Source organism: Hemiscyllium ocellatum, chromosome 2 (assembly GCF_020745735.1).
Source record: "Hemiscyllium ocellatum isolate sHemOce1 chromosome 2, sHemOce1.pat.X.cur, whole genome shotgun sequence".
Lineage (NCBI taxonomy): Eukaryota > Metazoa > Chordata > Chondrichthyes > Orectolobiformes > Hemiscylliidae > Hemiscyllium > Hemiscyllium ocellatum.
In genome coordinates this window covers 66,293,645-66,365,733 of record NC_083402.1, presented here as the reverse complement: position 1 = coordinate 66,365,733, position 72,089 = coordinate 66,293,645, and the positions used below count along the sequence as shown (strand labels likewise).

Below are 72,089 nucleotides of genomic sequence, written 5' to 3'. Positions count from 1 at the left end.
GGATGGGTGCAATCGATATGTGGAGCTTGTTCAAGGAGCAACTATTGAGTGTCCTTGATAAGTATGTACCGGTCAGGCAGGGAGGAAAGGGTCGTGTGAGGGAGCGTGGTTTAATAAGGGAATTGGTATCCCTTGTTAAAGGGAAGAGGGCGGCCTATGCAAAGATGAGGCGTGAAGGTTCAATTGGGGTGATTGAGAGTTATAAGGTAGCCAGGAAGGATCTAAAGAGAGAGCTAAGAGCAGCAAGGAGGGGATTGGTAGGATTAGGGAAAATCCAATGGCTTTCTATAGGTATGTCAGGAATAAAAGAATGACTAGGGTAGGTATAGGTCCAGTCAAGGATAGTAGTGGGAAGTTGCATGTGGAGGCTGAAGAGATTGAGGAGACACTGAATGAATACTTTTCGTCAGTATTCACTCAGGAACAGGACATTGTTGCCGATGTGAATATTGAGTCACAATTAATTAGAATGGATGGCTTTTACGTATGTAGGGAAGAGATGTTAGAAATTCTGGAAAGGCTGAAAATAGATAAGTCCCCTGGGCCTGATGGCATTTATCCTTGGATTCTCTGGGAAGCAAGGGAGGAGATTCCAGAGCCATTGGCCTTGATTTTTATGTCCTCGTTGTCTACAGGAAGAGTACCAGAAGACTGGAGGATAGCAAATGTGGTTCCGGTGGGTCTCACTTCTGTTGTGGGCAAAGTCTTAGAGAGAATTGTAAGGGATAGGATTTATGAACAGCTGGATAGGAATAAGGATAGTCAGCATGGTTTTGTGAAGGGCAGGTCGTGCCTCACAAACCTTATTGAATTCTTTGAGAAGGTGACTAAGGAGGTGGATGAGGGTAAAGCGGTAGATGTGGTGTATGTGGATTTTAGTAAGGCGTTTGATAAGGTTCCCCATGGTAGGCTACTGCAAGAAATACGGAGGTATGGCATTGAGGGTGAGTTGGAGGTTTGGATTAGGAATTGGCTGGCTGGAAGAAGACAGAGGGTAGTAGTTGATGGTAAAGGTTCATCTTAGAGTGCAGTTACTAGCAGTGTTCCGCAAGGATCTGTTTTGGGACCATTGCTGGTTGTCATTTTTATAAATGAACTGGAGGAGGGGCTAGAAGGTTGGGTGAGCAAGTTTGCGGATGATACGAAAGTCGGTGGAGTTGTTGACAGTGAGGAAGGATGTGGCAGGTTACAGTGGGATATAGATATGCTGCAGAGCTGGGCAGAAAGGTGGCAAATGGAGTTCAATGTAGGTAAGTGTGAAGTGATTCACTTTGGTAAAAGTAACAAGAAGATGGAGTACTGGGCTAATGGTTGGATATTTGGTAGTATGGATGAGCAGAGGGATCTTGGTATCCATGTACACAGATCCCTGAAAGTTTCCACCCAGGTAAATAGTGCTGTGAAGAAGGCATATGGTGTACTGGCTTTTATTGGTAGAGGAATTGAGTTCCGGAGTCCTGAGGTCATGTTGCAGTTGTATAAGACTCTGGTGCAGCCGCATCTGGAGTATTGTGTGCAGTTTTGGTCGCCATACTATAGGAAGGATGTGGAGGCACTGGAACAGGTGGAGAGGAGGTTTACCAGGATGTTGCCTGGTATGGTAGGAAGATTGTATGAGGAAAGGCTGAGGCACTTGGGGCTGTTTTCATTGGAGAAAAGAAGGTTTAGGGGTGACTTGATAGAGGTGTACAAGATGATTAGGGGTTTAGGTAGGGTTGAACATGAGAACCTTTTTCCACGTATGGGGTCAGCTATTACGAGGGGGCATAGCTTTAAATTAGGGTGTGGTAGGTAAAGAACAGATGTTAGGGGTAGATTCTTGACTCAGTGAATCGTGAGTTCATGGAATGCCTTGCCAATAGCAGTGGTGGACCCTCCCTCTTTATGGGCATTTAAACAGACATTGGATAGACATATGGAGGATACTGGGCTAGTGTAGGTTAGGTGGGCTTGGATCGGCGCAACATCGAGGGCCAAAGGGCCTGTACTGCACTGTATTTTTCTCTGTTCTATGTTCTATAAGAGGAAATCACTACAATAGCTATCACTAGAAAAACGTGGTAGTGAAACTAACGCGGCTAACGAACGATAAATCCCCTGAACCTGATAGAATGAATCCTAGGACATTAAAACCAGAAACAGTGGATGCTCTGATACTAATTTTCCAAACTCTAAATTAGTTAGATATTGTACCTATACTTAATAAAAGAATGAAGGATATTAAACTAATTAATGCAGCTGGGTTTACTATTTGCCGGTGTAGTTTTATTCATTCATGTAATTTCACTTAAGCACTGTTTTGACATATAGTTTCTTAAAGGGTTAATGATATTTAAGAAGTACATACTAATTCAGGGACCTATTTGGTGTCCCATAATCTATTCCGGTCCAGATGATTGGTAAGGGCTGATTAATATTATAATGTTTCATGGAGACGGGATGGCGGGGGTGATATTGTTCTGTACACTATACTTATTCAGAGGTAAATACTGCTGTAGCAAGGACTAATAAGGTGTGAAAATACAGTAATGGGTTTGAAAGGGTTGTTTTGATTAGAAAGGGTTGTTTTAAATTTGGTTTATCTTATGATTAAATTTGGTCTATTTTATGACTTTAGAACTGAGGTTTTATGAATGAATGAAACCATGTTATAGTAGAGTCATAGAAATGGACCCTTCAGTCCAACTTGTCCATGCCGACCAGATATCCCAACTTAATCTAGTCCCACCTGCCAGCACCCAGTCGATATTCCTCAAAACCCTTCCTATTCATATACCCATCCAGGTTCCTTTTAAATGCTGTAATTGTACCAGCCTCCACCACTTCCTCTGGCAGCTCATTCCATACACGTATCACCCTCTGTGTGAAAAAGTTGCCCCTTAGGTTTCTTTTGTATCTTTCATCTCTCACTGTAAACCTATGCCTTCTAGTTCTGGATTCCCCCACCCCAGGGAAATGACCTATTTATCCGATCAATGCCCCTCATGATTTTATAAACTTCTATAAGGCCATTCCTCAGCCTCCGATGATCCAGTAAAAACAGCCCCAGCCTATTCAGCACAAATCCTCCAACTCTGGCAACATTATTGTAAATCTTTTTGAACCCTTTCAAGTTTCACAACTTCCTTCCGATAGGAAAGAGACCAGAATTGCACGCAATACTCCACAAGTGGCCTAACCAATGTACTGTATTGCTGCAACATGACCTCCCAACTCCTATACTCAATAGTCTGACCAATAAAGGAAAGCATAACAAATGCCTTCTTCACTACCTATCTACCTGCGACTCTACTTTCAAGGAGCTATGAACCTGCAATCCAAGGTCTCTTTGTTCAGCAACACTCCCCATGACCTGACCATTAAGTATATAAGTTCTACTAAGATTTGCTTTCCCAAAATGCAGCACCTCACATCTATCTAAATTATACTCCATCTGCCACTCAGCCCATTGGTCCATCTGATCAATATCCCATTGGAATCTGAGTTAACCTTCTTCGCTGTCCATTACACCTCTATCTGCAAACTTACTATCTGTACCTCTTATACTCACATCCAAATCATTTATATAAATGACGAAAAGTAGTGGATCCAGCACTGATCCTTGTGGCACTCCACTGGTCACAGGCCTCCAGTCTGAAAAACAACCTTCCATCATCACCGTCTATCTTCTACCTTTGAGCCAGTTCCATATCCAAATGGCTAGTTCTCCCTGTATGCCATGAGATCTAACCTTGCTCATCAGTCTCCTACGGGGAGCCTTGTCAAACGCCTGACTGAAGTCCATATAGATCATGTCCACCACTCTCCCCTCATCAATCCCCTTTGTTACTTCTTCAAAGAACTCAATCAAGTTCATGAGACATGATTTCCCACGTACAAAGCCATGATGACTATCCTTAATCAGTTCTTGCCTTTTCAAATACATGTACATCCTGTTCCTCAGGATTCCCTCCAACAATTTGCCCATCACTGATGTCAGGCTCACCGGTCCATAGTTCCGTGGCTTGTCCTTACCACTTTTCTTAAATAATGGCACCACATTAGCCAACATTCAGGCTTCCGGCTCCTCACTTGTGACTATCAATGATGCAAATATCTCAGCAAAGGGCCCAGCAATTACTTCCCAAGCTTCCCACACAGTTCTAGGGTACAACTGATCAGGTCCTGGGGATTTATCCACCTTTATGCATTTCAAGCCATCCAGCACTTCCTCGTCTGTAATATGGACATTTTTCAAGATGTCACCATCTATCTCCCTACATTTTATATCTTCCATGTCCTTCTCCACAGTAAACATTGATGCAAAACACTCATTTGGTATCTCCCCCATCTCCTGCAGGGAGTTATGAATTAATGAAACAGGAACGCAGTGTTTGCTTATGAATGAGTTAGTAAAGGAGTTATGAAAGAGTTGACATGAAGTACTTGTGAGTGGGAAATATAAAGCACTTGTGAGTGGGTTAGTGAAGGGACTTAGAATATAATATCTCACAGTCCCCCCTTTTGATTCTACTGAGATCTTTTGCAGGGAATCACACAATTCTTATGCTAATACAAATATACCATCTGAGTCTCCCAGACAGTGGAGGAGCTTGTGAGGACAGGGCTCATCTTTATGGTGCCTGTTCCATTTATAAGGATCCATTGGCCTAATAACTGAGTCATTCTGATGGCATTTGGTAGCATGGTCCTTACCCTGCAGGTCCATGTTGGAGGTGGCACATTTCTGTGATTACTTCCTTGGTGAAAGACAGCCACGAAACGCACTGCTTCTGGGAGTCAGAAACATATGTGGTCCTCTGCCTCTTCTCTAGTGAGCATCTTATACCCTGATGTTTTGCTCCTTTCCCCTGTGATATTTCTGCTAAAGGGGATGTGCAATTGAAGGGCCTGTACCTAAGATCATTTGGTATACTCAGAGACCTTCCAAAGTGCGTAGCGAAATTGACCATGGCTCAGCACCTCTTCTACAAGAATCGAGCTTCCCACTAATTCTGCAGCAGCAATAAATAATCAAAAGTGAAAATTGAATGATGATGCTTTTCAGTAGCACCAGCAGATGTTCTTTATATCGCTGCACACATGTTCTGCTCCCGATGTTTAGCAGGAGTAGCAAGATTCAAAATGGCAGGCATCAAACTAGAGCTGATCCATGTCACAATCCTCCCACTTCACCTGCTTCTGCTGCATGCATAGGAGGCCCTTGTTATGAACCACTACATTACAGTCCATGTGGATCAGGTTGGAAACTGTTTGGAGTGAACCTCTCAACATTTTCTTATTTATCTTGCCCCGGAGCAGTGAAACCAGCAGATGCTATGGAGCTATATTTTGCAGCCAAGGTCCTCTGGAAATGGTATGCCAGATCTGACAATTATCTTCTCAGATTTGGAGGAAACAGAAGAATTTAAATGCAAGCAGAAAATTTTGACAATGCTCACAAGTTGGACATCATTAGTGAAGAAAGGAAAGTAGAAAGAATACTTCAGGTTCGTGACCTTTCAGTTCCAAGAAAGGGTCGCAACTGAAATGTTAATCCTGCCATAATTTCACCACTGAGACTGCCTGACCTGCATCACGGGTTCCTGCAGTATATTGTTGGGAAGCATCACTTTTAGAGCTACCTACTGTAGAGACACACAACAACTTCAGAACGGTTGAATGGTATCATAGTTCTTCAATTTTCTGGATGAAAATCTCTCCTGATATAAGAATGAACCTGGTAATAAAACTGGTTACGTTATAGTTTTCGGAAATAGCTTATTCATATCAATGAGCTGTCAGTTCATGCAGACGCCTCTGGAAACCCAGGCAGAATTGAACCACAGGAACCTTCCAACATTTTTACGTCCTGTGACCTGGCCTTCCAAATGCACCCGCCAATAATACGTATTTTCAATCAACCTGTTCAGACAGGTTATGACACTTGTCTGGGTCAATTGCATCAATGAGCTGAGGAGTGACAGATGGAGTTTAATTTAGGTGAATGCAAGGTTTTACATGTTGGTAAAACAAACAAGGGCAGAACCTATACAATCAATGGTAGGGCCCTGGTTAATGTTGTAGAACAGAGAGACGTAGGGATACATGTAAACAGGGTGATTAAGAAAGCATTCAGCACACTTGCCTTCATTGCTGAGTCCTTTGAGTAAAAGAATTAGGACGTCATGTTGAGGTTGTACAGGATGTTGGTAATGCCTCTGCTGAGGTACCGTGTACAGTTCTGGTCACCCTACTATAGGAAGGATATTATTAAATTGGAGAGGGTTCAGTAAAGATTTACCAGGATGTTGCCAGGAATGGAAGGTTTGAGTTATAAAGATAGGCTGAAACTTTATGCACTGGAGCATAGGAGGTTGAGGGGTGACCCTATAGTGGTTTATAAAATTATGATGGGCGTAGAGAAGGTGAATAGCAAGAGGTTTTTTTCCATAGGGTGGAGAAGTTCAAAATTAGGGAATGTATTTTTAAGGTGAGAGAAGAAAGATTTAAAATAGACTTTGGGGCAACTTTTCTACACAGAGAGTGGTTTGCAAATGTAATAACTGCCAGAGGAAATCATGGAAATGAGTTCAGTTACAACATTTTAAAGACATTTGGATAAGTACATGAATAGGAAAGGTTTGGAGGGATGTGGGCCAAACACAGGCAAGTAAGACTAGTTTGATTTGAGAACATGGTCAGGGTGGACTAAAGGTTCTGTTTTCATGCTATATGACTCTATGATTCTAAGTGAGACTTAACACCGGATCTTTAGGTTCTAATTAACCAATGGCAGACTTCTGGAGCAAGTGGGACTTGAACACAGGCTTCCTGTCTCAGAGGTGGGGACACACCCTGCCACATCATCACAAGAGCTCAGTTACACTGTACTAGTACCTTTAACTGAATCACTAATGGGAAATGTGAGAGGAGGCTGGGGTCTGGGGCCAATCATTTGAATTTATTAAATTTGTATTTAAATTAAATTTGTGCAGAATATAAATCAACTTTTCCTGTGGCAAGTTTAGCCTTGAATTGTTATCCAGTTATCCTGTTGTCTTTTAATGTAGGTATCTGCACAGGAATACATATTAATGTTGCCAGGCCTCTGAGGTTGCTATTGTGTCTAGTTGCTGCAAGATGCTTAGGAGCCAGTGGCTAGAATGGCACATGACAACCCAGGAATTCTCATAAAGATTCATTGTTGTAGAGCAGGTAATGTCATGGGACACTCTATATTGCTTGGCAGAGCAAATACAAATGATCACTATTGACAGTAAAAACTATTGGATTGACACTGCTCAAATATTGAATTTCAATTTAATCAGAAACACCATGCAGTTTTTTTTCAAATTCAAATTATAAACTGTTTTACAAATAGGACATTACCAATATTAAACATGACCATGGAATTCATTCTTATGTGCATTTCTGCAAGAGTTTTGATACTAATAATCTTTACCTTAGTCCTATCCAGAACTCTACTGCAGTGATTTTCTTCTTTCTAGTTTATACTTCAGGAGGCAGGGAATGTTGGTGGAGTTGTTTTCTAATGTTTTTCTTGGAAGAGGTGGGAATATTTAAAGTAATGGTGATGATTTTTAAGTGACAGCAGCACACCTCCAAGTCATTGTCAGACCCCTCCAAGTGAGAATGTCCAATGCACAGTATTGAAGCTGATGTTTCAGGAGCTTTCTGTGAATGTGTGTGAAGCTAGTTTCATAAAGGACACTAGGATTTGTACGTAAGTCCACTCAGGAGTACGATGACGACAACTGATCTGTGCACTTGGACATTGCTGGCGTCGTAACTTGTGAAAGGGTGAGCTGGCAGTGTCATATCTCATCAATGCCTTTGAAAATGGTGGTTGCCAAGGTATGGGAAATTATCAACATATTCCAGAATCTCTCCTTTACCATTTGTGGAATGTGGAATATTTGGCTGATGGATTATGTATTGATATGAGTTTTGTTCTAGTAACAATCAAGGACAGGGCAAGTTTCCTCTGTGCAAAATTGAAGAGACCAAAAGTAACTTGAAAACCATATGCAAAGTGAGCAATGGCACTGTTGTCATCTGCAAGCTGTAGATTATACCAGGCATGTACTCAGATTAATTTGTGTATTTGTATAGCTTATTTAGCTCCTATTTTAGAGAGTTCCAATTTAGAACAAATCAGCGTTAAAGCAAGATTATCATTAGTTTATTGTGAAACTACTGCAACAGTAAGTTATTCAAATAAAAATAATAAAAATATTTGCTAAAAATACAAATGCAAAGATTATCAGTAGGTATGGATACAAGATAGGTATATAAATTAAAGTAAAATCAGTCTACTATCTCTGCAAGCCCATGGCTTACATGAAGATTCTCTTTCTGAAGTGAAGCGATTGAAAAATTGAAGTCAGAATTCAGCAGCTCTAATAATTTAATTAGAGGTTATCCATGTAGGTAGAATCAGTAGATAGCACAGTTTCAGGGAGTATATAAATGTATCTGCTCTTTGTTAATCCCAATCAAGCAAAATAGCTGCTGATGTTAACATTGATGAATCATTATTCCACAAATTAAGCGTTAGAATTCCTTGCAGTATCCTTCCAATCTTCTGATCAACACTACAGAAGCTGTTGAGTCGTCATACCTTTTGAGTTTTTAATAGACAGTCTGGAATTTCATGAATTATTTAATGTCCTCTTAAGGTAATACATTAGTCTGTCCAATTTTGGCTGCTGTGAGTCAACAAGAGCAGTTCTTGGTGCCATCTTGTAAAATTTTATATCCATCATAGAAAGACAGAATAGGCTTCTTTACCAAATTTATAATTATATATTTGTGACATTAATTACATTGGTCAATTTAGTTTGGGCATGGAAGACACTGACGTTACAGAATGTCCCATCTAGATAGTACTTAACACTCAAGCTACTTTAATGGTAGTGAGAGCAATTGATCTTTGAGGTGAGTACAGTCACTGACAAGTGGATTGTCAGTATCATGGGGGCTTTAACACAGCCTTGTTTAACACCATTGGCTTTGAAGGTATCTGTTTCAAATTTCCCATTCAAGACATTTGAAACTGTATCACCATGAAGCATATGCAGTCAGTAGCAACTACAATATTTTTCACATCAATATGGGCTTGACTGTGCAACATTTTTTTGAACCCAACTTTGTTTCTCAGATAAATAGTTATTAAATGTAGACAAATACATTTATGCAGATTTATTTTGTAAATGTAGTTTAGTTTCATATAATTGAATGAGTTAGAAAATTTAGTTATTTTATATTTCACACAATTGCAAGCATGGAAAAACTCACAACCTTCATTTTCCATTTTTATTTTGCTCTTTTAAAAGATGAAAGGGTGTTTTCATTTCTGCGAAGTTCCATGCTTTCCATCATTATTATACTGTTCACCTGTTCTGTATGCAGTATGCACTAGTTGTTCTGAGCTGGCAAGGTGACTAGAAGGGATGACAATGATGAGTTAAGATGAGGGAGGCATGGGAAGAGGGTGGGTTGGGCCAAAAGCATGGTTAAGGATTAGAGGGCCCAAAATATCTCAGTACAATTGGAACAAAGTCCCAGAGAACTGAGGGGGGCCTTTTAACTAGTCCACCTTGGCACCTACTTTTGGGGCAATGGGCTTGATTCTATTGTGCACCCATCTACCCTGGTACAAGTGTCATGTCATTTGGTGGTCTTTTTACTGAGGGGTGGGTGAGGTCTGGCTAATAGAGAAATTCCCTGATTCAAGCTGCCTTCCATGGTAATGAAACTCTAGACCTCAGTTTCCACCCTCCATAAAACATTTGCCCACATCACTCCAGTCTTCAGTAATATACATTAGTTCAAATTTTCAATTGGTCTCAATTATAAATTTTACATGTTTAGAACTACTTACCTTTACCATTCTCCGCAAAGCCCATCTGCCAACTGCATAAAAATAGAACATAGAACATAGAACACACAAAAAAAAATCACAGAAGTCTCTGTTCCTCTAATTCTTTAACATTCCTACAAATGGGCAGACTGGTGTTGTAGAAGAAGGTAACCCAGATTGGTTGTATTTTCTTCTGACCAACAGGCTATTCCTTTATTGTCCTCTTTCAAATGTTATAAATAATTGAATCCAAATCCAATATTAATTCAATTTATCAATGGATCTTCCTTATTCACAATATTCACTGTTTGCTGGTGTTCTTTCACTGTTCTTTTGCACAGCCATGAAATGGAGCATTTAATTGAGATTGTGTCTGCTAAATATATAGTCCTATCTAAATATATAGTAGCATAGTTCAATTTATTTTTGGACCAAATCTAATGCAGTAGATATCAGAAGCAATACCTCCTAAGTATAATCTTAAAACCAACATTCCACATTGCAATATTACGAAAACTTGAAACTGTATCTCTGAAATGTTAAAATGATCTTTATGATCATTTAGGAGTACCCAGTACTTCTGACGGATGAGCGGATTTGTAACATTACATGTATTGATTTATTCAGTTTTTTTTTGTTTCCCCTCAAGTCTTTCATGTTCAGGGATTTGATAATAGTCCTATCAATTTAACAAGCCATTTTCCTAGTAAGCGTATTATATTGTGCAGACCGTTATGCATTCAAAGTGCAGAATTCTGTGCCCTTCCCATGTTGAGAGTTTGGTGGTGGGAGGATATTTAATCTGCTGTAAGGATGGCAGGTAGGGTCCCTGGAGGGATATAGGGGTCAAGGAATGGGGTGGGGAGGTGGTAAATTCAAAAACTCTGCACTTGGTCCAGTGACTCAGCATCAGAAAGGAGCTGCCAACTGAGAGCTGTCCCTTGTCCTTGTTTCTGACCTCACCCCCATCCTCCCCTCAACCTTTGTGGCCTGCTCATTTCCCATATTCCGGGTATGCTGTGTCTACTTGGTTAAACTCTGAAGGGCCAATAGCATTATTTTTCTTATAAAATAAACTCTGCCAGTCCTGCCCTGATTCTCCCGACACCTCTATTTCCATGTCCATACCCACCCCACCACCTTCTACCCCTTCACTGATACCAAACAAAATCTCTGTGCACCAATTGGAATCAGTGGCTCATTTGCTGCTGATGTCTGAACTTCCTGCTTTGGTATCCCCAGTATATCATCAATGGCACATTTGGAATATATAATCTCACTTATATGCAAAAGAAAGTTGGGGTAGGATGCAATCTCCCGAGTGGAATAGAGTTGCTGTCTGGTCACAGGGATATAGAAAAAGTGTCTTGTCCTGGAAAAAGAGGGGCTATCGAGTCAGGTGGTGGGTGTTTCAGGTCCTGGGATTAGAGCAGGGGGTCAGGTTCTAAATGGTAGAGGATAAGTGTTCACAGATTTAGGGAGGTGTAAAGTATCTTGGGAGTTAGACTACATTTTTGACAGTCTAACATTTCCTGAGCTTCTATTTGCTGAACTGCACTAGAACCCACCTAATTCTCTGATTTAAGGATACTTTCAGAAAGTTCTAGGTGCAGGAGAAGTGGCCAGCGGAATCTTCAATTTTCTGGGCAATTCTCTTAGAATTTGCTCCGCCAACAGATTCTGCAGGCTCCCGATACACAACTCCAGTCTATGCTTCAGAAATGAATGGTATGATTAAAGATACCCAACATGGTTTTGTGAAGGGTAGGTCGTGCCCCACAAACCTTACTGAGTTCTTTGAGAAGCTAACCGACAGGTGGATGAGGGTAAAGCGGTTAATTTGGTGTATATGGATTTCAGTAAAGCATTGGTAAGGTTCCCCATGGTAGGCTGTTGCAGAAAATACAGAGGCATGGGATTGAGGGTGACTTAGTGGCTTGGATCAGAAATTGGTTAGCTGTAAAAAGACAGAGAGGATGATAGTTGATGGGAAATGTTGATCTTGGAGTTCAGTTACTAGTGGGGTACCGCAAGGATCTGTTTTGGGGCCACTGCTGTTTGTCATTTTTATAAATGATCTGGTTGTGGGTGTAGAAGGATGGGTTAGTAAATTTGCAGACAACACTAAGTTTGGTACAGTTGTGGATAGTGCAGAAGGATGTTGCAGGTTACAGAGGGACATAGATATGCTGCAAAGCTGTGCTGAGAGATGGCAAATGGAGTTTAATGTGGAAAAGTGTGAGGTGATTCACTTTGGAAGGAGTAACAGGAACTCAGAGTACTAGGCTAATGGTAAGATTCTTGGTAGTGTGAATGAGCAGAAAGATCTCGATGTCCATGTGCATAGATCCCTGAAAGATGCCACCAGGTTGATAGGGATGTTAAGAAAGTGTATGGTGTGTTAGCTTTTATTGGTAGATGGATTGAGTTTATGAGCCATGAGACCATGTTACAGCTGTAGAAATCTCTGGTGCAACCGCACTTGGAGTATTGCGTGTAGTTCTGATCGCTGCATTATAGGAAGGAGGTGGAAGCATTGGAAAGAGTGCAGAGGAGATTTATCAAGATGTTGCCTGGTATTAAGAAAGGCTGAGGGACTTGAGGCTGTTTTTGTCAGAGAGAAAAAGGTTGAGAGGTGACTTAATAGAGACAAATAAGATGTTTCCTCAGATGCTGATGGCGAACATGAGGGGTCATAACTTTAAATTGAGGGATGATATATAAGATGTCAGATGTAGGTTCTTTACTCAGTGAGTACTAAGGGCGTGGAATGCCTGCCTGCAACAGTCATAGATGTGCCAACTTTAAGGGCGTGTAAATAGTCATTGGATAAACACATGGATGATAATGGAATAGTGTAGGATAGATGGGCTTCAGATTGGTTTCACAGGTCAGTGCAACATCGAGGGCCAAAGGGCCTTGACAGTGCTATAATATTCTATGTTTTATGTTCTATCTGGGCCTCAGCACATGACCAGGAGTCTAACCTTACACTTCAGAAGCTGACTCAAAGAGGATGTAAGAGACTGAGCCGAGCTGTCCAGGGAGTTGTAAAGAAAGTGCAGTTCACACCAGGTCCTTCCCAGGGCTCAGCTGTTAAGGGGAGTAGGCCATGTTAGTTTTATGACATTCTTTACACATCCAGAAAACACATTCCATGGTAGCAGTCCTGAGCTTACACCCAGAAGCTGTGTATGAAAAGTAATAGGAAAGCACAGAAACACATCCAAGAGATGTCTGAAGAAGGGTTATACCCAAAATGTTGACTTCTCAACCTCCTGATGCTGCCTGGCTTGCTGTGTTCTTCCAGCCTCCTGCTCGTCTACTTTGGATTCCAGCATCTGCAATTTTCTTGTCTCTAGACTCCAGGTGAAGCAGAATTATGCAGGGTCAGCTTTTTATGAAATATATATTGAAGGGTTATGATGAATTAGATTTTGATATTGCACGAGGTCTATGATTCATGAGTGGGTTAGATTTCGTGAGATCTGCTGGGATGAAGAACTTATTTGTGAGACTTTTGGACAGGAAGTATTGGTGTAGCTCTGATGACTGAGTATGGGAAGTGCAGTCAGCAGAATGCTGTTAATCCCATCAGGAAGGGTTACAAATGACTTTCACAATGTGCACAATTATTGTACTTTGAGACTAAGTGAGAGGGCAGGCTAGAAAACAGGAGAAACTGCTGCTGGGGACAGGGCATATTTTCTCTTTTCAGATTACATTTTCATGCATGGCTAAAATACTAAATTTTAGCGGCAGGTGGTCAGGAAGTTCTGGGCCCTACCAGGACCTTCTGGTCTCCAATATCTGGGCAGCACTTCTCTTTCTGCAACCCAGGACCAGCAGTGGGCCTTGTCTCATCACAGCCACCAAACCTAGAGATGCCTGAGACATGTTGGAAGAATGCCCCATATTTCAGCATCATCTTCTCAAAGTTCTCCTGTAGATTGTCTGTAAAAGGAAAGGTATGCTGTTTTTCATGGATGGCAACAAGAAGCCATATCAAATCACAAAGACTGGACCAAAGCAGCTGCAGAGGTTAGCACCTGTGGGAACCAGAGGTCAGAGCAGATGCAACGCTTCAAGAAGCTGAATAGTCCACTGCACATTCCCAGAGTATGGTATTGTCTCTATCTACTCAATGCTTTATGCCCCATGTCAGCACACTGTTGGACAAGGCTGGCACACAGAAGGTTGGGTCTTCATCTCCATCACATGCCTCATGTGCAAGGAATGTTTGTTACTCCTCTGCACCTACCAATGTTGTACTGTGAACATCATTGTGCCTCTCAAACATCTGGCAGGGCTTACGTATAATCAGGAGAGGAACTAAAACATTTAAAACCACTAGTTCCCAGGCATTTTATCACAACAAGGAGAACATACGTATCTGATAACTTCTCATTGAAGGCTTGCATCGGATAAGGACCAATCACAAAAGGTGGCTTTCCTTAAAGACCCACTTTCTTTCCACCTATGCTAGATGCTCTCCCTCGCCATCTACACTTGTTTCTGGAGGTCCCCCACACACACTCCTGCTGGAAACCTGCTGATCCAGCACCCACACATTGCACTCAGTGACCATTTGCGAAGCAGTTTAGTGATTCACAGCTTTAATTGCACCATGAAGGCTAGAATATTCAATTCACGTAGAGCCAGCAATCTCATCTCACATCACTTGTTTGGGCCAATGGTAAGGTTGGGATGATATCCACCATTTGCTCCAGATGACCTTCTCAGCCCTAACCTGTCCTGGTACCCTCCATGGAATCCAGGCTCTCTGTAGATCACTCACGCAGGATTCTAGGTCAGACAGCTGTCCAGGAGCTGTATGATTGACTGCTCTTGTTGTTTCAGTTTCCACCTCCTGGTCGGCCCTCTATGTGCAATTTTCCAGGATGAGAATAGACCTCCAAACACTGGATGTACTTGCCCACAACCAAAATCACAACACATAGACCACCCCAGGACCCCTCACTGCTATCCGGTTCCACCTCACTGGAGCCATACTACACCACACTCCAGGTTCCACAATGCCACTGAGGGAGATGTTTGCCTACACATCATCCACCAGACTCTGACCCCAATCAATTCCTCTCAGAGAACTATTTCCTGAGGCTGCCTCCAGCTATTGGTTCAGTAACATTGCTCTGGTCATGTGTCCAGCTGCCTGATGCCTCTGCGGGGTTCAGGGTCCCGTGCATTATTTCAACTGGTATTCTGATTTTGGAGGAATTTTTTTTCAGATTGGAAGGTCAATCCCAGCAGCCATGTGATCATTCAATGCTGCTATTCTCAGTGCTTTTCTCTCAGTCCTCATGGACACCATTTGAATACATGACTTATCCATGACTATTCACTCATTGACTTGACCGTCTCCATTAGAAGACATGATGAGTCCAAGAAAATGGTCTGTGGGAAGGAATGTGCCTTAACCAAAGATGAGGTAGTATAGAGAAAAGCCTGTGGATGAGTGTGGGGTGCTATTGTAAGTACAAACTAATTTCAGAAAGTACTCAGGCCACTTTCATTTATTCCTATGTGATTAAATGCACAAAGGGTAAATGGTCGAAGCATTCACACTGTCCATAACTCTCTGGGTGATAAGGGGTGGTGCAGTTCTTGGTCATGCTATCGGCTTTGCAATGTTCCCATAGCATCACCCTCTCGGTATTACATCCCTGTGAATCTGACATTGAAAACCAAAATGGACAAACCAATTACACATCTGCACTCTGGCTGCAGCTGCAGCTTGCTCACGGGTTGGAATGAACTTTGTGAAGACTTCCATAAATATGAGAACAAGCTCAGTCCTGTTACTGCTGGAGTCAAAAATTGTAAGATCCATTGCATGAACATGTAGGTGTCTCTTGTTGTCCAGGGATCCCATGTTAGGGTAAAGTCACTTGCCTGCTTTGACCAAAGTACATCTCTCTCAACATCAACAGTAGTCACCAATATCAGCAGCCATCCCAGACCTCTCTGCTCTCCTGAACCAATAGCTAAGCTGGCCCAACTTACCAGAAAGTCACCCTACATGACAGAGGGCTCACCCAGAACTGGTGAAATCTCAGTGTGGCAGCATGAGATCCTTAGTGTGCCAGTTAAATGGCACAATTCGCCCCAGATCAAAATGACTGTCCTCTACATTCATCACAATGCTGACAAGAAATCAAAGGGCATTTCACTCCCTGCCAAATGATGTCAAAGCAAAGCAAACTCTTAAATTTGCCCAGTCTTCTGTGCTTTTTCAGAGTTCAATAGACGATAAACATTTGAGCCAGTGGCTATGATACTTTATTTGGCCCTTGGTTCAGTGAAATTAAGTACATAAGGAGACCTAGACTGTTGAAGAGACATAATACAACCACAAAGTGTGATATATGAGATATGAGTGAATTTGTTACATTTTTTGATATAATGTTTTGATGCTGATAAGCCAAAACAAAATACTAGCATGTTCACAAGTCAGTATTTCAAAATGACTTCAATGTTAGAATGATAAAGGTGGATATTTTCTATTGTCAACCTGCACTTACACAATGCTCTTATTTACCATGGATTGCAAATGAGCATTCCTCAAGAAACTTAGACAACGTTCAGAGGATTGAACACATTAAGTACAGTATTAGTAATTTATAAAATGGCTTTGCTTCAGTGCTGTAGGTGAATTGGAGCCTCAGTTTTCCATTATTTGTACAACATCCAAATTCAGCAGGAACATGTTGAGTAAAGTTGCACGGACATGCCATTGTATCAAAAAGAGTGCAAAACTGAACTTGTACATAATGTACTACAGTCCTGGACTTCGCTTATTTGCCGAATTCCTGCCAGAAATGGGGCAGGGGAGGACTTCCAACTATCAGATGACCTCAATGTGAACTCACCAAGTTCTGGATGGAGGCCAATTGCACATGCCGGGTAAGCTTTCAGCACAACGTCCTCACTCTGTTGGGACTCCATCCCTATGAAAGAAAATAAAATACTACTGCAACATTTAATTCATGGCAGCAATGTAAAGATGTAGGCCAATTACTTCGTAAAAACAAAGGAAAATCTGCAAATAATTATTCAGAGGAATTGAAGAAAGTAATATAACCAAACAGGGAATAAAGGATAGCATCGTTTAGCTCACAGATTGCATGCCAACTCCCTGGACAGCAATCAAGTCAGTCCATTTCCCAAATCTTCCTATAGTCCTGCCTTTTCTAAAAAGAAATTTGGTGATCTTCAGTATGCATACTGGCTGGTTGTTGCCAACAAACAAATCTGAACACCTGTGGTGAAACCAAAGTAATGATTGAGGAAAATCAAATGTGGGACTAAACCCTACTCACTTCCCACCATTTACTTGTGCTAAGATGAGCAATCACTGTATGGGCAGTTAGTGCTTTCAGGGGTTGCAGAACTAAATCCCACCAGCTACTTCTAGACACAAAAATTCAGTGGAAGCCTTGCTGGCTTGTTTTCCTGTGATGACTTACCTCAAAAACAGGCAACAATTTACCAAAAGATAAATTCAGGTTCCAGAGTATTAGTTGGAAATTTGCTCCCAGGATAAGCATTCAATATCCTGAAATATAAGCTGAAATGTGAACCGATCTAAATCGGTAACAATCTATGACAATTCTAGATGTGAAATCACATCATCCTCCTTTAATGCCTCTTCTGTGATGTCCAATAGGGTGAGAATGCACTTGTCAGGTTCTCCTCTGATTTATCCAGAAAGTCATTTGGCATGGCACCTCTTTGCACTCCTACATGGCTACCTCTGGCATTCCTGAAGGATGTCTTCTTTGTCCCCATATATTTCTCATTTGAACCTTGTTGACATCATCCAAAAAGCTTTCGATTAAAATAAAATACTGCAGGGGCTAAAAATCTGAAATAAAAACAGGAAGGGCAAGAGAAATTCAGCATTCTGACAGAATCTGTAGTGAGAGAAACAGCATTAATTTTTCAGGTGTCTCAATGAAGGTCAATACAAGTTGGAGGAACAACATCTCATTTTTTTATTTTACAGCCTCCAGTACTTAATATTGAGTTTCACTACTTGAGGGTATGAACTTAGTGCCTCATTGTTCTTATATCCCCCATCCTCCACTAGCCATGTATTGTCTGTGCCTTGTCAGCTTTGCTCAGCAGAGTGGATTCAGTTTCTCCTTTTCGCACCTAATATAAACACCTATTTTACATCTCTTTCTCTCCCGTAGCCGATGAAGAAGCAGTGCTCCAAAAGCTAGTACTTCCAAATAAACCTGTTGGACCAAAACCTGGTGTTGTATGATTTTTAAATTTGTCCACCCCAGTCCAACACAAGCAACTCTACATCATGGTTACCATAAATATTGTGGACGTAGGAACAAGTCAGACCTGAAGCTAATGCAGTGAGTGACTCAACTCCAACTCCCAAAAGCCTTTCAACCATCTACATAACATAGGTTAAGAGTATGATGCATTACTCATGCAACTGCAACAACACACAGCAAACTGCATGGCACTAGAAACTTGGATGCTTGGGCTGCCGGAACAGATGTAAAATGTTGTCCATGCAATTCCTGTCCACTTCTGGTGCAGCTTTGAACAAACACAACATTAGAAACAAGATCTGTGACACAGAAGGAAGTAATATAGCCCAGCATGTCTATGCAGGCTGTAAAAAAACCATCCATCCTGATCCCAGTTTACAGCTTTTGCTCTGTAGTTCCGTAGATTACAGCACTCCAAGTACATATCAAAGTGTTTTTTATGACAGCCATGAAGATGTTTGCTTCTAAACCCTTTAACACAGTGAGGTCTAGATGCCCAGCGTCATTAACTCCCCTTTAATCATTAGATTATAATAGAATAGAATAGCCTTTATTGTCACATGCGCTCGAATGAAAAATTTGTATTGTTGTCTCTCTGCGCCATCTTACATAATGGGTATCAAGTACAGATACTTTAAGTCTTGTCATAGAATTGAAAAAGTAAAAAAAGATTAGCATGGGAATACAGAGTTTAAAAGTCCAGAATGAAAATAAGAAATATATTTAAAGTACACAAGTTTTACACATTTTCCAACATGAGTTCATGCCTGCCGAGCTTCAGAACATGAGGCCACGCTGCCTCCACACACTGGCCTATTGCGCAGGACTTGCTCTGTTACCCGGGAAGGACCTTATGTGTCTGTAACAGTTTTACTTACTTGAATGTCTGAACCTGGTGGGCTTTCAGAGCAGCAAGGCTCAAATGTAAGGACATTTCGTTGAGATGTCACCATGTGGGGTGACGCAGTTACTTGGCTTGGTAGAAGGAGCAACAGAATGGTTCAGAGTGATCACTCCTTCAGACTTCCCCATGCAGCTAATCAATAATAGAAGATCTTAATTGACCTTTCCAAAGTTGTGAAAGGAACAGAGAGCAGTTGGATCTTGCAACAGTACAGTGTAATTAAAATTTTCCCAGCTGTCACTTTATCCTTATTCCTGAACATAATTAGCCCTCTTGTAAAAATTCCTTTGCTTCAGATTGAACAATATAGAATCAGTGAAAGACTTGCATGGTTTGTATTTTCTTTCTACCACATCTCCTCACTGCCAACTGCAATTTTTTTTATACCTGGGTTCTGTTTCATCATTTGATACATCGAGTGTCCTTACACTACCCTGCTAAAGCAGGAATGACAACTCAACACCCAACACCCACCTCCCCCACTAACCAAAATGTGCTGCTGCAAAGCATCAATCTCAGGAGTAAGTGGTGAAGGTTGGAAGAGCCTGTAATATTGGAGAGTGTTCTATTCTACACCGTTTCTCTCTAAGCACAAGCAGTGGGTGGTAAGAGATCAGTTTACTTTAAAATGATTTGGTCATAGATGAGAATATTTGTGAAATGATTAGGGTCAAGGTTGGAAACATCTGTTCAGAGAGGCTACAGAAGGTTTTTTGAAATGGAACCTTGCTAGTTATTGAGAAAAGGTACTTGCCAGCAAGAGAATAAGTTCCTTCCCAACAGAAGAACACAATTATGCCAAGACACATTTGGCGGTGGTTATACATAGCTGAAGGTTTCCCGGATGCCCATAACTGGCAGGCAATTGACACATTCTGATTTTTGATTTGTGGGGGAAGCATATGCTTCTAAAGCATTGCCAAGTAGTGAAACTGAAGTATTCTTGTATATGTGTGCTGGAGTAGGCGGGTGAGTACCAAAGGTTTTGCTTCAAGGTTAAGGTGAGCCGAAGGAAATATAAGGAGTCTGATCAATGTAGCATCTCTACAGTGGTCCTGCCAAATGTCCAAGGGCAAAACAATGCCTCCAATAAATCATGTTTTGAAGATATTGTGCAATTTTTGGGACAGACATTCTTCCAAAACTGAACTCTCAGGTATAGATCTGCTTTATGACAATATTACTTCAAAAAAGGTTCAGACTTTACCTTGTGTTGGCGTGATACAGAAAAGTTAAATATTCTTAAGAATAGTTTCTGAACATTTTCATTCATTGTAATTTTCATTTGGTTCATTTGGAAAGACTGAAGCTTACAAACATCAAATTCCTGACAGGCTCTGTGAATAGCAAAGTTCTTAACAATCACAAACTTTTATATAAATTGGTGCAAACACGTACATATATAAATAGATAAAAAGGAGGAGCACAAGCAGGATGTTTGGTCCCTAAAGCCTGATCTGCATGAAATAAAATCATGGTGGATTTGTTTGTGTTTCAAATTCCACACTTCTATCAAACTCAATAACTTTTGATTCCTCTGCCTAACAAGATTCTATCTCCATCTTACTCAAAGCCCCGATGTTATTCTGAAGCAGTGTTCCAAAGTCAAGCGACCCTCTGAGAGTTCAAAAAATGGACCAGTTTCTGAATTGTTTATGAAGAGCGAAACTATGAACATTGCAATCGTTGCAGTAGAGGTTACCGATAGCACGGTCAACTTCAACAATCTTCGTTTTTCAGGTGGTTAATACTCTATTATTCTGATTCCTTTTGACTGTGACTGAATTTCAGCATATGTGGTGAGAGACAGTGCTTTTGTTGTTCTGGTTTATTTTGCTTGGTTTACTAGTGAGCTGGCTGGTGGCACTCACAGTGACAGACTAACTTTTCCTGAACTCAAAAGCAGATGGGAAATAATTCTTCAACTCTAACCCTCACAGCATGGTAGTGCATCAATACAAATTATTTTACATAGGTACCTCAGCTTACTAGCACACACAAGAATGTGAAGCTCCACAAGCAAACATTAGACTTGAAACAAGGTTTTTAATCCCTGGCCTTGTGTATTCTACAGAGGGAAAATCAAAAGGTGTCTGCAGTTTGGGACATAACCTGCAGGGGTCACTTGCTGCTGAGCAGAGTTTCATCAGCATCCCATTATTACTGTAGTCACAAAAGCTCATCAGCAAGTATGTCCTGATTTGGAGATGCTGGTGTTGGACTGGGATATACAAAGTTAAAAATCACACAACACTAGGTTATAGCCAACATGTTTAATTAGAAGCATACTAGCTTTCGGAGCAACGCTCCTTCATCAGGTGGTAGTGGAGGGCTCAATCCTCCACTACCACTGATGAAGGAGTGTCGCTCCGAAAGCTAGTGTGCTTTCAATTAAACCTGTTGGACTATAACATGGTGTTGTGTGATTTTTAAGTATGTTCTGATTTGCCTTTTCTGCCTTTAAAGAGTTATTTGACGTTCTCTTTTCATTGTTAGGTATGAAATTCTGTGGATCTCTGTCAAGACAGCCATTTGATTCATATTCATAGCCATTTTTTGGCTATTTCAACCTTCATTGAAAGAAACATGTTCTGGAATTATTAGTGAAACGTGTCCATAATACTGTACTTCAGAGTTCTGATCCATGGCCATAACAGCTTCTATATCTCATTGGCTACCTCTTCTAAGAGTGTAGGCTGAAGTCCATTAGGCTCTGTGGCTTTGTCAATCTGCAGTTCCAATAGTTGAGGTAAAAGCAATGACTGCAGATGCTGGAAACCAGATTCTGGATCAGTGGTGCTGGAAGAGCACAGCAGTTCAGGCAGCATCCAACGAGCAGCGAAATCGACGTTTCAGGCAAAAGCCCTTCATCAGGAATAAAGCTTTCCTGATGAAGGGCTTTTTCCTGAAACATCGATTTCGCTGCTCGTTGGATGCTGCCTGAACCGCTGTGCTCTTCCAGCACCACTGATCCAGTTCCGATAGTTGCTCGAATCTGCTTCCTTAGTGATTGTGATTTTACCAAGTTCCTTTCTCCTATTTTACAGCTATGGCAAGAATGATTTTTGTATGCTTTGTGGCATAGATTGAAGCAAAATATTTGTTCGTTTCATTTGCCACTTCCTGGTTATCTATTATTAAATCTCCATTTTCACTCTACAGGGGTCCATGCACATTTTCATGAAAATGCTTTTTCACACCAGGAACATGAGTGGACATTAATTTTCAGGTTGTTCTGCTGCTGCATGTTGCAGATCTTAGTACTTCATAGAAGTTTTTATGTCACCCATTTCAGAATACAGTTGAGGTTTTACTGTAAGGGTTATCCACCAGTCATTAATCATGTTTACCAGTTTACAATGAAAGGTGTTACGGGTGGTGGGCTGTCTTTCTCTCCTGGCCAGTCAGCTTTGAGTGAATAAGCCAGTGCCCTATATTGCAGGCCCTGATCTTCTTGGTGTTTTATCTGAACACCTTGTTGGACGTATCCAGCACTGCAACTTTGAGGTGTTCGCAGCATCTCCTACTGTGAAGCAACAGTGAGGTCAGGCTGTTCCAGTCTGATCTGTAAAATTGTTTGGTAACTATCCCTTCAAGGTGAGGTGTATAGGCTGCTGACTGAAAATTTCTTTGATAGGTTTCCTCTTGGTCTGTTCTTGAGGGCTTCACATTGAAATGGAAGTTCAGCTTTGAATGAATAACCCAGTGCCTTGTGTTGCAGTCAGTACTGGGTATGACTCAAATATGCAGAGCCTCCTTTACATCACACTGGCACATCAAAATGTAGTGTATCAGATGTCAGTGCTTACAGCAGGGATACATCCAGGTTCTCTTGAAATGATCTCTTTTGTTCATTATGGACTGCTGCTTTTGTGCATAGAGTTCTCAGAGTAGATGTTCATTTTCGTTGCAACGGGTTTAGATTCAGAGCTCCCTCTCTGACATAGGCTGTTAATCAAGGCTTGAAGGAAATATTTTATTTATCGTTAATAAACCAACCATATTCCATGAAATATGGTGTGGCATGGCTTTGGTCCAGAAAACAATGATCACCTCAGTCATTTGAGCTGTTCGGAATCCTTCTAAACTGGCAATTATCATTATCAAGGAAGACATCTGCTCAGATGGCATCATGCTCATCGTTTCTCTCCTCACTATAGTGAGATGGTGCGCCTTGGAGCCAACAAGAAGAGTTGGCATAGATTAGGACCATTTATGTCAGTCCACCCTACCAGTAAGATGCAACTGACTAAAGGTATAAGGTAGTACCTCCATTTGAACACCCCTGACATACAGCCTAGCACAATTAAGAACCTTCATCAGCTTGAGATGTGCTCTCTTGAAGTCATAAGGGGGGCAGTCTTACCAGCTTTGAAAGTTGTCTGCATCAGGACTAAAAGGGGACTTGATTGATCCTCATGGTATCCGGTGGCCACACAGAATGCCATCTTATGGGTGGGACCAATTTGGAGGCCTCCTACTCTTTTATTATCTCATTAGGATTGACAGGACAATTCCTGAGGCTAGACGCTCTCTCAAAGGACTATAAACTATGTATGACTGTCAGGCAGAGAGGAGATTGTGAGTGTGCTTCAAAACAAAGATGATCTTGGAAGCCTTTTGAAAATAGGGTTGCATGTAGCTGTGTGGGGGTTGGTTCCAAAATTGTAGGGTGGAATGCTTCAGATAGGCCCCAACACTATCACCAAGAGGTACAGCAGCATTGGGGGGGCAGGGGGAGGAGGAAGCTGGGAAGGTGGTATCGGACCTCAGCAAGTACCCACCACTGTCAGCAATCAATTTGCTCCCCATGTGTATGGGCTAGTAACCACAGCCAATTGACACTGCTTCCAGCAAAATCGTTTGGAGTCTGTGGCACGGGGGGGGGGGGTTGACCTGACTCTACACAGTATCTTTAGATTTTACTCCCTATCTCTCCTTCAACCTGACTTTGTGAGAGCAAGAAGATTCCATCTAAGGTTTCAAAGAAACACATTGTTGGAGGCATGCTGCTTCTCACATCCTTTATTTATCAAGTTTGTATAATCTTCTGATGCTTCCTGCATACTTTCAGCCAGGTGCAGAGAGTGGGATGGAGGAGGTAGGATGGGGGAGGTGAAAAATCTTCAGTCCTTTAGAAAGGATGAAAATAATTTTGAATATTTCACAGTCATTCCAAAGATTATTTGTCTGTTGGATAAAGAGACAGCGGGAAGGCAAACAGAAAAGGTATTTTTGCTCGATCATTATGACAACAAACAATTCGTACCTTAATAGTATTTTAGTGCTGCTTCATTAAATACATTACCATATTTTTGAAAAGTGGACAAGACTCTATGAAGAATGTGTAGCCAAATTATTTTTCACTCAGAATAAATTTGTTTTATCTGAAATATTGTATTTGATGGTACAATCTTGAGATAATACAGGGTAAAAGGAGATGTGCCAAGAATATTCACATGAACCAGACCATGACTGTAGACCATAACATAGTACCTGCCAATTATCAACAAGTGGCTTAACTTGTTCAAGGTCAATGAAAAGTCAGTTGCCGAACTTTGCCATCTGCAGCAAATAGACCATTCAGCCACGTTCAAACATCTTGTCAGCACTGTGTGGTTGGCAAGGTGAATAATGCTCTCAAATGTTAGCAGTATGGCTCATTCCTGGCCAGCACTTTAAAAACAACTAATGTGCTGTTCACAGATAAATTAAACAGGTGAGTGATGCTTTAGTCAGCATAGCTCAAAACTTTCACCTCTTCTTTTTATCACATAGCTTGAAATAGCTCCCACTGTCACTGCATTGCTGCATTTGCAAACTAGAGGGAACTGCGGATGGCTGCTTTTGCCCAACCTGAACTCATCTTATGTGGTGTGGTAAGGGTCCATATTTATGTTACAATCATTTGATACGTGAATTCTTTGGAAAGTATGAGCATGCAAGATTTTCAATTGTAAATAATAGTTTAAATATGTTGTCACAAAGCTGGTTTCTTTTTCTCTAAAAGCTGTTCCTTTCCTCAAGGATATGTCCTTAGTTTTTTTCAGAAGTGTAATAAACAGCTCTCGGTTCCGAGAAGTCTGGTTTGGGACAGAGATTAAAGGGTATTGAGAGGCCTTTTTGTTTATATGTAAACAGTTGCGACTTCAGGCCAAGGTGGTCCTGTTTTAGAAGTTTAGAAGTGTATAATGAAAGGGGAGTGGTCAGCTCTTTAGCTGAGCAGAGCAGTTCAGTCCAGAACTAGTTGGGAGTTCAACAGTGAGCTGTGTGGAAACTCTCTCTCTTTCTACCCTTCTAACTTCAACCTGTAAGCATGTATTGCATTTGTTTTTAAGGGGGTTTGCTTATTGGGGCAGTTGTGTATATTCCAAACAGCAAAATTATGTCTCATTTGGATAGACTGAGTTCTGTAGGGGTTCTTTATTCTGTTCTTTGTCTTTCATTGTGTAATTTTGTGAATACATTTTTGCCGGTTTTAAAGCCTGGTGGTCAACCTCGCTAACTTACTCCGGATAATTTTCACTGTATACTTACCAAACAAATTGCAAAGTTATGGTCTGGGTTGCCTGCTCAAGAATGCTTTGAGTGGTCTGGCCCAGTTCTTAACAATGTAGTTTGGTGAGATACAATGAGAGAGCTCTAAAGCAAATGTATTTGACATGGATAATCAGTAGATATACAGTAGATTGACAAGCAATATTTTGAGGTTCACAATGGTTATTGGGTATTATTATAATTCAACATTGGTCTATATTTATTTTTGTGTCCAAATAGTCTAGCAACTTTTTTACCAGGCATTGCACTCCTTTTTATAGAAGGTGTGCTCTATAATGCCAAACAGATGCTAGTTTATGTAACAAATGGGAAGTCAGGTCTGCAATGTTGTGTCATTTAACCTTTTTTCTGCCTAAACTACAGGGTCACCATCACTTGTTTTTGCCCTCCTGATGAATATTTTATGATGATATTAACCTTTTTTGAAGTCAGGTTATTTCTATTCTTCTATCTCATTCCTTTGAGTGTGCTCTACCTGACCCAAACTGCACATATTAAAGACTTGTAACTACACAGTACCTTTCAATAATCTCAGAACACAAATACTTTACACAGGTACATAAGGTTCTTTCAGCTACTCTTGCTTCGCCATTCTAGATCACAGCTGATCATCTAGCTCAGTCCCATTTTCCCATGGTATTCCCATATCCCTTGATTCAATTAAAATCCAGAAATCTATTGGTTGCAATCTTGAACATAATGACAGACTTCCATAGCCCTCTGACGACAACAATTCCAAAGATTCACTCTGCTCTGTAAGAAATTCCTCAGCATTCAAGCCCTAAATAGCTTGCCACTCACTCTGAAACTATATCCCTGGTTCTGGACTTCTGCACCAGAGGGGCAGAGTAGGGACTAATCCACAGGAACCATTTTTTCTACATTACACAATGTAGCCCTTTAAATTTTTGTAAGTTTCCATCAGATCAACTCTCACTATTCTAAACTTGAGAGAATACAGACCTTGTCTCAGCATGTTCACTTAGATCAGAGCCACCATCTGGTAAGTCACCGCTGCACTCCCTCTACAGCAATAATAGTCCTTAGGTAAAGAAATCAAAACTGTACACAGTACTCCAAGTGCAGTCTCATCAAGGTTCTATATAGCTGAAGGAAGGCATTGTTACTCGTATACTCAAATCCTCTTGTTATAAAAGGCAACAAACCAATTCTTTTTGTAACTTGCATGTTTGCTTTCAGTGATGTATAAAAAGGACACCAAAGTCCTTTTGAACATCAATGTTTCCACACCATTAATAAAATATTCTGCACATACAGCATATGCATCAGCAGTTCCAGTGCAACCTGTCTGAGGACTACTGGTAAGTCAGTCAGGAGTTCAATCACTTGTCAGTCATGGCTGTAATTCCAGGTTGATAAGGGGAATTGACCAGGGTTAGTCCTGAGGGTTCTGCTCACTACAAGTCAAGGGAGTTTATCAGGAACCACCACTATGATAGAGAAGTTGGGAAAATCAATTGTGGGGATTGGAGTCAGCATGCTGCAATGGATAAATTGTGAAGAGAGGTACACAACTTATTAAGTAAGAGACTACAACACATTGGAGGAGATAGATTACTGCAGTGACCAAGTTGCAGAAACTGAGACACAGTCAGTTCTGGGTACATTACCTGGATGTTTTGTATCAGGAGAGAGTCACGCCCTTTAGGATAGGATCTCCTGATCCGGTTTGTGGTCAGGGACAGGTGAAGCAGACAAGGTGGACCAGAAGAGAAGAGCACAGGAACCTCATTGTAATTGTTCAACATGTTTGAGGAACTGCCAGCTTTGGAAGAGATTGAAGGTTTCACAGTGACCATATAATCATAGAGCAGTAAGACATTCAAGTGAGGCAAGAATATAGTGAAGAGATTGACATTGTTTCTTGCAGTGGAGGATGAGAACCCGGAAGGTCATGTTGCCTGCCAGGGCCAAAAGCCAACACATCTGTTTTGGGGAAGGATGTAGTCGATGTAATGTTTGTGAATATCAGAGACTTAGGTAGGACGAGGAAAGTGGTTCTACATAGGCAGTATGAGCAGTTAGATATCAAACGAAAAAAACAGAACCTCAAAGGTTCAGTATTATTAATTGGTTATATGACCCAGGGCAAATCAGATTAGAGAAATGAAAGCATTCCTTGAAACCTGGCATGGAAGAAGCAGATTCCAGTCATGGTTCTGGGAAAGTGGAATCTGCACCTATGGAATGGTCCTGTGCTGGGCTGGTGTTGTAGCAAGTGCATAACTAAGAAAGTGAAAAGGGTTTGAATGTAATAGTAGGGCAAGAGATCAAATTGAGGAGAATGTGGTAAATGAAAGAGGAAGACAGAAAGTGGAAAATGTTTTAACATGGAAAATGGTAAACAGGACAAGACAGGTAGGAGTAGAGAATAAATACCAAAAGCAAATCAACAGACGATACTAGAAGTTACAAAAGTAATAAAGGGACAAAGCTAAAGGTTCTGTGTCTGTGATACACATAGCATTCAGAGCAGAACAGATTAACTGATATTGCAAATAATAATTCAGTAAGTATGATCTGACAGCTACTGTAGAAACATGGCTGCAGGATGACATAAATTTGGGACTGAATATTATATTCTACAGAACATTTAACATGGTTTAGAAGCAAGCAAAAGGGGCAGGGCAGCTTTATTAATTAATGATGGTATTAGTACGATAGGGAAGGATGACCTAAGTTTAGGAAATCAGGAAATAGAAGCAGTTTGTGTCAAGACGAAAAATGATAAAGAAGTCATTTGTGTGAGTGGTATACAGGCTTCCTACCAGCAACCGCACAGTAAGATAGAGTATAAAAAAGCAATAATGGGAACATGCCATAAAGGTAAGGCAACAATCATTGAGGATTTTAATCTACATATAGATAGAAGAATTAGATTGGCAAATAGTGTTTAGAAGAGGGGTTCACTGAATGTTTTGGGATATTTTCTTTGAATAGCATGTTCTGGAACTGACTAGACAGCAAGGCTCTACAGAAGACTTGATATTGTGCAATGAGATAGAATTATTTGACAACTTAATAGTGAAGGTGCCCGTTTATTAACATTGATCATAATATGATTGAATTTTACACTCATTTTAAGGGAGAGAGGAGTAGGTCCAATACCAGTATTTTAGAATTTTTTTATCGCATGTGACTTGATTGAAACATATAAGCTATGTAGGATCTTGACAGGGCAGATATGGAAAGGATGTTACCTCTTGTGAGAGAATTTAGAACTAGAGGATTACTTTTTAAAATAAAGAAAACAACTTAAGATGGAAGTAAGGTTTTTTCTTCTTCTTGGAGAATCCCTTTCTACAGAACTAATGTTTCACTTTGTTAACTGTTACCTTCTTAATTATCTATAGAAACTCTTAATATATGTTTTTATTGTTCCAGTTCGCTTTCTCTTGTATGTTAATTTCTCCTTTTTAATCATTTTGTTTTTTTTTGTTGCCAGTTGCATATTTCCTCCTCAACTTTCTTTGTTACCTCATTAAACAAACCTCAACCAAGTTAGTGAAACAAACTTTGTCCTTAACAGATTCATGCTGGCATTCCTTGATTAGTCTACCTTGTCTAAATGATTATAGAAGCTAAAATATACCTCTGAGCCAATTTAATTGAAAATATTTCAAATCTAAAATAATTTGAACTTTTTTTTGAAGAACATTATTTGAAAAGTTATCTTTAAAATCTACTGATAAATCAGTTAACAGCAGTCTATGATTACAGAATTATTTTTCAGAGTTAATCATATTGCTTATCAAAGACCATCACAGAAACCATTCTCTGACTCCATTTACACTTCTCTTTCCTGGGGAAAGACTGCCAACATTATCAGACACCCCTCCCGGCCCGGTAATGCTCTCTTCTAACCTCTTCAGTTAGGGAGTCAGATACAGATGTTTGAACACATGCACCAACAGGTTCAAGAACAGCTTCTTCCCTGCTATTATTAGAGTGCTGAATGGATGCCTCTTGCTTCAACTAATGCTATTGTGATAATGTTAAATATTTTAAAACATATTTGTTCCTGTTTATACAAGGAGTTACTTTTTATGAGGTCTCCGGTAAGTGTGGGATTGGGAAAGTTGAAATTATCATTGACTTTGATAATTGCTGTAAGTGAATGTGCATGGCCAGACAGGCCACATTAGAATCTGTCAGTAGAATCAGTTTTAGTGATTGATCTTTAATGCTTTGCTAATCTGCAAATACACATCCTGAAACTGGAGGCAGATTATGAGTGATAATGAGGAAGAACTTCTGTTGCCTTCACCTTCATGCCCATTAATTTGAACAGGAGTCCTCTCCTCATCCCACAGACCCCTTCACCCATCTCCAAACTCTCCCTCCATCTGGACCCATTCCTCTGGCCTTGTACCTGCGCTCAAACTGATCATCAAGAACTATCAATGTGACATTGGTTGCCTCAATTTCTCTGCACACCACTCCCCTCCCCACCCCACTGAATTTCAACCTTTCTCCCTTGGACCTAGCTGCACTCCGTGCTCTCAGATCCAATCCTAATGTTGTAATTAAGCCTGCTGACAAAGGTGGTGTTGTTGTCTGGAGCACTAACCTCCACATTGCAGAAGCTGAGTGCTAGCTCTCAGACACTGCCTGCTATCTCCTACTGGACCATGAGCCGACCATAGAACACCAGGCCACTGTGTCCACAACAGTCATTAATCTCATTTCATCTGGTGATCTCCCCCCTGCACTGCTTCCAAGCTCATAGTCTCCTAACCCCACATAGCTCGCCTCTACCTCCTTCCCAAAGTCCACTAACAGGACTGCCTGGGCACAGCCAGTACTTGCGCCTGCTCCTGCCACAAAGAATGGAGGTGGCACAATGGCTCAGTGGTTAGCACTGCTGCCTCACAGCGCCAGGGATCCAGGTTTGATTCCAGCCTCGGGTGACCGTTTGTGTGGAGTTTGCGCATTCTGCCTATGTCTGCGTGGGTTTCCTCCGGGTGCTCTAGTTTCCTCCCACAGTCCAAAGATATGCAGGTTAGGTGAATTGGCCATGCTAACATTACCCATGGTGTTTAGGGATTACAGACTAGGTTAGTCTACATTAGTCAGGGGTAAATATAGAATAATGGGGAGTGGGTTTGGGTGGGATGCTCTTCAGAGGGCTGGTGTGGACTTGTTGGGCTGAAGGACCTGTTCCCACACTGTAGAGATTAAAAAAAACTCATCACTTCCCACATCGATTCACTTTTATCTCCCCTTGTCCAGTCCCTTCCCACTTACAACTGTGATACATCTGATGCTTTTGGTCAGTTTCAGCATTTTCAGCTTGTGGGCTCCAGCCACCTCCTCTTACCATGGATATGCAATCCCTTTACACATCTGTTGCCACCAGGATGGTCTCAGAGCTCTTTGCTTCTTCTTGGAAAAAAGGCCTGAACTATCCCCATTCACCACCACCTGGCAGAGCTTGTCATCAGTCCGAACAACTCCTCCTTTGACTCCACCCAGTTTCCTCAGGTCAAAGACGTGGCCATGGGTACCCTCATGGGCCTCAGTTATGCCTGCCTGTCCTACTCCGGCATCCACCCACAATTCTTTCTCCGATATGTCTTTGATATCATCAGTGCTGCTTCCTTCTCTCTCCAGAATTGAAAGAATGAATCAATTTTGCTTCCAATGTGCACCCCACTCTCACCTTCACTAGGTCCATCTCTGACTCCTCCCTTCCCTTCCTCAATCATTTCCATTTCTGGGGATTTGCTGGCCACCAGTATCCACTACAAACCCACTGACTCCCACAGTTAACCTTCACTATACATCCTCACACCCTACTTCCTGCACCCTACTTCCTGCAAACACTCTATTCCATTCGCCCAGTTCCTCCTTCTCTGTTGCAACTGTTCGGATGATGTCAACTTCCACAAGGAAACCTTTGAAATGTCCATCTTCTTCCTCAACCGAGGATTCCCTAGTTCTATGGTGGACAGTGCCAACAGCTGGGTCCAACCCATCTCCTGCAGTTCAGCCTGACCCCCTTCTCTTTCTTCCCACAATAGCAACAGGGCCCTCCCTCATTCTCACCTATCATCTGCCACCTCCTAAAGGATATCACCACTAGACACATATAACCCTCCAGGGAGGAGGGTGGTGGTCCTCACCCTCAACAATTTCTCCTTCCAATCCTCCCACTTCCTCCAGACAAAAGGGGTAGCCATGGGCACCTGCATGGGCCCAAGCTATTCCTATCTCTTTGTCGGTTATGTAGAACAGTCCATCTTCTGCAGTTACACTAGCACCACTCCCACCCCTTCCTCCGCTACACTGATGACTGCATCGACGCCACTTCGTGCTCCCATGAGGAGGTCGAACAGTTCATTAATTTCACAAACACATTCCACCCTGACCTCACATTCACATGGATCATCTCTGACACCTCCCTCTCCTTCCTAGACCTCTCCATCTCCATCCACGAGGACTAACTCAACACTGACATTTTTTTATAAGGTAAAAACAAGGACTGCAGATGCTGGAAACCAGAGTCTAGATTAGAGTGGAGCTGGAAAAGCACAGTAGGTCAGGCAGCATCCGAGGCAGCTTTCCTAATGAAGGGCTTTTGCCCAAAATGTTGATGTTCCTGCTCATTGGATGCTGCCTGACCTGCTGTGTTTTTCCAGCTCCACTCTAATCTAGATACTGACATTTTTTACAAACCCGACTCCCACAGCCACCTGGATTATATCTCCTCCCACCCTACCTCCCGCAAAAATGCTATCCCCGTATTCCCAATTCCTCTGCCTCTGCTGCATCTGTTCCCAGGAGGACCAGTTCCACCACAGAACACACCAGATAGCATCCTTCTTTAAAGACTGAAATTTCCCCTCCCAGGTGGTTGAAGATGCCCTCCAAAGCATCTCATTCACGTACAGCACCTCCACCCTCGAACCCCACCCTACGAACCGCAACAAGGACAGAATCCCCACCCCCACCCCAGTCCTCACCTTCCACCCCTCAAACTCCACATAAACCACATCATCTGCCAACATTTTCACCACCTCCAAACGGACCCCACCACCAGGGATATATTTCCCTCCCCATTCCTATCCGCTTTCTGTAAAGACCATTCCCTCCATGACTACCTGGTCAGGTCCACGTCCCCCACCAACCCACCCTCCCCTGCCACCGCAGGAATTGCAAAACCTGCACCCAAACCTCCCTCTCACCTCTATCCAAGGCCCCAAAGGAGCCTTCCACATCCACCAAAGTTTCACCTGCATTTCTACACATGTCATTTATTGTATCCATTACTCCCGATGCAGTCTCCTCTACACTGGGGAGACCGGACCATCCTCGCAGAGCGCTTCAGGGAACATCTCCGGGACACCCACACCAATCAACCCCACCACCTCGTGGCTGAACATTTCAATTCCCCGTCCCACTCTGCCGAAGACATGCAGGTCCTGGGCCTTCTCCATCATCACTCCCACACCAGCCGACGCCTGGAGGAAGAACGCCTTATCCCAACCCCGACAAAACATGGGCTGCTACCACAAACAACCCATTGTCAGCCATTAAGAATCGTCATTAAGCAGCTATTCATTCTCCCAGGTTGATCTATACCTACTCCTTTGTCTGGGCTTTATTTCTACCTACCATTTACTCCTTCCTCCTCCCCCTCACACCATCTTCAGCTCATACGTTCTATGTTCTATATACCAACCTTTACCTAGCTACAATTAGTTCTGAAGAATGGTCACAGGACCCAAAACATTAACTCTGATTTCTCTCCACAGTTGTTGCCAGTCCTGCTGAGTTTTTCCAGCAATTTCGGATTTTGTTCCTGATTCCCAGCATCCTCAGTTCTTGATTTTTTTTGAAGAACTCTGATAGTTCACTAACCCTTTCATAGGGATATCAACTCTCCTAGATGGTCCTGAGGTGCTCAGAATTAAAGATTAATCACCAGGACACTGCTGCAAGCAACTTCAGAAAAATGACTGAGAACATTGAAATTTTTTTTAGTGTTATTTGTTAATTGTAATATTGGATAAGGAAGTTGTGTAACTGGGCTTGATGATTAAAAGTGGGTCGTTGCATTTGAAATGTGCAAGAACACCCTGGTTGCAACCCGGACCCTTCCAGGAAGATTCGGCCGGTTAACCGCGCTTGTCCTTCCCCAGCTGCTGCCTGTATTTCCATCATATGCAGCTTCTACTTCAGATTCCCAGAATTTGCGGTAGATTACTTTCTAAATGAGGTTTCCATGGCAGCTCAGTGCGAAAGAAAGGATGTGCCTTTCTGGACCCTGGAATTCCCGCAGAGACTCAAAGGACAAAATCAGGATCGAAAAGATGTATTACCAGTGTTTAAAGAAAAATCAACAAAATGTGGGGTTCGCTGCACTTGTGTCTGCATTGTACAAGCGATTACATCATTATAACCTCGCTCGGTAACCGTTTAAAGGGACAGGAACTACTTGGTATCATCAAAGGAATTGTGCCAATTTATTGCAGTCAGAGCTTCTTGTTTGGTTTGTAAAACAATAATTAAATGACATTTTCTTTGCACCTTCCAACTTCAATACTATATAAATACAATACTAAAATTGTGCCATCTTGCGGATATTCCAGCAGGAGCATATACCCAAATATTTATGGATGCAAACAGAATGCACTGATGTTGATATTTTGATTGATGTTTTTTAAAGTGCAGCATATGATGTTTGCAATGATACATCTTACTTTCCAAAAGTATTTCGGAATAACGTGCAGTGCTGGCAGTTCACTGGATTTTTGATTGTTAATATTAGACTATGTGCACGCTTTTTTTCCCCTTTTGGTATTGGCTCGAGTCTGAAATGTTGCTCGATTACCTTATATAACATCAGCTCCATGAGACCCACAACTCCCAGTTGGAGTGTCCCTGGCAATGAGTCAACACAGCAGTACTGTACGGGATATAGAAAGCGGCCCGCATCCTAACTTGCTGTGGTCTCTTGTCGCTTGATTGACAGGCAGCTGCAGCGCGCGCGACGCTCTTCGAGGCTAGCAACGTTCCAAAATAGAACGCCAGTGACGTCATGGCACCAATGGGAGGAGGGGATAGGCTGGGCCTGGGTAAGCAGGTTGGGTTGAGCGGTAGCATCGCGGGTTGGTCGTCGCTGATTGGCTGCCAGTCCCAGACAGGGGGGACTTTGAGTTGATTATTCATGCAGAGTAAGCAGTCTGGCTTTGCAGCAGCACCACTACCAGTGCTGAATGTTTGGATTAATGCCAACAAGCTACAGAATTAGCTCATTGTTCCGTACACTCCAACTACGGGCACTGGGGTAGACAGTAAACCAGCTTTTTTGGGAGCTTTTCAAACGCTGACTGTACTTCATTTTTTGGAGTGCAGTAATCATTGCCTTTACGGAAAAAAAAATGCTCCCTATTTTGGGAGCTACATTGCAGATCTCTATGTAGGGTAGAAGGTGGAGCGGGGCAGAGGGCTTTGTCTGTAAGTATTGTACCGTGAAGCAATCTATTCTGCAGTTCAGCTTTTAAAAGCATTAATTTTATTTAACAATGTTGATTTTGCTCTGGACCAGCTCGTTCTCTAGTGGTAAGCGCTGTGTTGAGCTATCCTTACGAGCGTCCTTTTGTTCTTTCTGTCTTAAAAGCGAATGGTCCGACTTAGTTTTCTTTCAACCATTGCAGATTTAGAACGTGGTTTTATATTGGTTTTTGTACATTTAGGTTGCTTTAAATTCCATCTTTCTTTTGGTATTTCAGATATTAAGATCATGAAATTAACAATATGTGTTTGAAAAAAAATTGTTATAACATTGTAAATAATTATATATAAAAACTGTGCATGTTCTTTCCCTCATAGTTTGTTCCCCTTTAGGAACTGGGGAGACCTGCCTGCAGTCCCGCCTCTGCCAACAAAACATGCAGTTAGGGGTAAGGATTGATCGTCTCAAACAAAAAATGTGTAGTTATGATTTAGAGCGTTCCTGGTTAATAAATGTCAAACGAATCACATATCTGTATGTACGCTGCTGCAAATTAAAGCCGACGGTTATTCATCTCCTTAGGAAAATGGATGCTTTTATAATTGATCACCAATGATAGTTTATACATATAGGTGTGCAGTTTTTGGTTTATCTTAGCCAAACTCCTTTAGAACGTGATCCTATTTCAGGGGGGCTTAATTCGTCTATTAATTTTCATTTTCCGGAACTAGACATTTTGAAATGATATTCATTTTGAGAACGTACATTTTTAACACATATTTTCCAAATATATTGACCAGTTTGGTAATTTTTCAGTAATTTCATGCATGTATTAATTTAATAAAATCTTTTGGATTTTGGGTCTTAGAATTATTTGAATTCCTGTATTTACTCAGTAAAAGCTTTATTGTTGTTACATTGATTCTTTTGTATTTTAAACTGCAGAAAGTATACATCATAGAAACAGGTAATTCAGTCTTTTAAAGAGTCTGTGTTGGAATTTATACCCAACACTAGTCTCCTCCCATTGAATTTAACCATGTCTCAACATTTCGGCACAGCTTACTGAATTCCAATGATCAGGTTCTCATTTACACTTAAAATTATTCAAGTAGTACCATTTATTTCTTGTTAATTTTTTCATTGAGCTTTTGTATTCATTCTTAAAATAATTCTATTACTTTTGAATAGTCAGTATAGAATTAAATTATTTTTAAACTTTCAACTTTTAAAGTGTAAATCAGGTCTTATGGCTAATAATGATTTAGTAAGCTAAAAACTGTAAAATATTAAACCAATTACTCAATAATAAATTGTTCTTGGTTGATATCTTTCACAAACACTGAATTATTGGAATGCAAAAACTGTAATCATTTTTTTCCTTTTATTACTCAGAATGAATTGTGAATGCAACAATCTTATAGCATCTTTGAAGGAATAAAATCTTCCAAAGAGCATTCAGCGTGTCATTTTAGTTTATAATTTGATATAAGGTGACCAAGAATCAATTCACATGTGGGCTTTAGGGAATATTTTAAAGATATTTTAGGAGAGACTTCTAAAATTTAGAATCTTGGCAAATGAAAACATGAAGATATTCTTATTAACAAAAACTATAATGTGAGTTAATTCATTCATGAGATGTTGGTGTCAATGACTGAGGAAAGCATTTATTGCCCATCCCTAGTTGCCCTTGAGGAGGTGCTGTTTGGCGACAGTCCATTTGCAATAGGTACACCCACAATGCCATTAGGGAGGGAGCTTCAGGATTTTGATCCAGTAACTCTGAAGGAGCAGTAATAAGTCACGATGGTGAGTGAATTGGAGAGAAACATCAAGGTGATAGTGTTTCTATGTATTTACTACCCTTGTTGTTCAAGATGGTAGCGGTCATGTGTTTACCAATCTAAGCTGCTTTTTACTCTTAAACATACAATCTTTCTTGAAGTGGACCATAGTTTTCTAAAGTTTTCATCCAAATAAGAGTAACTGAAATCCCAGATCATATTTGCTCTGCCAAAAAGACACATGGGACTAGGTGTAACTGGAAATTGATGCTAGATGGTGCCTGCAGTAATAAATAATTTGAATTGGAGTCAATATAAATCAACAAGGACAGAGTTCTAGATGAGTGGGACTTGGTACAGGATAGAATATTTGGTAGCAGTGTTAAATGATCTCGGACTTCAAGAGTTTGGCCAGGAGCACATTAAGAGTTTCTACAAGTGGTAGTGACCAAGACATAAGTGATGTTTTCAGCAACTAGACTGAAATGGGTGAGTAGGGAAGGTCTATGGCAAGGAGATTTTGCAATGAGAGATTCATCTTGGAATTATTTAGGATATTATGGCTGCTAAATATCTGGTCCTGTTGACAATTGTGACTTTTCAGAGATGAAATCAATGACGAGGACAAAGGATTTGTGCAGGGGTCAAGCACAGTGGTTTCAATTCTTCCATTACTTAATATGATTGGAGACATTCAGACATGATGTGAAGGGAAGTCTTGTGGTGAATTTGGTAGACTACTTGCATATGAGCATGGTGGAGAGTAAAGAGGGGTTAGATATGGTGATGTAATTTTCAAGGACAGAGGTTGTGTTAGTCTAGAGGTGGTGTTGGTAAATTTAAAAGAGGGAGTGATTTAATTTTGACATATGGGTCAGGAAGGTAGGTTGGGTAATATTTTATTAAGCATGGTGTCAAGGGAGTGGCAGTTGGTTCTGCTGGATAAGATGAATTGGAAAAGCTGTGAGAAATTGGAGAAAACTAAGAGAAACAAAGATGCAGGGCTAAGATAGGTAGTAGCTAGGAAATGGAAGTTTGACATGATGGGAAAGTGAGTGCTGCATTGGTGGGAATGGAGAGTGGATTAATGTAGCAATGGCAGATGAAAAAAATGGCCCAAATGTTATTGACAAAGAAGCCCTTGAGAAACTTGCAGGTGATGAGGGTGGAGAGGGCAGGAGAGATGACTGGTAGTATTAGCAATGGGTACTAATTCTTTATGTGGCTAACCAGAGTAATAACAAATGACTAACTGGGTCTATGCCAGATATGCTTATACCTTAGGAATTGGAATTGAAGGAACTTTGCCAGTGGAATGACAAGTAGAATAGCCTAAATGCAGGGCCCTATGTGCTAATGGTGTAATCTCTTAGGAAAGAGGTACAGTGTATTAACTGTTGAGGAAATATATCTTAAAAGGTTTTCTTAAAAATGATTCTTAGCTCCTATTTGACAAGTGCTGCAATGTAAATAATGAAATAATAAGATTTTAAAATATGCTTATTAGGGATTATGCACTGTTTGATATTTTCAGAACGTTCCACCAGATGCTCAGGTTTCCTCTCACAGTCCAAAGATGTGCACATTAGGTGGATTGGCTGTGCTAAGTTGCCCATAGTGTCCAGGAATGTACAGGCTAGGTGGGTTAGCCATGGGAAATGCGGCATTACAGGGATAGGATGGGGGTCTGGGTCTGGAAAGGATGATGTTCAGAGGGTCAGTGCAGATTCTATGGGCCAAATGGTGTCTTTCCACACTGTAGCGAATCTATGATTCTGTGACTATTAAGGTCCTCTATGCATCTGAACAAATGATACTTTTCTCAATTTTGAAGCAATTTGAAAAAGATAATATTCTTCCTCAGTTGGACCTGATGTGAATGTTACTACCATTTTTCTATGCCTCTACCTACAAAGACATGTGTACTCTTCATGATAATTGTTACATATAGACCAGCCTGGATAAGGACAACAGATTTTCTTCCCCAATGGGCATTATTAGCTAATTGGGTTTTAATGTCTAAAATCACATTTCAGATTGCTAGTTTTGTAACACAACCACTCCACTGCCACAACTCTTGGTTTTACCGTATCTGTACCCAATGACATTTGGCAGCATTGTGTCTTTCATGTTGTTCTGATCCTATCTGTTGCTAATACTGGCAGTCAGATCCCAGAGTAAAGCCTGGCTGGATGGATAACCTGTTTTACTTTTGCTTATTTGTTTATTGTGGTGATCAGTCTCTGAACATATTCATGGGAGGTTGCCAATGTACTTTCAACAAAAGAACATCAAAGTTTATTACTCACAAAAGAAAAGAAATCTGTTTTACACTATACAATTACAATTTGAAATGGTTTTATTACAATTATTAGAAATAAAAGATTTATTTCTACAACAGTCTTACAATTACTCAGTGAGGTGTCAACACACTTGAAAAGTTTCTTCTGCAGTTCGCATGGCTGAAATTGGTTTCTGAAGCTTTGTTCTCATTGACTTCTAAATGCTGTCAGAACAAACAGATGGATTCTCTGTCCACTCAGCGTCGAGCTGTTTTCTGCTTTTGGCGTTTTCTTCCAAGCTACTGAGGACAATTTTCCCCAAACCTTCCTTTTTAGAGTTTGCTGAACTAGCAGCACTCTTTAAACAAACTTGATTCTGTTTCCGACTCCCTGTATCATAGGACACCTTGTGAGGTGTCTCAACATTTTTCTCTGTTCTACATGCTATTTCTAATGCACTAAACTGTTCACAGTTACCCCAAGGCTAGAGGCCCTCATTGAAAATACATGTATCAACAAATAGTGAAATCTGTGACAACTCAGAACAGTTTTGTTTGGATGCTATTAAGCTTCTTGAGTTTGGTGGAGTTGTACATTCAAGGCAGGTGTAGATGTGGTATAGTGGGAATGTCATTGGGATGCTCAGTTAAGTAGACCTAATACTCAGGAGACGCAAGTTCAAATCCCACCATGGTAGCTGGTGGTTGTAAATTCAGTCAGTAAAGCTGGTGCTGAAAAATAGTCTTAAGTAATGATAATATTGACAGCCATCAACAATTGTCATAATATTCTGTTGTTCACTGACATCCTTTAGTGAAGAAAAGCTGCTGTTCTCACCTGGTCTGGTTGCCATGTTACTTCAGATCCACAGCAATGTGGTTGACTCTTAGCCGCTTTTTATGGAATGACTGAACAAGCCATTCAGCTCAAGTGAAATTGAGGATGGACAACAAAGGCATGAGAAAATGTTTTTAAAAACCGTGTGCCTAGATGGTGAACAGGCTTTGGGAAGATGAGATGAGTTACTCGCTGTAGAACTCACATTCTGACATGCTCTTGTACTCACAGTGTTGATATGACTTGTCCAGTTAGATATTTAGGTTTCTGATCAATGAAACCCACTGTTCTGCCAGAGTGTTGGGGGTGTTGCTTTTCAGCAATAGTAATGTCTTTGAATGTCAAGGAGAGATGGTATGATTTCCTCTTGTAGGAGGTGGTCTCAGTCTCATACTTGGTGGTTTGAATGTTATTTATCACTTTTCACCCAATCTTTAATGTTCACGTGGTGCATTTGGACATAAACTGTTTCAGTATCAGGAGCTGTGAATGGTACTGAACATTGTCATCATCAGTGAACAGCCCCACTTCTGACCTTATGGGGAAGGAAAGATCAGTAATGAAGCAACTAAAGACTCTCCCAAGAAGAACTCCGGCAGAAATGTCCTGGAACAGAGATGAGTGACCTCCAACAATCACAACCATCTTCCTTTCTGCCCAGTATGATTCCAACCATTGAAAGGTTTGCCTTAAATTCTCATAAATTGCCTTAAATTTTAAATTAGTTTAAGATTTTCAGGGCTCCTTGATGTCACACGCTACTTTGATATCAAGGGTAGTCACTCTCATCTCATCTCTTGAATACAAAGAACAAAGAAAATTTACAGCCAAGAAACAGACCCTTCGGCCCTCCAAGACTGAGCCGATCCAAATGTACTGTCTAATCAGTCAACTCCTAAGCATCCCTCTGCTCCCCACCTACTCGTGCATTTATCCAGATGCATCTTAAATTAATCTACCGTGTCTGCCTCTACCACCTCTGCTGGCAATGTGTTCCAAACGCCCACCACCTTCTGAATTAAACTCTGCTGTGCATCTTCACAGCAAAGGTCAGGAGCTGAGTGGCCTGGTGGAGCCCAAACTGAGCTTCAATGAGCAAGTTATCATTATGTAACTGCCAGCAGGTAGCACTGTCAAAGACACCTCCCATTACTTGACTAATAATTGCGAATAAACTGATGAGGTGGCACTTTACTGGATTGGATTTGACCTTTGTGAATTGGACACATATGGCTACATTTTGACATTGTTGTGTAGATGCTGGCGTTGTACCCGTACTAGAACCACTTGACTGGGTCTTAGCTAGTTTTGGAGCATGTGTTCAGTACGACAGCTGGGTATTGTTAGGTTTCATAGTCTTTGGTATGCCTAGTGCCTTCAGCCATTTCACAATATCACACGGAGTAAATCGAACTGGCTGAAGACCGGCATCTGGAGGCCTCAGGAGGAAGCTGGGTTAGATCTTTCACTTGTCACTTCTGCCTGAAAGTGTTTGCAAAACCCTTCAACCTTGTCCTTGCACTGTTGTGCTGGCCTCTCCCATAGTTGAGGATGTTTGTAGCATCCCCTCCTCTGTTTACTTCCTTAATTGTCCACTGTCAATTATGACTGGATGTGGAAAGAGTGCAGAGCTTTGACCTGATCTGTTAATTGTGGATCATTTACTGGATCACTTGGTGTTGGTTAGCTCAGTTGGCTGGACAATAGCATGATGCCAATAGTGCAGGTTAATTTCCTGTACTGGCTGAGGTTACCATGAAGTTTCCACCTTTTCAGCCTGGGCTGAAGTCTGGTGACCCTCAGGTTAAACCCACCATGCATTATCCCTCACTAATGAGAAAGCAGCTGATAGTGACCTAAAACTATGATGACTTTACCTTTTTACTTACGCTATCACAAAGTGGGTTCTGTTGTTTAACATGCATATAGAAGACTGTTGCAGCTTCTTTGTGTGTGCTCCTCATTTCTGGGTAAGCTTGGTGCTGAAACTGTCATACTTGCCTGCACTCCATATGTAGCATATAACCAGGTTTGGGTCCCTGGCTTGTTGATTCCATGGCAGATCATGAAGATGCATGTTATGTTTGAATACAATTTTGCTGCTATTAGTGACCAACACCACCTCCTGAGTGGCTCTTTTTGGTCTTCTAGATCTGCCTGAATCTATTCCATTCACAGAATGGGAGTATGACACAAAGAGGTGGTTCAGAAGCAATTTACCAGGATGTTATAAGGTGTGGAAAGTTTGAGTTATAAAGAAAGGCTGGATAGGCTGGGACTTCTTTCACTGGAGCATAGGAGATTGAGAGGTGACTTTATAGAAGTTTATAAAATAATGAGGGGTACAGACAGTGCTAATGGTAGTTGTATTTTCCCTAGGATGGGGGAATTTCAAGACTAGGGGACATATTTTTAAGGTGAGAAGAGAGAAATTTTAAAAAAGACATGATAGGCAAATTTTTTTACACAGAGGGTGGTTCGCGTGTGGAATGAACTTCCTAATGAAGTGGTAGATGTGGATACAATTGCAACATTTAAAAGGCAGTTGGATATCTACATGAATAGGAAAGGTTTGGAAGGATATGGGCCAGGAGCAAGCAGGTTGGTCTAGTATTTGTTGGAATTATGTTTGGACTGGGTGGACCAAAGGATCTCTTTCAGTGCTGTATGACTGTACATCTGCGTCTCTCCTACCAATACTGTCACGGACAGATACATCTGAGGTAATACAATGGTGAGGATGAGGTCAAGTAGCTTTTACTTATTGGTCCTGTCACCACCTGCCATTGACCTAGTCTCGTTGATAAATGCTTTGGGATTCTGCCAGCTCAGTCAGTAATGATGTTGCTAAGCCACTTTGAAGGTCTGTGCCCAGAGTATATTCCCTTGGTACTCTCAGTATTCTTTCTAGCTGGAGTCTAGGTCAGGAGGTCAGAGACTGGGAAGTGAGACCAGTGGCTAGATTGGGAAGAAAATCAGAGACCAGTTCAAGGAAAGTGACTGAATGGACCAAACATGAGCCAAAGAAATCCAAATTCTTTAAATGTGGGATGGAGTACTTTTGTTCTTCCTGCCTTGACATTGAGGTGATTATATTTCAAACGTATATCCCATTAGTAATGAAGGACCTATGACATGGCTTTCTTTGTGACCTAAATGCACAAGTTAGTTTTTTTGCATATGCAACAGCATAAAGCTTGTTTCGGGTATGATCATTGCAAGGCGATTTGCTTACAGTACATTTCCAGTAGGAAATGTATAAATGCTTCCTGCTTTCCATACTGTGAATAGAGTAGCCTGTTTCATCCCTGAAAAATGAGGGCTGTCATGAATACCTCATGAATTGTCAGCTGAGGTCATATTCCCTTGAAGGCAGTGTATATGCTACTTAGCAAGTAAACTATACTTTATATAAACTCAAAATACTTATTGTTTTCTGAAAGAAAAATGGAAAATTCATCCAAACATCTGGCCAGCTGACCAGATTGCTGTAAGCCAGATTGATGAATTCCATCTGAATGTTCGCTACCACCTGCAGCCTGAAGCCATTACCCATGGTGCTTGAATATATTGGATCGATTCACGTCTGTGCATGTACTTATCCTTGGATGACCTCAGAAGCTGACAGGCAGCCCTTTGAAAGGAGTGCTGTGCAAAAAAAAAAGCACATTCTTTATGGCCTCCACAGGAATGAGGATAGGCTAAATATGATATGTTGCACAACATTCTTTTATGTGATTACATTTGTACTGGAAAATAATAATGTTTTTATCGGTTCGGGATTATTTTGTTAATAAGTATGTGAAGAAGCTTGATTTTTCTGAAATAGTAGAAGGCTCTATTAGTGTGACTTGAAGTTTTTGATTTCTCTTTACCTCAAAGCAATATCCAACAAGTAGTCACTTTAAAATTTATTAGTCACAGACATGTCCCCAGTTGCAAGCTACCAAATGTCACAATTTTACTAAAATGTTTATTCAAGCACTGATTAATCCACATTTTTTTATGTAAAAATCAGCAAAGTTTGCACTGGCCATGAGCTTCAAAACCACAGAACTTTAACTTGTTATGAGAAGCAGTAGACCATAATATTTAGTACTGCCAGTGAACTGGATCCATGCTAATGTTAAATTGCCTATTTGAAACAAATGAGTTGATAACAGAGAAGTTGTAGCAAAGTTCCCCTGTACATTAAAGGTAATGGAAAAAGTTAACATAGGGACTGACTAATGTTCATATCTTTAAACACATAGAGCCAATAGCATGAGGTGATGATCTAGTAGTATCACTGCTTAATAATTAATCCAGAGATCCAGGTATGCTCTGAGGACCTGGGTTCAAATCCAGAGTGGAATTTGAATTCAATAAAATATGAAATTAAGAGTCTAATGATGACTGTGAAGCCATTTTTGTTTGTTAGAGAAAACCCCACCAGGATCACTAATTTCCTTTAGGGAAGGAAATTGCTATCCTTACCTGGTCTGACCTACATGTAACTCCAGATCCAAAGCAATGTAGTTAACTCTTAACTGCCCTTTGGACATTTGCTGATGAACAATAAATGATGGCCTTGCCAGTAATACCTACATAAATGAATAATAAAAATGTAATAGTAACAGATCCTCAATCTCAGTAACAGATTGAGGGGCGGGGGGGCACGGTGGCACAGTGGTTAGCACTGCTGCCTCACAGCGCCAGGAACCTGGGTTCAATTCCCGCCTCAGGCGACTGACTGTGTGGAGTTTGCACATTCTCCCCGTGTCTGCGTGGGTTTCTTCCGGGTGCTCCGGTTTCCTCCCACAGTCCAAAGATGTGCGGGTCAGGTGAATTGGCCATGCTAAATTGCCCGTAGTGTTAGGTTAGGGGTTATGGGTGGGTTGCGCTTCGGCGGGTTGGTGTGGACTTGTTGGGCCGAAGGGCCTGTTTCCACACTGTAAGTAATCTAATCTAATCAGATCCATTTATTACAAATTTCCAAATATTCGTGCTTATAAAAAGAATTTGAAAATGTTTATAGGCCTCATGCATTAACATGGGTACAGCTGTAATCATGGATAGCTTTAATTTACATATAGATTGGACAAACCAAACTAGCAATGATTTGTTTTATTTGTTCCTGGAATGTGGGCATCACTGGCTAGGCCAGCACGTATTTCCCATCCCTCATTGTCCAGAGGCAATTCAGAGTCAATCACATTGCTGTGTTACATGTAGGCTAGACCAAATGATGACAGCAGATTTTCTTCCCTAAAGGACGTTAGTGAACTAGGTGGGTTTTATTAGTCAGAAACAATTACATTGCAGCTATTAGGCTAGCTTTTTATTTCATATTTTTATTGGAATTCCAATTTCACTATTTGGGACTTGAACCTCTTCCTCAGAATATTAACCTGTGGCTCTGCATTACTAGTCCAGCAACATTACCACTACTTCACTGCCTCCCAAATAATGGAGTTGAGTTTGTTGATGTGTATACAGAGGAACCTCAATTATCCGGCATTCGATAATCTGAATCTCGGATTATATGAACAAGATCGCAAGGTCCTGATGCCTGGCTAAACTGTATTATCTGGCATTCGAATGTCTGAACTATTCAATTATCTGATAAAATACTCCCCGCCCGTGTCATTCCGATAATTGAGGTTCCTGTGTACATGATTTTTTTAAACCAGTATGTTGACAAACCAACCAAAGAACATGTTATTTGAGACTGGGTACTGTGCACTGAGAATGGATTAATTAACAGTCTTGTGAAGGGTGCCTTGGGGAAAGAGTATTGATAGAATTCTTCAATAAGGTGGAGGGTGAAGTAACCAAATCTGAAACTAGGGTCCTGAATCTATATAAAGGGAACTACAGGAGTTTGAGGTGTGAACTTGCTATGATAAATGGGAAACATTACTTGAAGGGATGATGGCTGACAGGCAATGGTTAAATTTAAAGAACATGTACAGGATTTACAGCAATTAATCTTTCTTATCTGGCACGAAACTAAAAGCGGAAAGGTGGTTCAACCATGTCTTACAAAAGACATTAGTGATAATATTAGATCGAAAGGGAATAGGTCCAGTCAAGGATAGTAGTGGGAAGCAGAGGGATCTTGGTGTCCATGTACACAGATCTCTGAAAGTTGCCACCCAGGTAAATAGTGCTGTGAAGAAAGCACAACGTACTGGCTTTTATTGGTAGAGGAATTGAGTTCCGGAATCCTGAGGTCATGTTGCAGTTGTATAAGACTCTGGTGCGGCCGCATTTGGAGTATTGTGTGCAGTTTTGGTCGCCATACTATAGGAAGGATGTAGAGGCACTGGAACGGGTGCAGAGGAGGTTTACCAGGATGTTGCCTGGTATGGTAGGAAGATCGTATGAGGAAAGGCTGAGGCACTTGGGGCTGTTGGAGGCATTGGAGAAAAGAAGGTTTAGGGGTGACTTGATAGAGGTGTACAAGATGATTAGGGGTTTAGATAGGCTTGACAATGAGAACCTTTTTCCACGTATGGAGTCAGCTATTACGAGGGGGAAGAGTTTTAAATTAAGGGGTGGTAGGTATAGGACAGATGTTAGGAGTGGGTTCTTCACTCAGCGAGTCGTGAGTTCATGGAATGCCCTGCCACTAGCAGTGGTGGACTCTCCCTCTTTTTCGGCATTTAAACGGGCATTAGATAGGCATATGGAGGATAGTGGGCTAGTGTAGGTTAGGAGGGCTTGGATCAGCGCAATATCGAGGGCCAAAGGGCCTGTACTGCGCTGTATTTTTCTATGTTCTATGTTCTATTAGATTGCCAGAGAGAAAACAGCAAAGCGAAGGATTGGGAGCATTTTTCAAATTCAGCAAAAAAGACAATATGTTTGATCAAGAGGAGGAAAATAGAGAATGAAAGTAACAATGTAAAGAAGATAAAAGCTGACTGTCAAAGCTTCTATAAATATGCAAAGAGAAAATGCTGGTTAAAGTCAAATGTTGGTCACTTACAGTCAGAAGTTGGGGACATTATAATGGGGAACAAACAAATGGCAGAAGAATTGAGTACATACTTTGGTTCTGTGTTCACAAAGAGAGCACAAAGAAGCTCCCAGAAATGTTAAAGAATCAAAGGTCTAGTGAAGATGGAATTCAATGATAACAGCATTAATAAGAAAATAGTGCTGGGGCATTTAATGGCGTGAAAGGCTGAAAAATCACCGGGGCATGATAAGTTGCGTTCCTGTGTACTAAAGGAAATGGTCCTGGAAAAATTGGATGCATTGCTGGTCATCTTTTAAAATTTTATAGATTCTGGACTGTTCCTACTGAATGGAGGTGGCAAATGTAATCCTGTTATTTGAAACTGATGGAGAGACTAAACAGTATTGCAAACCAGTTAGCCTAACATCAGTAATGGGGAAATGCTAGAGTCTGTTATGAAAGACATGACAATAGGACATTTTGGAGAGCATTATGGAATTGGACAAACCCAGCCCAGCTTAGTATGGCTTATGAAAGGCAAATCATGCTTAACTAATCTATTTGAGTTTTTTGAGGATGTAGTTGTTTGAATAGATAAGGCAGAACTGGTCGACATGATGAATTTGTCAAATACATAAACGGGACAGGATTGTGAAAAGGATGCAAAGAGGCTTTGAGGTGATTTATGAAAGTTGAGTGAGTGAGTGAACACATGGCAGGTGCAGTTCAACATAGCTAAGTGTGAAGTTATACACTTTAGTATGAAAAACAGAAAGAAATTGTATTATTTAAGTGGTCGTGTATTGGGAAGTGTGGATGTACAAACAGATCAAGATGTCCTTGAACATCAGTTAATGAAAACAGACAGGTGCAGCAAGTAATTTGGAAGACAAATGGTACGTTGATCTTCACTGAAGTAGAGATGTTTTAGTGCAGTTATACAGGATTTTGGTAAACCACACATGAAATATTGAGTGAAGCTTTGATCTCCCTACCTAGCAAATGCTATACGTGCCATAGAGGGAGTGCAGCAGAGGTTCTCTAGGTTGATGGCAGGGATGGCAGGACCTTTATATGTGGAGAGATTGGCTTGACTGAGCCTGTGTTCACTTTAAAGGATGAGTTTAAAAGGATGAGAGAAGGTCTATTTGAAATGTATAGAATTCTAACAAGGATGGACAGACTAGCTGCCGGGAAGCTTGTTTTCTTTCTTGTGGAGTCTAGAACCAGGAGTTAGCGTCAGGGGATGGGGTAGGCCATTCAGAATTGAGATGAGCAAAGATTTCTTCATTCAAAGGTTAGTGAACCTTTGAAGGCTTTGTAGCCAAGTCACTAGGTCCATTTTCAGATTTTAGAACATCAAGGGTATGGGGTGAAAGTGGTTATATGATGTTAAGAGTGAGGATTAGCCATCATCATATTGGGATAGTAGAGCAGGCTTGAAGGGCTGAATGGCTTACTCCTCCATGTTTCTATGTTTATTTGAGCTGATTGCAAGAGCAGACACCCTGGAATGACGAAAAAAAACTTGAATCGAACATTATGTTTTCCTTCCGGTGTTAACCCCTCTCCAAAACATACAGGAAATGGTCAGGACGTGTGAAAATAAAAAATCACAGATCACAACCAAACACACGGCCTGTTGCCATTTTAGCATGGTGGTTACATGGTGTTTTTATGTGCTGCTATGCAGAGGCTGGGAGTTTATTATAATATTTAAATCAGGCATTTACAATTTAGCTGTGAGCCCGATCTTCAGCATACACCAGTAAATCATTTCTTATTAGTTGTGAATGGAGCACCTAAAGCTCCAATGAGCCTCTCTCCTTTCTGCCAAAGTTGCCTTGTCTCTGGATACTTCCTCAATATAAAGATAACAGTAAATTTCTGTTGCTCACTGGTAGTTTTCTTATTATGAACGCAGATGGTGATATGATAATGTTACTGAGCTAAATATCCAGCAGTCTAAACTAATGCTGTAGGTACTGGATGCGCACGTTCCACATCCACTGATTTTGGCATGTATCATGTGCCAGTCTGTAAACTCTCATGGCACTCCTTTGAATCCATGTACTGGTCACTTCTGTACTTTAGTGCTTCACCTCGGGCTGCACCAGTAATTGCCATTGTAGTGCTGTGGCAACACCTAAATGTTTCAACTATCAAATCTGCTATTGTGATTGCTCTTCAAGTCTTCATTGTGCCCACCTACAGCGCTAACCCACACATGGCACCTGACCTGGCTGCATTCTCCAGATGGACTATCACTTTCTTCAGTACTCAAACCTGATTACAGGTTAGTGAGCACATCCATGAACATACTACCAACTATCAACTTTCCAGATGCATCAACTGATATTCAAGCTCCACGCTTTGGAGCTTGAGGCTGAATAGGCTGGAGCTGTCTTGCCTGGAGCATTGGAGGCTGAGGGGTGAGGTGACCTTATTGAAGTTTATGAAATCCATGATGGGCATGGATAGGTAAATAGACAAGGTCTTTTCCTGGGGTGGTAGAGTCCAGAACTAGAGGGCGTAGGTTTAGGGTGAGAGGAGAATGATTCAAAAGGGACCTAAGGGGCAATATTTTCATGCAAAAATGGTGCGTGTAAGGAATGAACTGCCAGAGGACGTGGTGGAGGCTGGTACAATTACAACATTTAAAAGACATCTGGATGGGTATATGAATAGGAAAGATTTAGAGGGATACAGGTCAAGTGCTGGCAAATGGGACTAGATTAATTTTTGATATCTGATCGGCATGGCCGAGCTGGACTGAAGTCTGCTTCTGTGCTGTACCTCTCTATGATTCTATAACTGGCAATAGTTTCCTTGCATTGGTTATCCAGGATACAGGAAGCATGCTGGATTTCACACACATTATATGTTGAGTGGGACTGCCATTCCTTGGTTAAATGATAAACCTTATACTCATAAACCTTCTTCTGCTAATAATCAACTACTTATGCTAATAAACCTTTCCAGTTAAAAATCAAAGAAAGACAGGTTATTATTATACATTCATGGATGTATATCACTGGCCGATCCAGTATTTATTGCATGTCCTTAGTTGCCCTAGAGAAGGTGAATTTAGATTAGATTACAGTGTGGAAGCAGGCCCTTCGGCCCAACAAGTCTACACCGACCCGCCGAAGAGCAACCCACCCAGACCCATTCCCCTATATTTACCCCTTCACCTAACACTACGGGCAATTTAGCATGGCCAATTCACCTAACCTGCACATTTTTGGACTGTGGGAGGAAACCGGAGCAAGCCCATGCAGACATGGGGAGAACGTGCAAACTCCACACAGTCAGTCGCCTGAGGCAGGAATTGAGCCCGGGTCTCTGGTGCTGTGAGGCAAAAGTTCTAACCACTGTGCCACCGTGCTGAGATGGTAAACTATTGCTGTAGATAGACGCACACTGATGTGAGGGAGGGTGTTCCAGGATATTAACGAAGGGTGGGACTAGTTTGCATGGACAAATTGTACTGAAGTGCTGTACGATTCTATGAATGGCAATTTTAAAATTTTTATTTCCAAATCAGGACAGTGTGTGGCTTGGGGAGGAAACTGCACGTGATGGTGTTACATATATGTGCTGCCCAGTGTCATTTTAGGCGATTGAGGTTGTGAGTTTGAAAGGTGCTGTCGAAGTTCCTTACATACTTTCTATTCATATCACTAAAACATGGAGAACCAGTACCAGTACAATCTCACAGCTGCTAAGAGTCATTCCTGAGAGGAATTCAGCAGCAATACTCATTAATCAATCCATCTTGTTTGATTTTTCTTTCTCCTTTTTTTAGCCAAACTTAGGAGCATCACCAGAGCACTGTTGCTCCCATTTCTCTTCCTCTTTCTTTTTCTCTTGCTCAGTTTATCTTCTGCCCATTGTTCCCTGTTCACTGTTGTCGTTCCCAACTCTCTCTCGAATTAGTAACAGGAACTTACCCTGTGACCTACTTATGATGTTGCAGTTTGATTCTCCTGCTCCATTTTTGGGATCCATCTCTGCTTTCCAGTCTCTATAGTGGCCCCTCTCTATTGCACAGTGATCTCTTACAGTCTCTCCGTAATGATCCTTCTCTGCTTCACAGGGTGGCATTTCTGCTGGTAGCATGCAGCTAGCAGACCCCTTTTGGAACTGCTATCCAGTTGAGGATGTCGGCTCCTGCCAAGGAGCTGCCAGTACTCAGCAGTGCCACCTTTAGTGTTGGCAATTGCTGAGGCTGCATATGAAGAACAAAGTGGGTTCATCTGTGTGGGAGCCAGGGCTAGGTGTGTGGCCCTGGGCAAATGGGGAGGATGGCTGTTATAGTGACTGCCACAACTTGAACGTGGGACAGCTGTTGTCTCCAGGACTCTTTCTGTAGACCCCTCCACAAGCAGCCTCTGGGAGTAGGAAGTGACTCATAATTAGGCCATTGGTTAACCCCCTCTGAGCAACTGTGGCAAGAAAACTCTTATCTTTTTAAATCGCTATTGAGTGAAGCTTTGAATGCAAATTTTAAAAGCCAAATGTACATGTTAGTATCAATTTTCAAGATTTGATCTTGGTTGTCCATGAAAACTGGCCACACCTAAATTGTGCACCAGCAATAAATGAATAAATGAACTGTCAACTTTTCAACCATGTGGTAAAGCCACCTTAAAACTTAGTATATTTTGGTATTCCTGGTAAAACCAGACAGTTTGGTGTAAAAATGACTACAAGTCATATCCAGTGATATTATTGAAGTCCTGCAATTCAATTCCATAGTCTCCTTTTTCATATGGAATGTGTTTTGTTGCAGCTGTACTGTTTTTCTTTAATATGCTCTCCTTTCACTCCATCTAATAAAATGCCAACATTCTTCATGCCTTTACTTCCTTAGTGTTCCCCTGATATCATCCAGGCCTGGAGTAAATTTTAGAATTGCATCAGTGAAGTTTGCTGCAGAAAACTGGCTGCTGTAGCTATATTCTGGAATGAATCCTTATGGTACAGTAATGTACCTTTTCTCATCTCAAGATTAACTACTGTACTGAGATAAGTGTTGCATGCTTAACTTCTTCAATGTAAAAAGAATCAGCTGATATTTTCTTTGGACAGGAAGTTGCTTTAATGTAATTTTTTGCAGATGTTGCATTTCTTCCACATGTTATCTTGGTACCATGCCAGTTGTTTAGACAACCTTACTTACAACAAAATGCAAAATGTTTGTCAAAAGGCTTTTACAGCTTATTTAAAATGCCCTTATTTTTACAGCTCATTGTGTAGAAAATGTCACTCCTTAAGGAAACTTGGAGTACACAGTGTATAAATTTTGAGCTTATTTAATTCACTCCATTAACAATATGTTTCACAGTAAGAGAGTTTGATTTTTTTTTGTTTACATTCAGTGGCATCAGGGTGACACCAGGTAACTTTGAGGAGAGGTGTTTTATGCATTTGACCTTTGTATCTAAAAGTTTATAATACTTGAAGCCTTTGTACTTGGTGCCAGAGGACAAGCTTGAGCTTTTTTGTAGTCTAATGCTTGTTCCAACTACCAGTTTAAATATCATGTTATTTATTGACTTATTTTCTGTTGTAATGGCCTTTTTTGTAGTTAACTGTTTTACTGATAACAACATTTAAAATCTTGGCTACCAATTCCTTTGTGACACAGTCTGAAGATATAACTCAAAAAGTGTGTAAAATGCTTAATGCATCACTTGGAGCCCTTGAAACCATTGGTGGATTTAAGTTGTTCTCTATTATCTACAACAGCTTTTTCAGTGTTTTACATTAGGCTTGAAAACACTGTTCATTCGTAGAACCATGTCACTGCTTTTACTTTCTCATAGCCTTCATGTTTCTTACAATTTTAAATGTTTAAGCAGACTGTGCAAAGTTCCACAACTCAATTTTTCTTAGATCTCCAATTGTGTGTGTTGTAAGAGCCACTGACTAACTAACTAACTAACTAACTAACAGCTTGTTGCTAAATTATATCCAGTATAATACACATCTGTCTTACAACTATGTAAAATGGATTACATTTGCTGCTATTTTGATAATAGCTTAAGAAAAACAATATGTTTGTCTGCTTTTTTTGAAAGGCCTGGCAAAGTTTTGAACTGGTGTTTCCCATGTTACCTCAAGACTGCTGAAGACCAGTGCCAAGGATGGAAGCCTTCCTTCAGTAAGAGATTTAATTATGAGCATTATATGTTGTAGCTGTCACCTTTGGGAGGCACCATTGATTTACTCAATGTGAATTATTCACATGCTGCCAAACAAGGCACGGCTCCAAAGTTAACAAACTTTAACCTGGACAGTAATGCATAGAACTGCAGACTAAATAAATACAATGAAAAAAATGTCTGTCAACACCTGAGTTCTATTTACCGATCTTCCATTTCAGTTAGTGGTCAAGTTCACCTTATTGAACCCGTCTAGTTGCAACTAATTATCTATTCACCTGAGACATCAGTTAATACATTTAGTTGTGGTAACAGTCAATTATATTAATAGTGCATAAAATAGAATGCTGCCTACTTACTAATGCTTCCTGAACTGCAAGTTCAGAAATTCAGTGGTTCCCTTCATTCACTGAGGTTTATTTCAACAGCAACACTGACGATATGAAGGTTATGATGTCTTGATTTTGCATAGTGGGAGTGAATTTCCAGGAAAATTCATCACTTGTCACCAATAGACTTTGGTGCAAGAGTTTCCAACCTGTGTGATAAGACAAAGTAGACATTGCTAATGCCATTTTACTAAGCTCACCCTCTACCATTACAGCAAGTGATCAAGAAAACATTCATGGATTTCATTCTCAGTATCTTTAGTGCAGCACTTTACAGAGGCATTACATCAGGACAAGTGACTAAAGAATCCTGTTATTGAATTGAAGCAATAAAAAACACACATTTTGCAGATATTTAGAAGTTACACAACAATGCAAGACACAAAGGGAATCACAGCTAGTTCAGGAAAATTATTGATTATTCCATACTTGAAATGTATGCTGTTAAGGACAAGACTCCTCTAGATGGCTCTTTTCTAAACAAACTGATCTTTGTCTTTCTTGCACTGAGAATTAGTACAGTACCATTAAAATGAACTTTACTTCCTTTCTTTCTGAGGAATCAATAATCTCTGACCATATGGGATTTTAAACACTTTTTACAATGGAAAAAGTTCAAGAAAAAGCTGTTTTTGCATCTGGAAGGAACTGCACAGCACAATGCCTTTTGGATATCATCCCAGATTTTAACTTGCCTCTCACAACATGATTTTGAGTAGTAAATTAGCCTCAAACCCAAGGTCTCTTTTCCATACACTAGATGATTATTGAATTAGGTACCTTTTCATTGTACTCTTTGTAACTTCCCAAGCAGTTGTTGTCACAAGACAATCAGAAGACAGAAATTGAAAAGGAGTGAAACATTTCTGGTGTATGAAAGTTTTCAAATGCAGTTTTTGAAAGGCAGAATATTTGCAGAAATTGTTACAAAATATTGTTGTCTATTTTCTATTCTGCTTGTTTCTCTCCCTCAAAACTGGTTAAAATGTTTAATAATACTGAGTGTTAGGGAGGATATGATGAGGTATCAAGTGCATCTAGGACATTCAGATTATTTAAAACTGAGTGTGAAGTTGCGATATATTTTGCAACTTAAAGATGAAACTAGATGCGAGGGCTTTGCACTAAACTACCTGCCCTATTACAACATTTCATTTGTTCAAGGGTAGGGGAAGATGGTCAGCAACACAGAGGGTTGCCTCCGCGCTGCTTTCCTGAGGGTGGTTTTGTCTACTCTTCCATACATATTCCAAATGTTACCATAATACTATTGGAGTATCTGTCAGAGAGGCTTTAGCAGCATAAACAGCAGAGAGGTTTTTGGAATTGCAGTCAGAATATTATCATTTAATAAAAATACAATAGCAAAAACGTAAAGTACTACTTACATTTATTGTCACAGGACTATACCTTCTCAGTTTAAGCTTTGGCAGTAATGTCGTGAACAAAGGGGTTAGAATTGTTAAGTAATTGGCAGAAGTGCTAAAGGCCACATGAGAGAAAAAAAAATTAAACAGCATGCAGTTCCAGTCAGGGATGTACTGACTGAAAGGGTAGTGTAAGCAGAGTTAGTCTATACTTGCAGGAGGGAATTACTTGAGCACATAAAAGACAACAAAAATTGCAAAGCTGTTGGGTGGGGGCTGTAGGGACCAGCTAAACTGTCCCACAGAACTACATCTAACTCCCTCTTGAAAACATTCCAGGTTTTGGCCTCAATCACATTCTGTGACAGAGAATTCCGCAGCCTTCACTCCCTGGGTGAAAGATATTTCTCCATCTTTCAGTCCTAAATAGCCTGCCCTGAGACAGTGAATCCTGGTTCTGAACTCCCTGCATTTAACCTGCCTAGTCCTGTTCGAGTTTTATAGTGAAAAAAAAACCCTCATTCTACTGAATTCTAGTGAAAAGATTCTAATCAATTCATTGTCTCTTCTATGTCAGTCCTGCCATTCCAGCAATCAGTTTTCCTCTTCCCAGCTCTTCCTTTATAGCAAGAACCTCCTTCCCCGATAAGGAGATCAGAACTGCACTCAATGTTCCAGGTGTGGCCTCGCCTTGTTGTATAATTGCAGCAAGACATCCTTGTTCCTGTGCTTGAGTCCTGTCATCATCAAGGTCAACATACAGTTTGCCTTCTTCACTGCCTGCTGCACCTGCATGCTCACTTGCAGAAAATGGTGAACAGGTATCCCCAGGTCTCATTGCAACTCCTCCTTTCCCATCTATCCCCATTCAGATAATAACTTGCCTTCCTGTTTTTGTGATCAAAGTGGATTACCTCACATTTATCCACATTATACTTCAAATGATATGCATTGGCCCAGCTCTCAACTTGTCAAAATTACAATGAAGGATCTCTGTATCTGCCTGACAGTTCATCCTCCCATTCAGCTTTGAGCTGTCTGCAAACTTGAATATGTTATAATTATTTCCCTCGTCTAAATCAATATATATTGTGAATAATTGGATTCTGAGCAAGGTAATCATTGGCTGTCTCTTGGAAAATGACTTGTTCATTCCTACTCTGTGTTTTGTGTCTACCAACCAGTTCTCTATCCATGTCAGTACAGTGCCCCGAATTCCACACACTTTAATTTACATGCTATTTTCTAAAATAAAAGCCTTCTGAAAATCCAAATAAATTACATCCAGAGGCTCTCTCTTATCAACTCACCTAGTTACATTCCAAAAAATTCCAATTGACTTTTCAAGCATGATTTTAATTTTGTAAATTCATGTTGACTGCATCCAACCCTGCTTCTGTTTTTCAAGTGCTTTGTTATTAAATCTTTTATAATAGGCTCTAGCATTTTCTCTAGTACTGATGTGAGGCATTCTGATCTATAATGTCTTATTTTCTCTCTGTGTTTTTTAAATAGTAGGGTTACATTAGCTACCTTCCAATTCAAAGTAATTGAGTCAGAGTCTAAAGAATGATGACTACCAATGCATCCACTGTTTCTTGGGCTACTTCCCTATGAACTCTGGGATGTGGATTATCGAGCCCTCGGGATTTATCTGCTTTCAATCTCATCAATTACCCCAACACTGTTTCCTTACTAATACGGACTTCATTCAGTTCCTCCCTCTCACTAAACTCTGTGTTCACCAACATTTTTGGGACATTATTTATGTCCTCCTTTGTGAAGACCAAACCAAAATATGTATTTAATTAGTCTACCATCTCTTTGTTGCTCGTTAAAACATCCCCTGTTTCAATTTGTAAAGGACTTACATTTGCCTTCACACATCCTTTTCACCTAACATACCTACAGAAGCTTTTACAATCAGTTTGCATGTTCCCTGCAAACTCTTGTACTCCATTTCCCTTTCTTAATACTGTACATCTCTTTGTTCTCTGGAAATGGCCCCACTCAAAGGGAGCGAAGCAAAAGGCTTAGGCCACTCATTTCAAATAGCTAGCTGGCAAGCTAAACTGAATATACAATCATGAAATATTTTTGTCTTCAGTGACAAATTGCTGCAGAAACTTAAGAAAACATGGAAGAATGTTCTGCTAGAAACATTATTGGCTAAATGAATTGTAAATGAGCAGGAGAATCAAGAGACTGATCCCCTTGGAATTTTGTTCATTTTCCATTTGCTGACGTTCAATTCCAGCCAGTATTTGTGCTCCACGTTTAAAGTGAGTTAAAATGGCAACTATCCTTTCAAACCTCTTGTGCACCTTTGTGTTCAAGTGATGCCAGAGGAAACTACTTCATGCTTTCACTCCGTTAGTAAGAATTCATACAGAGAATTAGAAGGTTGCAACAGCACAATAGCAGTTGATAATTACAGGTTGGTCCATAGATCCAAACCATTTAGCCTATTCCCCTCTTAAGATTAGATTAGATTAGATTACTTACAGTGTGGAAAGAGGCCCTTCGACCCAACAAGTCCACACCGACCTGCCGAAGCGCAACCCACCCAGACCCATTCCCCTACACCCAACTCTTTAGCATTCCAATTCACCTAACCTGCACATTTTTGGACTGTGGGAGGAAACTGGAGCACCCGGAGGAAACCCACGCAGACATGGGAAGAATGTGCAAACTCCACACAGTCAGTCGCCTGAGGCGGGAATTGAACCCGAGTCTCTGGCGCTGTGAGGCAACAGTGCTAACAGTGCTAACCACTGTGCCACCCTAAATGAAATTAGTAGACCATATAGCTTTACCAACAATCAATAATGAATTGATGGTCATCAGTAGGTTCTTAATTCCAGATTTTTATTCAATTCAAAATCCACCATCTGCCATGGCAGGATTCGAACCCAGGTTCATTAGACCCAGAACCGTAGTCAGGTCTCTGGATTAACAGTCCAGTGATAATACAACTAGGCCACTGCCTCCTCTTCCAGACAGGCATTTCCTTTCTACTGCTGAACATCACAGCTAACATTTTAACCTCAGCTTAATTACAGTTTCAAAGGTAAGTGTTTATATATCTGAAGTGAAAATACTTCTAGATTATACTCAAATGCCTTCAGCATAGAAGTCAATCCCAAGGAGTACTCCAAGGGACATATAAATTACATCAAATTAAACACAGCAATATAAAGAGATGACAATAAAAAGGGGAATTTTAAATTTCAAAAAGAAGAAATGGAGGAGTTAGAAATGAATTCTAATTCAAGTGGAGGTCCTACCATTGGCGGTCAACTAGAAGAAAATGAGAAGAGCATCAAACTTAAGGAAAAAACGTTAAGCAGAGACGAGGGGCCAGATGACTGGTCAGAAATCAAAGAACAGCATCAAACAATAGAAAGTAAATCATGACAAATTAGAGCACTGAGTTTGCTAGCTAGAAATGTAAAAACAACTGGCAAGAGTTTCCATAATTATCAAGAAAAAAGAGTATTGCACTGTAAAGGATGAGTTAAAGAAACATCAAATGTAATGGATATATATTTTGCTTCCTCAATATGATAGAAAAAAAATCTCAGTAATATTTATTAAGGGGAGATTAAACTAGGTGAAATTATAAATCACTCAGGATGCAGTACTAAACAGAGTGATTGAGCAACAGGTTCATAAGTCTCCAGATCCAGATGGACCTTATCCTAGGGTCTTAAGAGTGGCCAGTGAAGTTATACTCTGGAAATTGACATAGGTTATATTTAAGATTTTTGTTTTTGATTTAGAGTGCCTTTCAAATTCATGTGAAATTGTGTGGTACAATCATTATTTTCCTGCAGATCTTTTAACATGGCATTACTAATTATTCCTGCCTCATTACACGTTAACAGATCTTTGAAAGCTTTATACCTAACCAGTTTCATAATGTACTGCTTCAGAAACTGTTACCAAAATGTTCTACAAAATTAGTTCATGACCATTCTTGTCAATTTGGTTATCTCAGTCCATGTGCATGTTAAATTGCCCACAATGAATGCGTTGCCTCTGTTACAAGCTGACAAGGATATGAACTTACCTGAAACAGAGGGTACAGTTCATTGCTGTCCCTCCAATATGAGTATGGAGGTGGGCTCAGGGTGGAATCTCAGCCTTTTTATTGTTTCTGCCCTGATTTAAATGTGGGATAGGAAGGCTTGTAGATGGCATTTCCACTCTTATATCAACTGATAACATACTCCCTTAAATGCCTTTTTTTCCAAATGCTGGTATTCACATAAAGGGTTTGCTTACAGGCTCCTAGTGGTCAGGGAGAGCCCTCATTCAAAGACACTCAGTTCTTGATTTAAGAAATCTGGCATTGGATCACCCTCCAACTTCCCTTAACCAACAGCTCTGTCTCTGTGGCATCAACTCCTTCTATACTCACTTCTGACCTGGTTATCTCAATGATCCTGAGCTTCTGATGTATCCATTACTAACAACTATCAACACTCTCGTACTAATGCTTCCTGCAATGATCCTGCTGGCTTCTGATTAGCCAGTAGTTCGCTGTGACCTGGATTTCCCGTCTGGGGTTCTTGATCTCAGCAAAAATCTGTCAGTCGTCCAGCCTGGATCAATTGCCAAGATTAAATAAAATCCCGATGATGTTTGAGCAATTCCGGAACATATCTTAAATCCTAATATGAAGTGACTATCTTTAGTTCTTTTGCATTTCACAGTCTCAACTTTGAGTTGAGAGGACTTGAGACACAATGGGAAGCATCTCTTTCTCAGAACCAGTATCTTTTGAGCTTGAGTCCCAACCCAAGAGGTGAGGAACAATGAAAGTGTTTTCATATTGCAGTCAAACAGGTTGAATGTTAATAGGCATTAAGAGTGGTTGAGATTCTTGGTCAGTCAGAAGTTGGAATCTCTTCCACCACCATCCAGACTGCAACATACATGTAGGCTTCCATGTTGCCACTGCAACTCTGACTTCCTCAGCAAACTGTAATGCCCCATCACCATCACCATCATACTGGAGTCATTTAGCTAATTGTTGAAGTTTTTTTTAAATCCAGGGCTAACGTTGCTTTTGGCTGTACATTTTGAACAATTGAAAATGGAAGCCGAGTTTTATATTGTTTAAGGCAAACATTCTTTGTGACTTTGATAAGGGCCATTCCAGTACTGTGGCAAGACTGGAACCCTGACTGGAGTGGAATCATGGAATCTTTGAAAGCTTGGGCATGGATTTGGGAAAAAAACAGACATTCCAGAACTTTGGCGAGAAAGGGGAGGTGCATGTTGGAGTTAGAACTTACAAGGATATAAACACCAAGAGTGGGTATTAGGGGAGACGGATCATAGTGGGAGACAATATTTGAGTAGAGAAACCCATTAAACATATCAGCTATAATGGAGCCCAAGAAGGGCTTGGTTGGAAAAAGATTGAGGGAGCTGGATCTTGTGGATGTTATGAGTTTGAGGGCAATAAAGAAGAGGTGAAACAGAATTTGAAATAGAACTCAGACAGTGGGAAAGGTAAGGATCATGTCGGCCCAGTGAGCTTGGAGAAGCAACAGAGACCATTGAATTGGTGGACTGAATATTTCTGCTGGAGGCCCAGTCATTGAGAATGTTCAATATCAAGATCAGTAAATTTCTATATATTAATGACATCAAGGATTTCGGGGATAGCATGAGTTAATTATTTATCAGTATGACGTGGAATAACAAAGTAGGTTTGAAGAGTTCAATGACTTACTCCTCCTGTTTTTCTATGTTTCTATAAGTCACCCCTTGTTAGCATGGAGGAGACAGTGGACAGTGATTTCAGAAGGCAGTTTGGGGTGAAGAGAATGCAGGGTTATCTTTGCATTCCTGAATGAATTTTGAACTGTAAGCAGTGATGGAGAGCAGTACCTGATAATCTCATACATAGTGCAGCGGGTCTAGTGATGGATGGTTAAACAAATTCTCCACCAAAAATCTGCATTCTGTAGAATTCAGGGAGTGGAAATTAGAAGTAAAACACCAAATGACTACAGACAGAAAGTAGTGGGTTAAAAAAATTAATAGAGAATAAATATGAAGAAATTCTTCAGTATATATTTCTTCTGTGAGGACAGCATTCTTGCTGTGCTGTTTGAAAAAGAGTTAATCATTTTAATCTCACTGTTCTGCTCTTTGTCCATGGCCCTGTAGCCTACAATGCCTCAAGTGCATAAAATAAATGTTTCCAAGGCCTTCTGACTCTACTATTTGTCAAGGTAATGAATTCCGGACCCCAACCATTTTCCGGGTGAAGATTTGCCTCCACTCATCACTCTACCAGTAATGTTAAATCTGTGTTTCCTGACTGATTTCTCTTGCTAAGTCCTTCTTATCTATTTGACTCCTTCATAATTTTAAAATCCCAATTAGTGCATTAATATCTTTCCTGCAAGTGATCAGAACCATATGCTGTACCCTTGCTGTGGTCTGGCTGCAGTTTTATAAAATTTGAGCATGACCTCTTGTATTCTATACCTTGACTAAAAAAAAAATTGTCCTTTTAGCCTTCATCACTATTTTATCCACCTCTGCTGCCACCTTCAATGATCTGTGAACATTGATTCTATGGTCCCTCTACTATGAATACCCGTCTAAACTACAAAGTATTGTGCATTGCCTCTGATAGAATATTTAAAATTACTGAAAGGAAGATGTGTGAAGCTGAGCACTAGATTTTCCAGTAGTTGAAGCATGTAATAATGAGAGCCAATGATGAAAAGGTTATATATAAATTATTTAAAACTGATTTGGGGGAGTTGTAAGAGTGGCATTTACCTCCAGAAACTTATATCGATCTTCAAGAGTAGATTAGACAGATGAATGAAAGAGCAGCAGTTGTATCTGGAACAGGCCGGGTAAATGTCATTGAAGCTACTTGACTAAGTAGAGGCTAATCACCAGAACAAACGAGTGACTTGTTTTTATGTTGCAAATTGATTGTACTTCAAAGTACTTCAAAGCAATAAAAGTAGTTAGGAAGTGCAGTTGTTGTCAGGTGGGGAAATGTCAAATCTAGTTTTGATACTACACTGTCCAAACAGCAATATGATAACTGACTTCAGGACCTGGTTTTCATGGAAAGGAAATGCTGGCCAATTCCACTGCTCTTCTTCAAATGATAACAAAGATATTTACTGCCTATCTGAGGCAGAAGACAGGCTTCAGTTAAGCATCTCATCTGAAAGATAATGTCTGCAACATGCAATCTCTCCTTTAGTAAGGATTGGAATGTCTGTCCAGATTACATATTCAAGTCTTTTTAATGAGACTTGAATCCATGTCCTTCCAACTGAGGTGTAATTATTATAATTGGCAACAAAGTAGTAAAATGAGTGCCACTGTGGCTCAGTAGATAGCACTGCTGCCTCACAGTGCCAGGGACCCGGGTTTGATTCCAACCTTGGGCGGCTATCTGAATAGAATTTCCTGTGTGTGCATGGGTTTCTTATGGGTGTGCCGGTTTCTTCCCACAGAGATGTCCAAGTTAGGTGGAGTGGTTATGCTAAATTGCCCCTAGTGTTCAGGGATGTGCAAGTTAGGTGGATTAGCCATAGGAAATGCAGGGTTACAGGGATGAGGTAGGGGGCTGAGTCTGGAGGGGATGTTCTTCAGAGGGGTTGTGTCGATCTCATGGGCAGATTAGTCTGTTACCACAGTGTAAGGATTCTGTGAAGAAACCCAAAAGTCACTGCCCTAACTTTTGTTTCTAGGTCAGGTGTTCAAAGACAGGATAATGTTTAAATGGTCACCTGCACTTCCCACTGACACTCCGAGGTTACTGTAACTGGTCCAAGAGTTGAGCTGGGCTATGCAGAAAGCACTAACCTTTTATGCCTCTTCATTACTCCTAAATTAACCCAGTGCCCACTACACTTCACCCAATCCCTACCATGCCAACTCTTCTAATATCCACAAGTACCAATGAACACAAAAAAAGTTGTAACACTTAAAAATGTCTACATTGCAAACTGCATTCTATTGAGAAACACACTGACTCATAAAGCACATTGTTACCTGTTCACAGGTCTTGATACTTCTTAACTAGTTGGACAGTTCAAAGGGCTTTACAAGTTTTCCACATAATCTTCTCAACAGTTAACAATCCTGAAGGACAGCTATCCTTGCCTCCCCCCAGACGAAAACTTCCTTGGCCCTCATCACAAAGTGTCCAGTACAGGATAACTCAGTCTTCAAAAGCTATCCAACATTAATGTACTGAGAACAGAGCTGTTGTTACCTAATTTAAACTGATCAGATCATGATCATTCAAACAAGCATTTCTGACCATTTGAATGCCAGTTGTCTCTGTGAAATGCACATGTATGCTCAAGGACCATCTCCTTGAAACTCAGAATTGCCAGGTTTTGGGGGCAGGAGTCAGGATTTTCGATATCTTCTACCACTTTCACAAAGGTAGCGAGAATCATTGTTGTGGCAACAATCTGGACTGCTGATTTAAAAAGGACTTTTTTTCAAACGCTTGAGATGAGATTGCTAAAGTTCACTCAAAGGGGAAATGCATTTGCTGCTGTTCTAATAACTTGTTGCAGCAAATTGCAAAGTTTTAAAAGTTGGGGTGCAAAGTGGTGTGCAAAGATTCTTGATATAAAAAGCAAATTTATCAAAATCCTACTGTTTCCTTTACTGTCAGTGATTAATTATTGGATGTTTTGTGCATTTTGTAAAATTAAAGATTCACTCATTAATTAATGCTATCATTTGCATTCATTCTGGCAGTGTAATTTTTGTGCTGTTTTTAAATTTTCTAATCTAAAAGTCTGATTCTGAGGGACTATATCACAGATACATGTTGATTTATTGTTTGTTTTTATTAAAGGGAATGCTTCATGTCTCCCACCAGGAAAAAATACTGGCTTCAAGAAGGGGAACAATAAGAGCAAAGTCTTGGACCTGGCTCCCTCAATGGAGCCAGATCCATATTTTGCCAATAGACGATGGAGTCACTGTATATTCGATCATTATTCTTCCATGTGTGTTGACCTGCTGTCTGAGTTTTGCTGAGTTGGCACAGTTTCGGAGTTTGTTTGTGTTTTTTTAAATTTTTAGATAAAACAAATTGAGGGGACTCTGAACCTGGCTGATTTGTACCATGTATAATATTACCACAAAACTACAAATATCAGTCTTACTAAACTGGAAACACTAATAAACACACACTGTGAACAACAATGTTTACAACCAATACAGGTGGGCCTTCAGGCCTTTTCGTACCATGCACCGTGCTGTCTTCCATTACTCCATTGGAAGTGTACAACCAAAGCATTTCCTCTTTTACATGTAATGTTTTCATTAGACGACAAAGGCTGAGAGTCCCTTGCATTTTCTTTTATTTTTAGTGTATTCAGCTTGTTAGTTCATAATGTATGTCTAAAATCTTCAATTGCCTATGTAACCTCATATTTTAGCCATGTAAATTTTATGTATAGAAATACTGTAATAGTATGTAATGCATTGTTTCCTTGTGGTAAGTGATTGAGGTGCTGCCACGGGATATGAGACACTGATGAATGGTGCTATTTTGGATTTTAAATATGCTCCTTGGCAAGGTAGCTCTGATGGAATTTTGTTTTTATTTTCCCTGTTCTGAGAGGGTATTGATGCTTTTCTGATTGCTTTCATTTTTTGGACTGGATTGACTTGTTTCTGAATGTGCGGTGGCTTTCATATTGGATCTATTAGGCTAGGAGCAGTACCTGTTGACTAAAGAGTTGACTTGCAGCAAACTAGGTGCATGAAAGTGCCTGAGAGAAAAAGGGACAATTGCAGCATTGCAACCTTACCTTTTTAAATTACTTTCTCCCTTTAGGTACTTCTTTCATAGTTTAAGAAATATTTAAAAATGCATCTTAAATACTCAGCAGCAGGTTGAGACAATGGTTTATTATTTTGAATTATATCCTTAAAGAATAAAACATACTACATATGAGTAGAAAGCAATCTTAAAATAACTTCTGAAGTTCAATAATTTCTCAACTCGGTGGAAGTAGTGTGGTGGTTGGGGAACTATGTTAGTTGTATCCATAGATTGTAATATTACATAGAATACCTGCATTCTGAAGAAGAAGTACTTGCCAATGGAAGACCCTTTCTTTGTCAGCAAATGGATGGTAGCAGAATACTTTGCCTTCAGCAGGAGATGCAGAACCCAAAACTCTCTTTTCATTCAAGGAATCCCGTTCCATTTTTTTCCACAGTTCAATAAGTTAGAGCCAACATTTTTCAGATTTATTAGTTCTAAGAGCCAAGCAGATGAACTCTCACTAAGTCAGCAGAGCAAAATTCTCTGTGCCAACCTCCTTTTCATTTTAAATAGGCCTGTGCCAATCTCTGATAGGCTTTCTTTTTTAGGTGGGCAGTTATGATTTTAAGTGACAAGCTCGCACCTTTATAATTTCAGTACCAATTATGACCACGTTTGTCAACCTACAAGAAAATACTTAAGAGCTGAAGAGTCATTGCAATTGACCAGATAGCTCTTTGTGGAAACAAACGTGGTGTGGTGTCCATTTTATCCCAGGTTTGTTTCTGTTTTCCAAAGAAGCTATCCTTCATTTTGCTGGAGAACAAATGGTCTAAATACACATTGCAAACAGGGAAAAAGTGGGGAGAAAAGGATGTTTGCTATTTTGTGTTTGCTCCCTTTTCAACAAAACCATATAATACCACCAAGTATGAGGTGCTGCTGTGTTTGATATGGTCTGAAAGCCCACCTTAAGAAATATTTTAATGTCTTCGTAGCTCTTCCTTCCATGCAGGCCTTCCTGCTTGTTCTAAACTATTCCAGTTTCTGACTGTTAAATGCTGATGCATGTATCCATTATTTACTGTGTTTAAATTTATGTTTGATTAGAATTTAGTTGTGCAACTGGCGAAGTAGTATTTTAGTGGCACTTTGCAGATGTATAAAAATGCTTTATGATAAAGTACGTTTTACTGAAAATGTGACCTTCAACTGCTTTACTGTTGTACCCCATATACCCAGTGTAACACTATTTTGTGCTAATTTTAGTGGGAATTCTTCAATAAATATTCAATGTAATTCAATATTATTTGAGAAGTGTGTTTATTTATACTACATTTAAAGTTAATGCATATTAAGAATTAGGTAAGATCAAGTTAGTTCTAACTTCTGTCTTACCAGAAAATTAAGCATCTCAAATTCGTAATGGGTGAATCGACTCTGGATCTTCATTCATCCAGGCAAGTGGGGAGTATTCCATCACACTCCTGACTTAAATCTTATAGATATTTAAAAGGCTTTGGAGGGTCAAGAGGCAAGTTATTTATTGTATAGTTCCCAGCCTTTAATATGTACTTTTGAGACTGAACCAGGCAAATTTCTGTTCAATAGTAACTTCCAGGATGTTGCTGTCTTTTATTCATCTCAAGGGATGTAAGCATTTATTGGCCAGAGTGCAGTTAAGAGTCAACCACATGGATGTGTCTCTGAAGTCATATGTGGACCAGACCAGGTAAAGATTTCCTTCAAGACTGAACCAGATGGATTTTTCCTGACAATTGCAACAGTTTCATGGTCATTCGGCTCTTAATTCTAGATTTTATTATTGAATTCAATTATCACCATCTACTGTGGCAGATTTGAACCCAGGTCCCCAGAGCACATTATCCAGGTCTTTGGATTAATGGTCTAGCAATAATCTCTCCTAATAGTGGCTGAGTCAATGTTTTGCTGGGAAGGTGATTACTTTCTTACTTGTTGGAGATGATTTTACTGTGACACTTTTGTGTGTTAAATATTAATTGCCTCTTTTCAGCATTTTTTATAAAGGAGGGCTCTCCATTTTTTCCTAGTACATTATTTTCTGAAGCCTTTACGAGATACAGAGAATCATCTACTTAAGACAATACTAGCATATTGTCTTCTCACTCAATAGACAGGAAGCATAGCACCTGAACTCCCAACACTGCAGATGCAGTTGCCTGCTCAAATCTGACACTGTGGGGCTACCTTACAATGAGGATATACACAAGGCATTCTATAAATCCGCAGTTAGTGATAGACAGTTTATGACATGAGCAGGTTATCAGTGAATACCTGTTAGCCTGGCAGCACATGTATTCATACTGCTTCATTCAGCCCGTTGTCACATACTCAGCCCTCCTGGGAGAAACAAAGGCTAGTTTCTTCAGGAAAAGGCTAGTTTCCCCCAGCCACATGTGGTGCAGACCTTTTCTTATCTCTCATCAGATGAGAGTGTGTGTCCATTGGAAGCCATAGATCCTAAAACATTGTTTTTCCAAACAGATGGCCTGGTCAATAATGGTTCTGCTGTCTTGAGTACTCAGAAGCCCTATACTATATTACAAAGTGACTCCAAACATTTGTGGCAATCTAAAGCATCCTCATCAACCCTACTATAATGAGAGAAAGAGGAGAAGAATGAAAATGAGAGAAGGAGGAGGAAGGGATCCAGTAACCTTGACTCCTCCTTTACTAGGCAGATTGTCCAGTTTCCTCATTTCCCCTCCCCCCACCTTGTCTCAGTCGGTTCCCTCAACTCAGCACCGCCCTCCTAACCTGCAATCTTCTTCCTGACCTCTCCGCCCCCACCCCACTCCGGCCTATCACCCTCACCTTGACCTCCTTCCACCTATCACATCTCCATCGCCCCTCCCCCAAGTCCCTCCTCCCTACCTTTTATCTTAGCCTGCTTGGCACACTCTCCTTATTCCTGATGAAGGGCTTATGCCCGAAATGTCGAATTTCCTATTCCTTGGATGCTGCCTGACCTGCTGTGCTTTAACCAGCAACACATTTTCAGATTGTCCCAAAGTCCATTATCAAGCTCCATTTGCTATGTAACTACTTACCTGACCACACTGGATCCATCATTTGAGATGCCCTGTTACAGTATTTCCTTGACAACCATAACAATAAAGACCATCAACAAAAATGTTCTCATTAACATTTTTATCTATACAAGCAGAAACAAATGATTCACCCCTAGTTTTGCCTGTCTTAGTGCTGCTGGTCAGTGTGGCTGGGGGAAGAATGCTGACTTGGTGAGACAGCAGATGGTTTTAAGGGATGATCTCAAACAGCTCAGGGCCTCAAGGATCCTGCTTCAGACTGTACTATTGAGATTCACAGCTATGATGGTAACTGTCAGAGCCTGCATGCCAGCCAGTGTGGATTCCAAGCTCACTGCAGGACCTGAGCTAATGACCAGGCAGGGGTCCTGAAAACATAAAAGGAATGGGGAGAAATGTGCACAGAAAGAGGGAAGTGTCAGAAGGAAATCAGGAGGTCCATAATTAAACTACCTGCAGCTTTCAGGCCATCTTGGATATCAGGATGAAGCTGAGAGGGGAGTTGTGAAAAACCATGTGCTAGTAACATGCCATCATTCTCAATGATCTCAGTGATACCAGATCCCATGGGCTGCATTAGAGATGATGCCCCCAATTCATTGCACCATCTCCACCATCAGGCTTGAGTGGCAGCATCATGCCAGTCCACTGCTATTTGTTCAGTTATGGATAACATTGTACTATAATAAAGAAGGCAGAATCCCAGAGACTGTTGATTGTTGAAATCATAAGACCATAAGACATAGGAGTGGAAGTAAGGCCATTTGGCCCATTGAGCCCACTCCTCCATTTAATCCTGGCTGATGGGCATTTCAACTCCACTTACCTGTACTCTCCCCGTAGCCCTTAATTCCTTGTGAGATCAAGAATTTCTCAATCTCTGCCTTGAAGATATTTAACGTCCCAGCATCCACTGGACTCCGTGGCAATGAATTCCACGGGCCCACCACTCTCTGGCTGAAGAAATGTCTCCTCATTTCCATTCTAAATTGACCCCCTCTAATTCTAAAGCTATGCCCACAGGTCCCAGTCTCCCCACCTATTGGAAACAACTTTCCAGCATCCACCCTTTCTAAGCTATATATTATCTTGTAAATTTCTATCAAACTTCTAAACTGTAATGAATACAATCCCAATCCCAAGTTTTCAAGTCACTATTCATTGAGTAGGTTGAAACCAAAGGATAAATTTAAAAGACAACTGCATCTTAAGTGGCATAAACAGCAGTTTTCAAGATGGACACTATGGGATCGTGTTCAATGACGACTGCAATTGATGAGTGGCGAAAATAGCCTCTTTATTCAGCAATTCCAGCACAAATTCAAGACGGCAATAGAATTCCGAAATAGAGTTCTTACAACATCCCCTTTATACACGTTTCTTACATGTACGAAATGTCATTACTATGGTGTTATGGTGTAAACAAAGGTTTGAAGGGCTTCTTTCCTGGGAGACAGGAGATGGCTTAAAATGTGCTAAGTGCTGGCTGCTACTTCTGATGGAATGTCTGTCCGGTCTGCTTGCATAATTAGGAGGTGTTAGCCCTTTTGTCCTTTAAATTAGTAAATGTTATTAAAAAACACTAGGCATATATGCTCTAAATAAATTAGAAATCGTAATAAAAGAATAAAGGGTATGAAACTGATTACTGTAGCTGTGTGGTGAGATTTATTTACTATTTGTCGGTATGAATTTCATTCATTCATGCAATTTCTTGCAAGCGCTGTTTTGTCAGTTAGTTTCTTAAAGAGTTAGTGACCCAGTTAAAAGGTATTTAACAGGTACGTAATCTATTCAGGTCCAGGAGATGGTTGGTAAGTGCTGATTAATTATTATAATGTTTTGCGCAGACTTGGTGTGAATGGTATTGTTCTGTATGCTGATAAGGTGCAGAAATGCAGTAATGGGTTTGAAAGGATTGTTTTTAAATTTGGATACTACGGAACTGCGGTTTTATGAATGAATAGATGAAACCATGTTATAGTAAATAACAGGTTAGTAAAGGGTTTTGAATGAATAGGAACCCAGTATTAATGAATGGAGCGAGCTGGTAAGTGAGTCAATACCGATAGCCTATAACACAACATCACATTACAAATATCTCACAGCATGTATCTACCTAATTACAGTTGACATTTGAGAAGTCACTCATCAGAGGCAATCAGCATGAATGACTCGCTTCCTGATAGTTCACAAAATCATTTAGGTGTAGTTAAGTGAATTCAGATGGATGTGGACTAAGCCAAGAGACTCAACCACCCTGGACAATGGACCATGGCCCTGAAGGAGGTACCCACTAGCCATTACATCTGATTACATTAACCAATGAACCTGCAATGAGGGCTTCCCCACCCTGTCCTGACCATGTTTGGCGATCTCAAATTTCTGAATGATGATGAATAAGCTAATTCATTTCAAAAACAGAAATTGTTGGAGAAACTCAGCAGATCTCACAACTTCTGTGTGGAGAAAGCAAAATTAATGTTTTGATCATTAGGATTCAAGACAGCTAGAAAAGGTTGGTATTTATGGTGAAGATAGGGGTGGAGCGGTGAGAGGATAGGTGGAGACAAGCTCAGAGAGAGATATGAAAGGGTTAGGCAGATGAAGGGATTATAGTTAGTTGGCCAGGGCAGAAGAGAAGCTGAATGAGTGAGTATGAGAGTTGGAGAGAATGGGCAGCCTGTGCTGAAAGGTGACTTTGGGAGTTGGTGGATTTGTAGAGGATACTGGTGGCCAACGTATCCCCAGAAATGGAAACAGAGATATTGAGAAAGGGAAAAGAGGAGTTAGAGATGGACCAGGTGAAGGTGGCAACCAGGTGGAAATTGGAAGCAAAATTGATTAATTTTTCCAGTTCTGAATAAGAGAGGGAAGCAGAATCAATGATGTCATTGATGTATTGGAGAAAAAGTTGTGGGAAGGACCTGTGTAGGACTGGAACAAGGAATGTGCCATGCACCCCACCAATAGACAGGCATAAATGGGCCCATCAAGATACTCATTGCCACCCTTTGATCTGAATAAAATGAGGGGACTTAAAAGAGAAGTTGTTCAAAGCAAGGATGAGCTCGGCCAAGCGGAGGAGGATGGTGGTGAATGGATATGGTTCAGGCCTTTTTTCCAGGATTTTTTTTGGATCATTGGAATCTCTTCCGGGGTAGAAGTGATCTACATAAGAAGGTTGGATTGCACCTGAATTGGAAGGGGAGTAATATACTGGTGGGGAGATTAGTTAAAACTGCTCGGGACACTTTAAACTAGTAAGGGGGAGGTGGGGGGTGGGATGCAGGGAAATAATGGGGAAAGAGATCAGTCTGAGACTAGTACAGTTGGGAAAAGGAGTCAAACAGTCAGGGCAGGCAGGAACAAAGCAGAGAATGAGGTAGAACCGTTAAAATGAACTGCATTTATTTCAATGCAAGAGGCCTAACAGGGAAGACAGATGAACTCAGAGCTTGGCTAGGAATATAGGACTAGGATATCATAGCAATTACAGCGATGTGGCTCAGAGATGGACAGGACTGGCAGCTTGATGTTGCAAGGATACAGATGCTATAGGAAGGATGAAAAGGAGGGGGCAGTGGTGGTGGCAAGAGAGAGAGGGGAATGGCATTTTTGATGAGGAATAACATTATTTTTAGGGAGGTATTCCTGGGAATCCATCCAGGTAAGTCATTTGGGTGGAACTGAGAAATAAGAAAGGGATGATCACCTTAGTGGGATTGTATTGTAGACACCTCCCATATAGTCAGCAGGAAATTGAGAAGCTAATTTGTAAGGAGATCTCAGTAGGAATAATATAGTGGTAAGGGATTTTAACTTTCCAAACAGACTGGGGAATGCCACAATGTTAAGAGCTTGGATGGAGAAGAATTTGTTAAGTGTGTACAAGAACATTTTCTGAATCAGTATGTGGATGTACCTACTAGAGAAGGTCAAAACTTGACCTAATCTTGGGAAATAAGTCAGGGCAAGTGACTGAGGTGTCAGTGGGGCAGCACTTTGGGCAAGCGACCATAATGTTATTAATTTTAAAATAATGATGGAAAAGAATAGACCAGACCTAAAAGTTAAAGGTCAATTTTGACTGTATTAGGCAAGAACTTTCAAAAGTTGATTGTGGGCAGATGTTCGCAGATAAAGGGAAAGCTGGAAAATGGGAAGTCTTCAGTAATGAGTTCGAGAGTTCAGAGACAGTATGGTCCTATTAGGGTGAAGGGTAAGACTGGTAGGTGTAGGGAATGCTGCATGATTAGGTTTTGGTCAAGAATAAGAAGGAAGCTTTTGTCAGATATAGACA

The 72,089-nt window shown here is 40.6% G+C and overlaps 1 long non-coding RNA gene across 1 annotated transcript; it reads left to right on the top strand.

Annotated features, from left to right (window-relative positions):
* Positions 1–34,827: 34,827 nt before the first annotated feature.
* LOC132823467 (uncharacterized) lies at positions 34,828–65,998 on the top strand. The gene is made up of 5 exons (XR_009645551.1): positions 34,828–35,122; positions 35,498–35,568; positions 51,849–51,955; positions 53,059–53,141; positions 63,771–65,998. It is a non-coding gene; the product is annotated as an uncharacterized LOC132823467 (long non-coding RNA).
* Positions 65,999–72,089: the final 6,091 nt, after the last annotated feature.